Source organism: Adiantum capillus-veneris, chromosome 13, assembly GCF_014529385.1.
Source record: "Adiantum capillus-veneris isolate H3 chromosome 13, ASM1452938v2, whole genome shotgun sequence".
Taxonomy (NCBI): domain Eukaryota; kingdom Viridiplantae; phylum Streptophyta; class Polypodiopsida; order Polypodiales; family Pteridaceae; genus Adiantum; species Adiantum capillus-veneris.
In genome coordinates this window covers 222,249-294,337 of record NC_140943.1, presented here as the reverse complement: position 1 = coordinate 294,337, position 72,089 = coordinate 222,249, and positions in this window count along the sequence as shown.

The window sequence follows — 72,089 nt, the reverse complement described above, 5'->3', positions numbered from 1 at the left end:
CGAGTGCCTTTAGGATTGTAGGATTGTGGTTTTAGATTAGGATTTGGAGAATGATTGAAAGGCGAGACAGGTCTTAAGATTAATGGTCAAGAAACCATAAAAAACAAGAAAACAAGTGTTTGTGGACACTTTCCACAATGCCTTTGCATGAGAATCTACGAGTAGGGTAAGTAGGATCCAAGGTGGATTTCAAATAATTGCTCTCTTTGAAAGAATCAAGTGTGAGTTTTTATTGGAAGTTGCAGAATTTCAGGTCTACGGCTAGAAATAACACGAAAAGACTCCAAACCACTCAATCCGACTAGAGAGTAAGCTTAAAAGTTGTATGAGCCAGTGGGTAAGCTCAATGACACTTTGAGGTAAAATTTTCAAGAGCTTGCCAAAACTTAGATTATTTCTTTTTCTTGACATTTTAGGCCAAGTTAAGTTTTGACTTGATTTATAGGGTCAAAATAGATCATGACAAGACTGTCCAGTGAAAAAGTTTAAAAAAGTGTCAGTTTTGGGCCAAAAGTTAATAATCGTGATTATTAACTTTCAGCTCAGATTTTACCAAGGTTCATACCATTGACTCATTACATGTGTACAAACAACTTTTGTCAAGGCACAAAAGATTTGGATCATAAAACTAGCAAAAAACTGGTAAAAACTAAAGTTTGTACTGACTTTTTGAAACTTGAGTCTAAATTGGGAAAACATTTGTCCAAACTTGATGAAATTTGATTCATAGGCTTATATTGATGTGATAAACAAGTGTACATGATCACTTGATTAAAAAGATGCTTTATCAGTTGTAAATAATCGTGATTATTTACATTTGTCCCATTTTTCAACTTTTATGACCAAATCAACATACCACTAGTTTTATCATGTTGTAATAAGCCCAGAAACCAAATTTGGTAAGATTTGGATCATTGGATTGAAAATTGTGACCAAATTTGCAAAGTCAGTCTGCGGACAGAAGCTGATGACCATTTGACCAAAAGTTGTCCAAACTTGATGAAACTTGGCTAGAGGTCTTAACTAGGTGCTTAATAGATCTGTGTCAAGATTGGAACAAAAAATTGTGAAAAATTAGGAGAAGTAAATAATCGCAATTATTTATATCTGCTCCAAAAAATTGACAATCTTGTATATTCGGGCATACCACAAGGTCAAGCATATCAAGTAGACCTCACAAATCCATTTTGGTGAAATTTGGATCACAAAAGTGAGACTTAAGCCAGATTCTTGGAATCAAAGTCTGCGGACACGAAACAATTGATAAACTTAATGAATCTTGTCCAAACTAAGTTTTAACTTGACTCAGAGACTCAAAATAGATCATAAAAAGACTGTCTAGTTAAAAAGTTGAAAAAATTGTTCATTTTAGGTCAAAAGTTAATAATCGTGATTATTAACTTTTGGCTCAAAATTGGTCAAGGTTGATACCAGAGACTCTATGCATGATTGCAAACATCATTTGTGAAGGCTCATAGAGTTTGGATCACAAAACAGACCAAAACCTTGATAAAAACTGAAATCTGTACTGAATGTCGAGAACTTGAGTGTGACTTGGTAAATCTTGTTCAAATTCGGTGAAACTTGACTCATAGGCTTATGTTGATGTGATAAAAAATTGGACATGCTTAGATGACCAAAAAATATCAAAAGTAAATAATCGCGATTATTTACCTTTGAGAAAAAAAAGTTTCCAAAAAAAACTGTAGTAAATAATCGCGATTATTTACATTTGCTCCAGAATTGAGAAATTTGGCACAAATGAATATACCAGAGGATCAAGCACATCAAGTAGACTCCACAAATCAAATTTGGTGAAATTCGGATCACAAAATTGAGACTTAAGCCAGATTCTTGGAATCAGAGTCTGCGGACACTAAACAATTGATAACTTGGACAAATCTTGATCAAACTCAACCAAACTTGTCCAGAGACCACAACAAGGTAATTAATTGGTAAAACAAGCCTAAAAAGTGTAGAAACTGAGAAAAGTAAATAATCGAGATTATTTACTTTTGAGCCCCAAAAACAAGATTTTGGACTTTTGAGCTTCTATAGTGCTAGAACAACATAATACAAGGCCAATGGTCAATTTTGGGTTCTATCGGATTCAAATTGGTACCTGTTAACTCAGTTTCAAGTTGCAGATTAGTCCTTTAGCTCCTTGCAAGGATAGAATTTGGAAATCTCATTTGCTGAGTCACTTAGCTCAGATTGAAGAACCAGGTTGCAGGCAAAGAATTGGGAGCTTGACAAGAGCTGAATTCAAGTCAAGCGAAAAAAATGGATAACAGTCTAATCTGCAGATTAGGTTATTTAAGGCCTAGATTTTCATCATTTCAAAGGCTGCAATCAATTCTGACACTTTCGAGCTAGAGTTAACCAACTCTTGTGAGTCTAAGAGAAATGAACTGCCAAAAGTACTTTCGCAAAAGCAGTCTTATCAAACCCGAGAGGAATTTTTTTTTTTGCTAATCAATACCAAAATTTGCTAGGAGATAGTTTTTACATAACTAGTTGACATGACCTCATCTCGAGCTGAGAGTTCAAGTACAATAGAGCAACCCAGTAGCAGTGGTAACAAAGGTACAAGTGCAACATAGCAGATTTTACAATTATATGGTTACAATGGGGATAAAGTCTTATATGCAGATTCAGAAGGTCATAGCTATATAATGAGCAGCAAAAGAAGCACATGAGCCAAGATCTTATAGATCAGAGTAAAGCCAGAATTAGAGAACTCCCAAATTTTCACAGACTTCAGTGGAGCCAGGTATTGCAAGCTCAAAGATGAAGTGCAGATAGAAGTTCAGATTGTCAACCCGAGTGTTTATCCAGAAATCTACAGAAGCCAACAAAACATACACTTAGTGCATATGCAATCGGGGTCATTATACATGGACTACAGTGGTCAGATCTATAATCGAGAACCGGAAATGAAAGATCCAACATATCAACCAATAGGAGCTAGTCTAATTGGAGAACCAAGAAAAAGGCTATACAAAGGTCAAGATGGAGCAGTCTACAACTTGATGCTCAGTGTTCTGAAGGAAGATGCCGACAACTTGGCTAGCACAGAAGCTGAAGCTTCTCAGCTAGAGCTTGACATGATAGAGTCGATTGAGATACCACCACTCATGGCATATTTTTCAGATTGTGGACAGAAAGGTGGACATTTTGCTGAAGATTGTCCAAGAAATCCAGACAACAGGGACATATCAACTGCCAAGCAAGGTACAAAGGATATTGGAAATGAAAATCTCAATGTAAGTGCATTTAACTCGCCACTTTTAATGTAATCAAATGATTCTGCATTACCATTAGAAGGACCAACAAAAACACTGCAAGTTCAAAATCAACATAAAGATGCACAGGCACCTGAAATGCTTAAAATTGATTCTTTGAACAAAAAATTCTTGCATGAATTTGGTCAAGGTGTCCGGATATCACTGAAGGTTGAAAAGATTGTTAGGTTTGCATACACTGCCACAAGTGTGCAATCATTCATGAGTCTAAGGGACATATCAGATAGAATGATGTTAGCTTTGTATGGTACACATAATTCATATGTACACTATGTAGACCAAAAAGGGCAACTATACAAAAAGGATCAACCAGTGTTTGAACAGCCCACATACTAGCTCATAGAAGTACGTCCAGTGATAGATCAGAAAGTATGGTTCATTTTAGAGGAAATAATATATTATAGCCCATCCTCTCTAAAGCTAAAAGATATTACCCGAGTGAACCCAGAAATCTGTTAAGAGCCAAATTCTCCTCCATTAGAAATCAAGCTTCGATTTTATGACCAAACGAGCATATACTTTGAGCAAAAGAGTCGTAGATATAGACGAGAGTCTAGTATTTATGATGCCTTGGGTCCTGAAACCACAGAAGTTCATATCATAGAAGACCCATGGGATAGACAATATCAGGGCAAAAATAATGATATCTATAGCTTGACTTGGGGAATAATTTGTCATGTTTCACGGAGATACATAGGAAACTATGCAGAAGGTTTACAAATGCCAAACATCAACAGTGCTACCCAAAGTGTACCTTCACAATCCCAAAAGGTGAGACTCAACCAGAGCCAAACAGTTTTGAGCTCTCACAATGAAGCAGGCTATAGTGATCACCCTAGGAAGGAGGGAGCTGCAAATTCATCAAGCTCAGCTCTAGTACCAGAAAATGCTACACCAGTTCAAAGCCAAATAACTTCTAGCCAGCAGACCCCTTCAAAGCAGAAACCATTGGAAGACCATATGGTTGTTGGAAGTTTTCCATTGACCCAGAAACCATCAAAATCTACAGAAAAATTCTTCTATGAAGATCATCAGGGACAAAAGTTTCAGTTGATCTCCACATGTCAAAGCCAAAAGCTGACAAATCCCACAGTGCTCAAGCAATTGCATGAGACCAAGCTTGCATATGCATATCAAGATGCAAATGGCAATGATTCCCAGCAGGTTCATGATCTTGTATAAGCCCCTACGAATGCTAAACCTGAAGTCAAGGAATATCTGAAAGTGATGCAAAAACCTCAAGCTACCAGAACAAGTGATAAAAAAGACAAAATCAATAAAAGCTAAAGTCCAAAAGGCCACACAAAGGTCACCACCAAAATCTCCTCCGAAGAGACAGATTTTGCCAGAAAGCACAGTGGATATTCTAAGATCAAAAGTTACTCAAATGCAGGCACCATAAAGTTCAACCAAGTTCAATCAAGTGCAACATTGTTGGTGAAAACGAAAAAAAACTCTCAAGCAAAGTAAAGCTAGATTTCCAGTTAGACAAAAACCTCATGTCTTTTTGCACTTGGAAAAGATGTGGCCAACCACAGATGGAAGATTCTCCTGAATTTGTAAGCATATTTGGAGATAAACGAGCAGAATGTTGGGGAATCATCTCCACCACCATTGAAGTAAGTTCACAGATCATCATAGCTCAATTTTACGTAATCACAACAAAAGATATGCCAGACAACATCGTAATGGGAATGCCAATGGCCGAGAAGATGTTAGAGATACAAAAGTCAAACATGACGGAGTCATCACAGACAACAAAGAATGAAGATCAAGATTGGTCACCCACGGACGACAACACAAAGTCCTCAAGCACAATTCAAATGGAAGATCTTATTGAAGATGATTCATCTTCATTGAACAAAACTTTAGAAGAGCTTAAAGCAAATCAGGCAATAGCAAGTGTATATCAAACAGAGCAAAGAGCAACCATAGAAGCTACTGAGCAGAGAATGCCACCGAAGCCAGAAGTTAAGAAGAACGAGGTTGCAATCAACCAGGAATCAATAGGAAGTTCAAAGATCAATCACTCATTGCCAGTTGAATCAGCTGATGAAAGTCAGATTGGAAAACAGGGTCTCAAGCCACCCTCCATAGAGACACAGTTAGATCAAGATGAGACCATGGCAAAAGTAGAACAAAGATCTTCAATAGAACCAAAAATGCTAGACTCAAAGTTGAACAAGTCATAAGAATCAAAGAAAAATCTTGTAGACAAAGGTAAAGCTAAAGCGGACCCTCCACCGACTAGCAAAGAAGTTGTGACAACATATGCCTCTACATCACAACACCCTCATGGATCAGCTTCTTCAAGCAAGTCAAGCTTTCAAAACTTCAAGTCAATTGCTAACCCAGTTGAAACCTCAATGGAGATACCCAAAAAAAAAAAGGTATATCAGTCAAAATACTCAAGAAAGAAAAGAAAAGTTAAGCAAGTGTTCATTCCGAGAAGTTTAGTCAAAGTCAATGATCCAATTTGGGTTAAAGATGGGAAATCAACATAGAAAGACAAATACATGGGATGGATAGCATCACACTGAAGCTTAAAGGAACAGGAGTACTATGGAGGTACAGACATATATGGGGGCCAAACCGCAGGTTAGGGCATATGAAGTAACTTCAAGTCCCTCCTAAGAAAGAAGGTCCACAAGGTATCAGCCTCGACAATATCCTAGGATACCTAAGCAACATGTATACAATAGAAATACATCTAAAGATGCTAAAGTCAACCATAACTCACAAGAGGATCTCAAAGAATCTTCCTCTTTGACAAGGATTCTACATAGGTTACAAAGATTTGGCTGCCAGTCAATCACAATCCAATTGCAATTACACTAGACGTGCATGAAGATCTCAAGAGCTCAACAAGACCTAGAACAAAGCAAAGTCAACAATGCAGTTACAAAGGTTCTCAAGAGATTTGGATTCCTAAGTCTTCCAATGCTCCTAGTCAAAAGTCAAATGTCAACGATCAACAGAGGCCTACAACAACATCAAAGACTTCTTCCAGCAGGCCTAATTGGAGAATCAAACAGATAATGGAGTTTTCACAGTCAAAGAAGGACAACCCAACCAACATGAATGCGAATTCAGAGATGATAAAACAAGTACGGCAAAAGAAACCTTCAATGCCAACTTGGTACTTCAGTAATCCTCTTTTTGAGGATTCGAGCTTACTTTTACCTGAAGAAATGTGTGTAGTAAGCTCAAGAATGTAAAAAGTCAAGTTGCTAGGGTGCAAAAAACACTCTTTGGCATAGTCAGAGTCTGGCTGCTGAGCCATAAAATGAGCAAAGCATTAGTCCCAAATCTTCAAGTCATATTAAACTTTGTGCTAAGAGTCGTAGTTATTAGGATTACACTCAAGCTGGAGGAGTTGAGCATAGCTAAAGTCATGTTGCTCATGCTGGATGAGATGAGCATAAGAGTCAAAGTCTATTAACTTACAATTGGTGGAGTGTCGTAGAGTCCAACACTCACGCACAATGCACATTAAGATGAGAGAACATATCCTCGTCAACAAAAACCATTCTTAAAGGGGTGCCAGCTTGCAAAGCCATGTCATATGCTTTTATAGCTACACCATCTTTTTGAAGAACCCCTCAAAATCTTTCTTGCATAGCATATTGTTTTCCATGCATTTTTGTGTATGCATAAATAGGATGTCCCACCATTGGACATATGCATTAGACACTCTTTTTGCTTCCACCTATGCACCTTGAGTGGACTACAACATGCAACAAACCAATGTCATGCTATCCGACAAGTCATGCAGTGGAGTCACTACTAGGCGAATAGGATGCTTGGGGATTGCCCCAACGCTCCCTATCGCTTGGTGCTGACCTTGGTGTAACTGACAATGAAGACCATGGTGATGTGATTACAAAAATACATTTGAGTCACTACTGGGCAAATAGGAAGCTTGGGGACTGCCCAACGTTCCTTATCGCTTGGCATTGACCTTGCTCTTAAAGTCACTACAAAAAAGAAGTTCAGTCAATATGGGGAAAATAAGCTGCTTGGGGACTGCCCAATGATCCCTATCGCTTGGAACTGACCTTGGGGTTAAAATCATTACATGTAATGATGGAGTCAGCACCAAGCAAATAGTAGGCTTGGTGACTGCCCAACACTCCCCATCGCTTCATGCTGACCTACATTGTTTTATTCATATCTCTCAGCAAATAATCCTTTGAGTACTTAATTAATATTTCTAATGCTAATAAGTACTCCAATAATGCACGTATCCCAAAGGCACTTTTTTCCCAATGGGGTTTTTCCCTTTGGTCATCCATGTATTAGACCCTAATTTAGAACCTCATCATTCTATTTCCCTTGTACATACTTTTCGTAAATAAACAACAACCTCATCATGATGCTATTACAACGGACAAATGCAACATCATCTCTCAAAATTGACTATTTGGACCAATGAAGATGCTGCAACAAATTGAACCTCATCAACAAATCCAATGACAACATGAAGATCAGCCCATCAACAACCAATCAAAACCTTCCACAGCCTCCACGGACACCTTTCAATAGTGCCCAAGGACGGGCACTAAAATAGGAAGGGGGGAATGTTAACTGAGTCAATGTCAACGGAAGCTGCTAAAGACTGAAGACATACGAATGCACATCGAAGATCAAAGTGAAGAAGCAGTAAAGATTGGAGTTACACATTTTTCATGTTTTTGCAAAATGGCCATGTATTGTAGTTTCCCAAATTATTTAGCCATTGTGATAATTGTAACATGTTACGGGATCAATAAGAGTTCCAAGGTGTAAAGTATATGTGAGTTAGCGTACCTAGGTTTCAGATATAATAAGTGTGGAGCCTCAAAGGTCTTGGGCACTGGACATTTCACATTTTAGACCTTGGCTAAGGTAAAAAAGCCAACTTTGTAAAGATTTTATTAAGTTTTTGGATAAGAAATACACAGCGTGAGCTAACGGCGCTCACTCCTCTCCTTCTCGTGCTTCCTACTTCCTTCCCGGTTATCACATTGCGATTGCGTTTGTTGCATTACAACCGCAGGTAAGAGCTCTACATTGATGTAAACACATCACAGTATTTTGTAGCTTTTGGCATCGCCAAATGCGGCCTAATTTCTTCATAATTAGGAATTTACATGTTCAAATAAAAAAATAAGTATAGGCGGGGTATTGGGGCATCATTGCTAAGCATTTAGATGCATTCTGGGTCGAAAACGACTAGGTCAAAAATCCACTGTTGTTAATAATCGCGATTTTGGAACTTGACCTAAAGTGGGTTTTGAGACCATAAACATGTGTGCTTAGGTCTTATAAACTTGTCCTAGAAGTTTTTTTATGTTTGGATGTCAATTGATGCTATAACGAATGTGATTTGTTTACCGATGAGCGATTGGCTTTTGGTGATTTGAGTCACTTGAATGTAGCTTGAGCTAGATGCGAGTTCTTAGTTGTTTTCTGAGAGATTGACAACCTCTTGTAGCCTCTATGAACTAGTCGAGTCAGCTTCGTCCCATGGTTTGACAAATTAATCGTGGTTCTTGCTAATACTGCAATAAGATAGGATGGTGAGGTTAGACATGGATCCCACAAGGTTCGTCCACACTTGTTATAATTGTGGTGAACTTGGTCATACTAGCACTTATTGTTCACCCCAGCTTCTCCTTGATGAGTTGATCACAATGGTGTGCTCATAAGTTGGTTTGGAGTCCTAAATCAAGCTAGAGACATACTACGTGTAAGATGTCTTTTTGCTCTGTTTCAGCTCAAACTTGCAATGTAGCTTCCCCTTAATGTGCTAAACTCACAGCTATTTTCACTTTTTGATTCTGACACCTATAGGTTGGTCAAATGATCAAGAATCTGTTCTAAGAGCCTGATGTCCGTTCTGATGAATTCACTAGTCAAATCAACTCCAAATTGGACCAAATTTGCATAGGAGGCTTGCCTAAGGCTATATGACAGCATGGTATGGTCACAGTAGATTTTTGGTTTCAGAATTATGCAGTAGACATCCTACGCGTAGGATGTCTTTTTGCTCCGAATGAACCCAAACTTGGACCAAAGATTCCCCTAGTCTTCAGCAACTCACTGGTATGCTTAGAGGTTGATTTGGAGTGCTAAATCATGGTGAAGACATCCTACCCGTAGGATGTCTTTTTGGCGTGTTTGACCCCAGACTTGTCCCACAACTTCCCCTTGATGTCAGTAACCCAGTGGTATGCTTAGATTTTGGTTTGGATTTCAAAAGTCCCAAATTTTAGCTGTTCTTGCCTTTTTCAGTCAAAAGTGCTAAAGTTCGCTTTGAACCCAATTTGCTTACCCAAATGAGGTGAAACCCCTTTCAGTCACTCAATATATCATGCAAGACATGCTCATGCAGCCATCTTATGGTTTTGGTCCCAAAATAATGTTTTGGAACTATTTGGGTAGGATGTCTGGCAATTCTCGTCTTTTGGCTTTGATTTGTCAAAATTTGGTCAAATTTCCACTTTGATGTCTGGCAATTCTCGTCTTTTGGCTTTGATCTGTCAAAATTTGGTCAAATTTCCACTTTCCAGGTGCTAGCAGGGTAAAACCTACCTTCTGAACACACTGGTCAACTCAGAATTTCAAAATTTCCACCAGATCACCCTGTAGACATCCTACGCGTAGGATGTCTACTGCTGATTTTTTGAGACTGAAGTGTCCTTGATGCTTCCTTATGCTCTCAGCAAGTGCAAGTATGCTTCACAATTGCAATAACATGCAAAAATCACTCAATTTAAGCCTTTTCTAAAATTTTATGTTTTCTAACTCCGCCTTTTGGCTTTTGGTCAACAAAAATAGGGAAAAACGCCCAAGTCAATATGTTACTAGGGTAAAACCTACCCTCTAAACACACTGATGCAGTCAGAATTTTCAAATTTGGTCTCCAGAACCCCCTTGAGACATCCTACACGTAGGATGTCTATGTTTATAGAATTGCAAGTTTTCTTCATAGAACCCTTGCAAATGCTCTTTTATATGCACAGCATCAGTCAGTCATAAAAAAAAAACATCTACAAAAGCTTGTTTAATGCATTTTTACCCTCAAAAGCACACTTTTCCATGATTTCAAATGCAATCAAGCTGAATAGCTCTAGATTAGAATCGGATCACTTACCTAAAGATACTCCTACAAATCATATGGGGTTTTTCATCTATGAGTAGAAAAACGCTTCACTGCCACACACGGACTAGTAAACGCTTTTATCACCTCACAAATCACTCGACCACCAACAACTACTCTAATCCACAGATCCTAACTAAACCTATCTAGTCGCAGACCCTCGACAAGACACACGCTTCCTGGCTATCCACTTGATCGCGGAATATCCTCTTCCGGATCCACTTAAGAAAAATGCTTTCTTTAGCCGGAACTAAATCAAGCAATCATCACACGAGTGTTAGTAGGAAACCTACTTAGGTCCTTGTGTCCCCGGCAGCGGTGCCAATGTTGGACGGGAGAGACTCACACACCCATGAAGTGCATGCAAACACTACCTAGATCAACATAATGTCAATCGAGGACACAGATGACACGATAGGCACACGAAGGAAATCTCTTAATCTTGTCAGGCTGAGACCATCCTACACATACAACACTCTGGAAGGCCAACTAAACCACAATCAAGAACCTCACTACTCTCAACTACACCACCTAGCCGCATACACACATACGGAAGGTAACTCACCTAATCATGCCAGATTCCTACGAAACTTAAGGAACACCATCCCCTCACTAGGATACACCTGTCCCTAAGCTTCTACACTCAAAACCCTCACTCTAAACCCATCTGCGAAAAACACGTAGGATGACATAACAGAATTTTGAAAGTGCTCGAAACTGAAATTTATGAGTACCTATGCGTAGCTTATGTCGCCACGATTCTATAGACTACTAGCACGCACAAAACAGACATCGTTTGATACACTTACGGCCACAAATAGCTCGTAGATGCGTCGACGTGTGCGCTTTGTCTCACGTGGAACGCTTGGCGTTGTCGTGTAGCTCTCCTAGAGCCTACCACAATGGTGCAGTCAGATCTCCAATGTGTTGAGCGAGCCGACCGTAGCTAGAGGATGAAGCTCACGCTCACTCTCTTTCTCTCTCACACACAGTAGACGGCAGCGCTCAAGTTTTGATTATGATTAAAGTCCTCTTTACAAAATGACCTAGGTACCTTATTTACTAAGGCTACCTTAGGTTTAACCAAAAATGGGTTTGAAAGGGTCAAATGTCTTTGTATTTACAATCTGGAAGTGCCATTTCCCCCCGGCTTCTGAAACTAGAATAACTACTCATTACAAATGACGTTTATAGCCATAATCCGCAGCATTTCATAACTCGCAAAAGATAAGACTTTGGTACGAAACTTGAGTTATGTTGTGTTGTTGACCCAACGGTCAACAATGTATCCTGGAAGAAGAATATGCTGTCGGTCACCTGGCCTGGCTTGAAGGTCTCGAACACTGCTAAGATGGTTCTGTAGATTTTCCTCATCATAATGCATGTAAGGTCAGGTGAGCCAGTGAACAACTTTATGGCGCCCGTTAGGGTTTTCACCATGTATTGGACACTTATTCTCTCACCTGCCTTCACGCCCGGTAGCTTTGGGTAGTTCAGCCAAGTGGGTTGGCTTCTTTGCAAAATTTCCTGTGCTTTCCACGTCCTAACCCTTGGTAGAGGACCAGAAGCTAAGGTTGTCTCTGATATTTTTAGGTGCCTCTACCAAGTGGATTAGGTATTGTGGGTACTTTGTAAGCCAAGCCTTCCTCCACTTTGGCTGAGAATCCACAATAAGCTTAACTCCTTCTGGCTTTGAGGTGCCTGCATTGTAGAGAGGTACATCTGGCTCTTCTCTGATCCGCTTGTTTATCGTAGCTGCCTCATATTTCAGCAATGGATATGGGAGAGAGGGTTGAAGCCACTCGCGCCTGAGATTGCTAGCATCTCTGAATGGTCATAGATTTGAAGACCCTATGCTCCCACTCCAAGGCTTCCTTCGTGGTTTCTCTGAGCTCTTCCTCTATTGCCTTGCGCAATTTTTCCTCCTCTTCTTGTGTTAGATCCTGTGGCTCTGGAGAGGATCCTCCTATGATTTCCTCTTGCATAGGTGTGTCCACAGGATTTGCCACATTTTTGAGGTAGATGCCCTCATTGGCGGCTAGCCCTGAGCTTTCTGCCTCTCCTCCTTGCTGGCCTTTCAACTCCTCAATTTTCCTGAGGAGTGTTTGCTTTTCCGCTTCTACTTCTCCGCCCATATTCACAAGGAGGTCATTAAGTTTAGCGTTTACCCTTTCCGCCTCCTCGAGCTTTATCTTTGTGCTTTCCACTTCTTCTTGTAGGGCTTTTTGGCCCTCCTCCATTCTCGTTTGCATTACTATAGAACCTTCAGCCATCATCAATCTCTGCTTTTTCTCGAGAGTCAGCTCCTTCTGAAGTTCCTGCATTTGCTCTTCATATAGTTGGCTCTTAGAAATGATTTGAGTCGAGCTCGTAGCTCTGACTCTAGCAGGTGATGCTCGCAGCCTTTGGATGGTTTGATCTTTGACTTTTAGTTGGTCCTCGAGCTCAAGGACTTCATCCAGGCTTGCTTCTTGTTCTATCTCTGCTCTATCCTTGGCATTCCTCATGGCCTCTACTTCTTTTGTTTCTTCTTGCAGGTGTAGCGTCAGATTATCTCGTTCTTTTTCGGCATCTCGCAATGATTTGCTGAGCTGCTGACACTCTTCTTCAGCTGCTTGTATTCTTTTTGGTGCTACCTCATTTGCGTCTTCCAGTGCTTGGCAGTTTTGCAGAGCCCTTGCCAAGCTGGCCTGGAGGTCAGCTTCTCTCTCCTTTTGCCCTTGTCTTTGTGCCTGCAGAGAATCCCTTTCCATTTTGATCTTTTCTTCGGTGGCTTTGAGAGTTATCATCTCTTTCTCTGAAGCCATGGATTGTGCCCTCAATCCAGCTAGCTTTGTCATCACCACGTCCCAGTCATTGGAGGGCGGGTGCAGGTCTACCGTGTCTGTAGCAATTTCCTTTAGCTCCACTAGCATGATGCTTTGCATCTGTTCTTTAGGCCCTGTCCTCGCCAAGTCGAATGCGACTGTGGCGGCTTCTTCCTTCGTATAGCCTGCAACTAGCAGGTCCAAAAAAGCATAGTAAGCATCATCTAATCCTTTTTGCTCAGTTTCAGTCTTGGCCTCTTCTTTTGGCTCAAGTTCCTGTCTTTGCTCTTGCTCGTAAACTTGCCTTTCTTTTTGTTTGTCCTCAGCTTCCTTATCTTCTTGTGGAGGGCTGAGGAAAAACAAAAAGAAAGGCAAGTTTACGAGCAAGAGGTGGTGAGGGCGGTGGGGATGGATGTGGGCTGGGTTTAGGGCTATCTGGTAAAGAGGCAGGTTTCCCCTTTAAGTCCCTGTCTGCTTTTTTTTTTCTTTCTCTTTCGCGGATCTCTTGTTCATCTAGCAGTTTTTGCCTTATCTGCTGTACTTCCTCCTCTGTGAAAGGGACATGAGGAATGTTTTCTGCCGTAGCATCAAGAATCTCAAAATTCTTGATATAATCTTCAAAACGATCCCTTTGCACTCTTCTGGATGATCTGGACATAGACTCGAGAGATGGCTACCAGAGTTCGTTAAAATCACCCTTGAGGGCTCTCTCTGCTCGGAAAATCTCCATCAGCCTCTCTAGTCTTGCCGCTTTTTGTGACCTTGTCTCTTTGGCCGGCACTTGAGCAAAATCCTTCTTTCCTTTCTTCTGCTCGGGTTGCTCCTCTTCAACTGGCTCTAGCCGTCTTTTCAACCTCGTAGCCACCCTTGGCGCCCTTTGCGGCTCATCTTCCTTGTCTTCTTTTACTCTCAGCCAATCATTCTGAGATGGGGGGTCAGGCCACCTTCCTTTAGCGTGTAGTGCCCCATAAACCACCTTGGTGATCAGTTCTCCTGGAACTATATAGGTTGGCTTTTTGTTGCCCATCTTTACTAAGCTATCATGTATATATGCCGCATAGTTGATTATCTTTGGGGTGCCTTTTGTCATTGCCCAAGTGAATGTTGTGGCAATTGCACCTGGCGACATCCTGTACTTCTGTGGACTCTTTGTGCACATGTGGAAGTACTGGTTGTACAACTGGCTCATGATTGCCACCTTTGGGTTGGCAATGTCTTCAAAGGTGTAATTTGCCTTTTTCTCTTTGTACATCTTGACTTCATCCCTTCTTTTTGTTACACTGTCTCCCTCATTGGAGAGGTCTAGTGCATGGGCTACAACCAGCTCAATGATTATTATCTCTGTATCTGGTCTGCCTTGTAAGTCTGTTACCTTGGCCACTCCATCCTCTTTGATGCTTGTTACAAACTCCTAGACTCTTTTGATGTCCACTCCTACCGGTATTGCTTCGAAGTAGTTGTGGAGATCAATCTTCTCCAAGTAGCCGGCCATCTTGCTTCGTACAAACTCATTGAGTTCTCTCGACAGCATTGGTAGCTCTATGACATTACCTTCATTGTCTTTGAACACTCCCTGGTAGATCTTTAAGTCGTTGGACTCTAACAAATCCTCTTGTATCCAGGTGCTAGTTGTTATAGAATTGACATTTTATTATTTATTGTTGTAGCTGACAGGTGGAAAAGACTGGACCAAGCTTGGCCTATGCGAATGGATTTGTATATCATGTACATTTTATTATTCAAGTGCTCTTTTATGAGTTTGGCCATTTATGACCGGTCGGCTAGTTTGTAACCAATTTGACCATTCAAGAAATCTATATAACAAATACGTGCAAGAGGGAAATGGTCACTCTTGCACGGGGGGAGATTGCACCAAGTGCTTGTGTCGTCTTCTCCTATCTCCTCCCTCCCCTCTCACCGTGCTCGCGTAGCACTCCGCTCTAGGAGGTGCGCCTGCACGTGTTCTTTCTCTTTCTCCCGCTCTCCGTCTCTCTTTGTTCGTATTGTGCTCGATTATGGATTTGTGCGAGTTGACAGGTATGTAGATTTATCCATTTATCTCTTGCTATGTGCTATTTTGAGTATTTTGCAGGCCTCTCTACGCTCCCGTTTGTAGCAGTGGTATTAGAGCATAGGCTATGCTCCCGGATAATGGATTTAGACAAACACCAGCTAAGTACTTTGTTCTCTCATGCTTTAGTGTTGTTAGTTGCTTCAGGCTGCAGTAATTAGTGTTGATTGTATAACAGAGCTAGTCATCTTTGAAATTAAAGAGATTTTCTTCTTTATTGTTATGATATAGTACTTAATAGTGTAAGTAAGATAATTAAACGTCATAATTGAACATATTAAACTTTATGAAAGATACTCAATAATAAGAAGGGATTAGCATGCAGCCATAGATATGATATTACAAAAGAATAAATCGCAAGAGTGACCCTGCCTAAATTTGTATTTAATTTACCTATGATGACCCTTTGTAAATAGCGACTATAGTCAAATTCTGTCACATAGAATGTCCAAAAAGAAGAAGAAGAAGAAGAAGAAGAAGAAGAAGAAGAAGAAGAAGAAGAAGTAGTAGCAGATTTTACAATAGATTGTTATAAGAATATACCCAAGCGACCTTGGCGACTGTCTGAGTGGAGAAGTAAACGGGAGGAGAACAGGAACTTGATTGCTTAATATAGATTCTCTTTGCTTAGTGGGAACGACCATCAAATTAAATTTTTGGGAATCACTAAAAGCCATACTATTGTCTTCTTTCAATTTGTAAACACAGTTGAAGGATAAATCCACAGCAATCCACAACAAGTGGCGCAAGCAAGCAAGGACCATTACCGACGATATGGAGGGATGTACACTTGGTATGCACGTGCCGCCCACATCTCACCAACTATCTCAGCGCCCCTCCCTCCTGCATGCAGAGTACAACACTCTCTCTCGCTTTCTCTTTTTTTTTTCTCGCAGTTTCCAGCTGACCCCGCTTGATGCCATGCAACGGTTCAAGCCCTTCTTTTTCTCTGGTCCACTGTCTGCCATGCACTCTCTCTCGGTTCAACCACCCAAAATCCACGAAGCAGCATCACCCAACACCAATCATGCTCTCTCTCTCTCTCTCTCTGTCTCTCTCTCTCTCTCTCTCTCTCTCTCTCTCTCTCTCTCTCTCTCTCTCTCTCTCTCTCTCTCTCTCTCTCTCTCTCTCTCAGTCACCCGTCGATGACGCCCACCAGAGCTGCAACATTTACTGGTTGCATGCCAAAGAATTCTACATGGCACTTTCGCGAACTTCAGCACCCAACCAACCAACCAACCCTCACCCTATCTCTTCTCTCTCTCTCTCTCTCTCTCTCTCTCTCTCTCTCTCTCTCTCTCTCTCTCTCTCTCTCTCTCTCTCTCTCTCTCAGGCTGTGGCGAACCGCCAGCAAACTCCCTCTCTCTCTCTTCCACTGTCACTTAATGAGCAAACTCCATCTCTCTCTCTCTCTCTCTCTCTCTCTCTCTCTCTCTATACCCTCTCCTAAATCACTGATTTGCACCATCTCTCCATTTCCCCTTTGCTCGCCACCATGTAGTATTTGCGGCTGTGGTCGCTTTCTAACAAGCAGTAGTCTACAGCCAGCCGACACTCTCTCTTTTTCGTCACCCAACAGTAAAAAACACACACACACAAATTTGCCTCTTGATGCCAACCTTGCTGTCTCCCTTCTCCTCCCACCCTTGCATGCAGTGCAACAACAACTTCACCTTCAGGCCTGCTTTACAATACCTTTTGAAGAAAATTGACGAGGGTGTCCAACTTGTCCCTCCCTGAGTGTGAGCAGGCAGCTGAAAAGCAAGAAGTGCAGCAGTCGATGATGCACCTCATTGTACTGTTAGAGATGCGTGAAATGACACTACATGCCTGATTTGCAGTCTCAAACACCCCTGTTTTGGGTGCGCCCTGAGTTAGGCAGTGGACACCAAAACAGCTCTCAGAAAAATTGAGGTTGCAGCATGCGAGCCAACTCTTTCTTCCAAAACAGCTCTCCAAAAAATTGAGGTTGTAGCATGCGAGCCCACTCTCTCTTCTGCAAACCTTAGTCTAAATACCTTCAATAGATTCTTGGAAGCTTCTAGAAGCTGCAGTGATGTAGAGTCTCACGTAAATCGCTCTGCTGTCAGGAGGCTATGCTGCAGCCACCCTCTAATGGTGGTGGAAGTTCACCAAATGCCTCATCAACTTCATGGCCTACTAGTCTTTATTGCAGTACTAGTGATGGTATTCCTATCATTTGCTGCCTACAATCGATGGATTATGCTCTCGACATCTTATGACCATCATCACTTATGGTATTGCACACCCCTGGTTCTCTAACCCTGGCATTATACTCACACCCCTTATGTAAGTCGTTAATTAATTGGTTGTAATTGGGGTAGTCTCTCATGGCTATCTTGTTCGTCTTCTTCGCTGTTGCCTTAGTGATCACAGCGACAATCAAATAATTGCTTTGTAGCATCACTTGCTAATGACCTATCATGCGGTCCAAGCGATACAATCTTGATGGATATAATACAATGTTTGGATACAAAATAAATTGAAGTAAAATAAAGGCTAAACTAAACATCAGTAATGAAGATGACTGCCATTGGTTGCGATCCAAGGATGTATTGCATCGGTTCATGAAGACTATTGTCTATAACGTGTCAATAATCGCCTCCATCAATGTCATGGTGGCCCTCGTATAAAACATGGCCGTCTAGCTCTCTCAAGCTTAATGACTCTGTCAACGATCAATATACCTTCTCTATTGCTAGACTTTGAAGTCGGCTGTGAAGCTTGTTCATCTAAATGCCGAGTCTCTGCTCTAAAGAAGTCAATGATCGCCTTGTGTAAATTTCTCCCATTATCTCATCTCCTCAAGAGAATCTCCTAGTGTCTCCCCAACTTTAGCAAAAACAACCCGAGAAATCTTTGATCCTGACTAAATAGACAATGAAAGTGACCTCATATCTCATAGTATACTGGACACTGACATATGCAACTCTATCTTTGGCTCTTTATGACACAACTAGCAAATCCTGGCCTCTGTTAGTATTCCCTCCCCTCCTCTCCCGTTATACATGCTAGCACCTCATCTTCAACGTAGGAATAAATTTTATTTTCTTTCTTATTGTGCTAAGAAACAACCCAGTGGGTGTATGCACCTGTTTGCGACATGCTACATGCCTTCGAGCACCTTCGATTATAAATGAAAGTCACATTACCTTCAAAACAAGAGCCATATGTTTGATCCATTAGCAAGACTAGCACCTCGCTATAGAAATCTCAATATATAAGTTGTATGTATTCATTAGTGACATAGAAGCCTTCAACAAGTCTTCCAAATAAACCACTATTAATGCATATTGAGTATGGCAAATAATTGTGATATTTTGCACAAGTATATAATGCGTTCCTAAAGAATCTTTTACTTCTTTTTGCAAACTTTGTAAAATGATATTGATCTTCACTCAATAATTTTTGCATGCTTCCTTCACAACTTGCTGTTATACAATGTTGTAGGATCTAAACCTACTGCGCACTACAAAGTTGTGAAATTTATATTGATCATAATTGCATTGAAAGTGACTTAACATTTGTATTTTGCTTAGTCTCTAAATTTCTTTATATAATCCAGTTGTTTATCTTGACTGAGATTAACCAAATGATGCTTTTGCTACCAACCTTCACTTTTAAAGCAATTGTTTATAAGCACTTGTTTAGCATTTGACAATTTGACTCCTCGCCATTTCCTTGAATCACCCCTAGGTACGTAATTTCTCAATTTTTTCTATTGAATTTTAATTCGTTTTACTGAGTTAGTTCCAAAAAGAAAGATCTTTAGTATGTATATTCTCTTATCCCGGATGCCATTACCCATCTCTAAAGTTATGGTATGTGCTTGCATTGAATATTGAAGACGATTTGTTATTAAGTTATGCAGCGACTCATGTGAGTTAAGGTACTTTCGGATAGTAAACAACAGTTTGTAAGTACTATCATACTCCAACATGCTCCAAATTGATCTTATACCTATGAAAATTGTTATATTTTTATGTCTAGCCTAGTCCATTGGTCACGGAGACACAGATTTGCCGATTTAGGCAGTGTGTACATACTCATCTTGGTGTAGATTCGCCGATTTAGGCAACACCAGTTATCTGTGCAGATCCGCCGATTTAGGTAGCACACTGAAAAATTACAGATTCACAATGGTAAATGCAGATTCACCGATTTAGGCAGCACGTCTTATTAGTGCAGATTCGCCGATTTAGGCAGCACGTATTATTGGTGTATATCCGCCGATTTAGGCAACACCAATTATGAAATCATGTTGCAGTGGCTGGCCACCACTGTAACTGGTATGATTTTGTTACCCGGGTACATAATAAAAGTGATTTGGATTTGGACTTATATTGTGGAATTGGAATTGGATTGGGATTTGGTATCTGATGATTATTACAACAGTATTTATGTGATGGGACTTGACATTATGAGATTCATGATGAGTGTGACCAATGATATCCTGATTCATCAGGGTATGACATATACTGCTTATTCTAGTGGTATGGGACACTAGAATAGGTAGTATGTGGATGACGGTAGGCATAACCACTGTGTCTAATTTTATGGATTTTTCTTTTATTATTTGATACAGATTTCTAATCATTGTTTTTGACAAATATTGTTTGCAAATTTTTATCTTCGCAATTGAGGAGAGTTGCTTTCCAACGGAGAGGTATGTTATAGAATTGACATTTTATTATTTATTGTTGCAGCTGACAGGTGGAAAAGACTGGACCAAGCTTGGCCTATGCGAATGGATTTGTATATCATGTACATTTTATTATTCAAGTGCTCTTTTATGAGTTTGGCCATTTATGACCGGTCGGCTAGTTTGTAACCAATTTGACCATTCAAGAAATCTATATAACAAATACGTGCAAGAGGGAAATGGTCACTCTTGCACGGGGGGAGATTGCACCAAGTGCTTGTGTCGTCTTCTCCTATCTCCTCCCTCCCCTCTCATCGTGCTCGCGTAGCACTCCGCTCTAGGAGGTGCGCCTGCACGTGTTCTTTCTCTCTCTCCCGCTCTCCGTCTCTCTTTGTTCGTATTGTGCTCGATTATGGATTTGTGCGAGTTGACAGGTCTGTAGATTTATCCATTTATCTCTTGCTATGTGCTATTTTGAGTATTTTGCAGGCCTCTCTACGCTCCCGTTTGTAGCACTGGTGGGCTTTAGTGTTCCTTCTGGAATGACAAAGGGTTCGACTTCGTCCAGATAATCTTTGATGGTCATTCTTTTCTTTTTTGCCGGTGACTTCGAGGCTGCCATAGATCCTGTTGCACTCAGTAGTCCGAAGTTAGCGTTTTTTCCGTATTAGCTGCGAAACTGAGTTTTACTTATCCAAATGACTTGAAAATTGCAAATAAAGATTAAAAGGAACTTGTGAAGCTATGCATGTGCTCACAGTGCAAATCTGGCCAAAAATTTCCATCTAGACATCCTACGCGTAGGATGTCTTTTTCATCAGAATTGGTTCATACTTGACATGCAGGTAGTGTAAGGCTCATGGAACATGGCTATATGCTTGGATTTGGATTTGGATATCAAAAAGTGGATTTTTGGGCTGATTCAGGCTTTAGGTCACAATTTGGGTAGAATGTCCATCATAGGTAGCAATTGATGTCCAAATGGGTTGAAAATTGGTATATGGGCTCATTGCACCATGGTTTGGCTCCCATGATGTCATTCTTTGCACAAAAGGCTAAATTTATGCTGGAGACATCCTACGCGTAGGATGTCTTTTTCATTAAAATGACATGAAACTTGTTCTGTGGGTTGTCCTTGGCTTATGGAACATGGCCATGTTCTTGGATTTGAATTTGGACAAGATTTGATGCTTGTAAGGCTCTGTGAGGTATTTTTGGGCTCAAGAAGTGTATCTTGAGGGTGTTGGGGGTCAAAAGTGATTAGAATGGGTTCCTGATGATGAGGTGATTGGATCTGGAATGATAAATCATCCCTTGCATGCCAAAAAGGTCAAATAGACATCCTACGCGTAGGATGTCTATTTCATCATTTTTTCTCCCTGACCACACATATTGTTTGCTGATGTGTTGGTGAATTTGTTGTGCAAGTTTCATTGGATTTGGACAAGATTTGGTAGGTCAATGGCCCATTATTGCCTCTATGTCCTAACTTTGCATTTTTCCATGCATATGAGGTCAAATTTGGTCCAAATGTGATCAAACTTGGTGTATAGGTTGTAAATGTTATTTAGAACATGTGCATGATAAAAAATGTTAGAGCTTGTTCCAAAAAGCGCCCTTGAGACATCCTACGCGTAGGATGTCTCCTGGTGATTTTTTTAGTGCTGGTGCGCTCCCAGTGCTTGCCCTTTGCCCCCCTAAGTCCCTTTTGAGCCTAATTTCAACAAAAAAGTCAAATGGATAGAGTATAACTCCCTGTGTGGACTTTAGAGCCGTTTTCTGACTTTTGGTGTGCTTTTTGGCGATGAAATTTCTTGATGTTGGTCTCCATAGCTTCCCGATCCCTTGGGGATCCTTGCTGTATGGTTTTTGTCAACTTTGGCTTCACCGGAGCTCCATTTGGCAATTTTTCGCTCTAGAAGCACCCGTGGTTGCGTTTACATACCTTTGATGATTTGTGGTGGTCTACCACCATAGGACTTGGTTGTTGATTGTCTAGGAAATCCGCTCGTGAAGTTTGGTGGCAAACGGACTTGCGGTTTGGCCGCAAGTGCAATTTGACGCTTTGTGTGTCTGATGCTGTTTCTGAAGTTTAGTGCCGCTTCGGGTCACATTTTGGTCATGCGGGTCATATAGACTTGTCCAGCATGTCGAGATGCTCCTACCCATGAATTTTGGTAGCATTTGATCGCCGTTTCACCGATTTCCCATTTGGTGGCCTCTTGCGGATTTCTGGGAATTAGGGTTTTTCCCAATGGTTTCGTACTGCCTTTGGCTATCCAGGACTGGTCTCCTAGACTAGGGTAAGCTGTTGATGAAGTCTTGTTGCTTTTGGGTTAGCCGCTAGGCCGCCGTCTCTACTTGTAGGTCTCTACCGCCCGCTTTGTGTGTGACCCCTATGCTAGTTTTCGCGACATAATGACAAACATGCACGAAAAGCTCAAGGTGGTGAGCCTACCTCTCATGTCTGGAGCTCGTCGGGTAGACATGCGTGTTGTAGAAGCTGCTGGAAGGTCGATCCGCTCTAGGTGGCAGAAGCTCTCTCCACAAAGTCAATAGTGAGAATGAGCTAAAAATGGGGTGAAAATTTCTTATAATGGAGGTCCTCGAACCACTTTTCATGAAATTTGACATATGCTCCTATCTTCTTACGAGATGCGGTTTAGGCTCAAAAATTTATTGATTTGGACTCTATTTTCTGTTGGAATTAGGGTTGCAGAGAAACACACACAGCTTGGAGAAGACGAAGGAAGCTCAAGGCACACAATAGAGAGCGCCGGTCCTAGTGTGTTCACACACATCACTACCACATGTATATGGTAACATTTGCTCTGTTTACCAGAATTTTGGCATTTCGGTCAAAACCTGGCCAAAACACGTTTTCTGCTCCAGTCTCATAATTGCATCCCCACTGTACCATAGGTTGTCCTATAGTCACTGATCATCCCCATATTTTTTGTTTTTCATTACTACTGTTTTTCACCCGCTTTTTGTATTTTTGAAGTTATTCTGCCGAAAATTAGCAAAATTAAAAGGAAAATAGCAAATCAAACCCAGAAAATCTCCAAAAATCATAATAAAACACGAACATCACTGCAACACATTATATACACTCACATGCAATTTTTATGGCCGGATTTCTCCGTTTTACCAATATTTTGTCTGAAAATGGCTATTTCTACTTATATCCACACACCTAGGGGCTTGATTTGGCGTTTGGCCCCATATCCCTTTAGCTTCATGTTGTATAAGGGCATATGTACTTGGGTTACTCTAGAAAATTTTGCAATCAAAGAACAACCCTAAAAATAGTCAAAAATCATGCCCTTTTTTGCTGTTTTTGTTATTGGTTCCGCATTTGAGAGTGCCTCTAGAATGCCTCCCCCCCTCCTAGCCGGAGTCCTCCCGAATGACAAGGTTTCTCCTCGGAGTATGTGCTGTGCATAGGTTGAAAAAGTTGTGCTAATTCCTGGCCGATTAATGTGGCCCTATTTTATGCATACTCTGTCAATGCATGGAAAAATTAATGCTGTACAAGAGAAGGGAATAAGCAATATGCTTATTGGCATTCACCGTCAAGGTTTCCTATTTTCTTTGCAAGCAACAGCTGTAACTCTACTGCTCTCTGTTTAATTTTCTTTTTGGCAAAAGGCAATTGCTTTGCCGACACTGTTGATGGAGTCGTAGCTGATTCGAAGGATAGAATTGGCTGGGCCGTAATGGCTATGGGCCGTATTGCCATTGCTTTCCATCGGTATTTTGTTGCTGCCGGTTTTTGTAGATGGTTTGGCACTTTCTTGTTTGCCACTGGTTTGTTTTTTATTGGCATCCACATAAGTCAGTTTTCCATTTTGAAATACAGCTGTCTGCTTTCGGTTGTTGCTTGTACTGAAGGGAGTTCCTTTTGCTTTTGCTTTGGTATCCAAATGTGAGTGACATTTGGGTTATAGCTAAGCATTTTCTTTGGGATCCATATCTGTTTTGTGCCTTTGGTTTGTGGTTGAACCTTCTGCTTTCTTGGAATCTTTTTGTTGCATTGTTGTTTGTCTGCCATGTCCTTTCTATCTTTCCACATCCATACTTGTTTTCCTTGTTTTGGTAGCCTAGATCTTTGCATTGTGGCCGGTGACTTCATCTGTCTGTAATTATCATGGTTGGCTTTTACCTGATTGTTGGTCTCGGGTATCATGTTTTTCTTTAAGGGCATTTGTGCTTTTGGCCTTGTTCCCATTGCACGGCTTGCAGTTGATCATGCTGGTATTGCTGAGCAAAAGCTATCACCTGTTGTTCATGTTCGTGCTGAATTTTGGCTGCCTTCCAATCTATCTGCACATTGTACGCTTTTTGCCAAGGTTGCCCCAGCATCATTGGGTGTTGTGTGCTTTCATCTGTCACCACATAGAATTTGTGTGGGTAAATATATTGATGTATCTGTACATGCAATATAGTTCATCCCAGTGTTTTCAACGGTTGTGATGTGCTACTTTCCAGCACTTGAGGAGTAGAATGAAGTTGACCTGTGACTTTGAGCTGTTGGTATAATCCGTTAGAGATCAAATTTGCTTGAGCATCCGAATCAAGCAATGCTGTCGATTCAACTTGATTGCTGCCCATTTTGACCGGAATTATTGGCTCCACTGTTTCCTCCTCCAACTTCGTCAGTAGAATGGCATTGATTCGTAATGGTGTTCCACTTTGTTGTTGTTGTCGCAGAAGTCGTCTTTTTGCAATGTGTTCTTGTGCTTCGGCTTGAGCTTCCTCCCGTACTCTCTGGTTTTCCTTCATTCTTTGTATTCCTTGATGAATTTGTTGGAGCATCTCCTGTGTGAGTGGTAGATGATACCTCCTCAGTCGACATCCACTAATCCAGTTTGGCATTTCTTCACCTGCTAATGTAGCAATCTTGACAGCTCCACTTTGTGATAGATCACTAATCACAAATGGTCCCATCCCTCGCTTTTTAAGTTTCTTGGCATGTTGCTTCAAGGTATAAACAAATACGTAATCGCCTGTTTTATACTCTTTGGTACGCACATGTTTGTCAAAAAATTCTTTTTGTCTTCTCTTTTTAGCATAGATCGAAGCAACAGCTCGTAAGCGGAGTTCATCTATCTTTTCAAGATCATCAATTCTTGAAGAGAGCTCATGCCCTGTCCATTCTAAGCTTTTTGCTACTCGTAGAGTTGGAATTAAAAACTCTATGGGTAGTATAGCATTTAGGCCAAACACCATGTTGTATGGTGTTGTTTCTATCGATGTTTTGTAAGCTACCCTGTATGCCCATAGTGTTGAGTGTAGCTGCTGATCCCAATCTGTTCTTGATTTTGACACTATTTTAGTGAGAACCATGCATAGTGTTTTATTGGTCTGTGGATGGTATGGTGCGGATTTCCTATGTATGACCATGAATTCCTCTAGCAGATATTCAATGAATTCATTGAGAAAATGTATTCCATGGTCATTGACAATTTCTATTGGTAACCCGTAACGTACAAAAACATTCTCATACGAAAATTGTGCCGTGGTGTGTGCATCAGCTTTTTGTGTTGCTTTGGCTTCGACCCATTTTGTGAGATAGTCCGTGGCCACTATGATATATTGGGTATGGGTGCGATATGCAGGGGGTGATATAGGTCCCACAAAATCAATGCCCCATTTTTCAAATTCTCTTGCTCCCATCATTGGCTGTAATGGCATCTGTAATGGAATTTGCCTATTCAATTTGAGAATAGCGGAATTTAATGAGAGTACTTTCAAGAAATGATTTTGTGAGCATAGCGGGTATACATAATTGAAGATAGCAACATAATCATAGCAATTAGTTAACTTGGCATAGACAATACTTTTGCAAGAGAGAGAGTTTAGAGAACATGACAACAATTGAGGACCGGATTTATGTGGAGCCGGTCCCCCCTCCAATAGGCATTTGTATTATGATTTCTCCCATAAAGAGAGACTTGTTACAATACAGTCTTTGTGTTCCTTGTGACCTAGGTGATGCCATGAAGATGGAAGGCTTCATGCACCACAAACATAACATAAACTTGAAGAAAGCTTTAACTATCCCAAGCCTCAGTCCCAAGACCTCAAACACCTTCGAAGGTGGAGAGAGCTAGCAGGGAATGAGGGTAGGGAAGAGGAAGAAGAAACATTTCGTAGGAGAAAGAATTAGTTCCTCACTTATCATACTCTTGTTGCTAGCATACATAATAGCATAGTAATGAAGAAGAAGGAGATGGCAAGCTTAAGCATTGAAGCATGGCTCTTGGTTGGATTTGCACTCCATAGCCAAGAGTGTTGGTGTAGGCTATCAACCTCTACTTGCTTGGAGAGGGAGCTCTTGCACTTTGCATATCACACAATGAGAGTGCTTGTGAGTGTGTGTGGGTGAGTATACCCCCTAGGCACCCCCCTAGCTTGCTTGGGTCGACCCCCCCTTGTAGCTCATGCCTAAAGCTCATTGGACCCCTCCAGGCCTAGCCAATCACAAGCAGGAGCCATTACAAGCAACATGGGTAGCCTTGGGACAAGTGTCCCCCTTTCCCCTTTGAGAGAGAGGACTTGATAAATGCTAAAACAATTAGATAATTCATGTAATTTATCATTGGACCCCTTTGAAGCCTAGCCAATAGGCTTCAAGCAACACATGAAGGTAACATGGGTAGGGGCCTGACATGTGTCCTTGCTGCCTCTTCAAGATGGGCTTCCCTTGTGTGTGTGAGTGGGTGTTCTCTCTCTAGGCCCTAGGAAAAGGGCTCGCCCCCCCTCTTGTAGGAATGCTTTTGACTTTTAGGTGATCAAGCACCTTACTCACCAAGCATGACAAAGCACTTGAACTAGGGGGGGTTCCCACAAGCATCTCAGGCAAGCTTCTCAAGGCACCTCAAGTACTTTAATCATGCAGCAAGTCAAGCACCTCAAGCATGGAGCCAGTCAAGCACCTCAAGCATCTTAATCAAGCACCTCAAGCATGAAAAACACCTCAAGCATGACAAGCACCTCAAGCAGGACAAGCACCTCGAGCTTGGGCCGGGTTCCCACCTCAAGCTCAGCCCTAGCTTACTTAAGGTCAAAAGGACTTTTACACACATTTATTGGAGGTCTTCAATGAAGCTAACCCTAAGGTCTTATGCTCCATTGGTTAGCCTTGCTCTTTGATAGACCATCTCCCTTTTGGGCCCCTTTACATTGGCCCCGTGTTGAGATATATCTAAAAGCACATACCTATATCTTAACACTTGTTCCCGTTTATTCTCCCACATTAGGTGATCAATTTAATATGAGAAAATCATTTGGGTTAGTTAGATATTAGATTTTATGACAGCATCTCATCTCTTTTTATTGGCACCTTGGTGCGTTGACATGCGTCACAACGCTTTACAAACTCTTCCGCATCCATGTGCAATGTAGGCCACCAAATTCCTGCGGTCAAGACAATTTTTGTCGTCTTATCGCCTGAAAAATGGCCTCCACTTATTCCGCTATGTGCATGTTCTAGAATCAGTAGGTATTCACTTTCACTTGCACAGATTCTAAGTTGATTGTCCTTACCTCGCTTATAGAGTTGGTTCCCAATTAACTGAAAGTCACGAGCTTCCAGCTCTATAGTTTATTTCCGTGCTCTTGTGATGTTCTCAGGGAACGTCGTGGTGGTTAAGAAGTCAATGATATATTGACTCCATGCAGGTGCTATGTTAACCTGAAACAAAGTTGCGTGATCCACTAGTTGTTTGGCACTACATATAGTACAATTGGTAACATAAGAATGTGTGTCCACATACATAGTTGGCCAATAAACCCCTAACTGTTTCAGCCTCTGGTGTGTCTTCACTGTTGAACAATGAAATGCACAACCCTAGACTTGTGCCTTTCAAGGTAGCACTCGAATTCTTCCGGATTTATACATAATCGTAGGATTAGGTCTGATCCAAGATGATACAGCCTTCCTGCTATCAACTGGAAGTTTTTTGTTTGTCGAATTGTTTGCTTTTTGGATCTGCATTCCGTATTATCAAACCCACTTCCTTCAGCTTTTGGAATGAAGTTTCACACTCCTCGGTCCACTCGAAATTGACTAGCAAACGATACAGAGGTTGTGCGATAACCGCATACATGTATATGAATCTTCGATAATATCCGCAGTGTCCCATGAAGGATTGCACTTGTTTTGCATTAGTAGGCATGGGTAGGTCCACAATGACTTTGACTTTATCTAGGTCAGTGGTTATGCCATTTCTTGAGACAATGTGTCCTAAGATTCGTCCTTGCTTAACCATAAACACACATTTTTCGGGTTAAGACATATTCGATATGTCCTGTACTTTTCAAAGACCTTTTGCAAATGGTCAATATGTTCCTCTCGTAGGAGAGAGTGTACACACAGGTCATCCATGTAAATTTCTAAGAATATTCTTAGGTATTCCTTGAATGCGTGAGTCATTAACCTTTGGAAAGTGGCTGGTGCATTAGTTAAGCCAAATGGCATAACTCGATACGCATAAATCTCCCATTCTGTGGCAAATGTTGTTTTGTGTTGATCCTCCCTTGCTATTGCCAGTTGGTTGTATCCTGAAAACCCCTCCAGAAAGGAATAAGCCCGTTTCCCGGCCACTCGCTCCAGTATATGTTCTGTGATTGGCAAGGGATAATTATCCCTTATGGTTGCTGCATTCACCTTTTTGAGGTTTACAGAAACTCACAGTTTTCCATTCTTTTTGAGAACTACCACAATGGGTGACACCCAATCTGTATGTTCAATTTCATAGATGAATTCAGCTTCCATTAGCTTTCAATCTCTTCTTTGATTCGTTTAGCAAATGTGTCATTATATGTATAAGGATGTTGTTTGCTAGGTTTTGCATCCGATTTCAAAGGAATTGTATGTTGGAATATCAATGGATCAACTCCTTTGACGTCTTTATAGGACCAAGCGAACACATCTTTATACTTCTTGAGAAGTTGTGTTAGCTGTTCTTCCTCCTCAGGCTCTAAATCGTTAGCTATATAGACCGGCTGAGGCTTTTCACCAGGTTCTACGAGGTCTATCTTTTTTGCATTTTCAGGCACATCGTAAGATTCTTGGTTGGTTCTTTCCCTTACTGGTGGTGTCATGATGATTTTTATGTCCTGGATAGTAAATTTTCGATAGTGTGATGGTACATTCATGTTCCCCTTTTCTGACTCCCCTTTACCATCACTATCTTCTTCAGTGGTCCATATCTCTCTCAAAGACCGTTTTAGTTCTTGGTATTTCTGTTTACACTCCAGTTTGGTCCACTCCTGGTCTTTTGTTGTTTCGTTTTTTGAATTTTGAGAGTTTTGTGATTTTGTTTCGGTTTTAGCTTTCCGTACCTGTTTTATTTCCTCTCGCGTTCTTTCTTTTCGATTTTTTGAGAATTTCTCGGATATTTGATTCTTTACACAATCCTCTGCTTTTACAAGCATCAAATAGTGAGTCTTACCTTTTATCCTGGGCATCAAGTTCTCTCTTGCTTTGTTTCCTGCTTGTTTCCTCCTATAGCGTTCTTGGCGTCTAGGATGTTGATTAGCAAAATCATAAAACTTGCTATTCTCGGTTTCATTTCCACGCTCACTTGAGGTATCTGAACACTCATTATCTGCATCATCATTTACTTCCAAGTGTTCAGAGGAGTTGTAAAACTCTTCTTGTTCTGGAGGTTCTACCGTCTCTTTTTTTGGTATAACGCTTACCTGTAATCGGGTAACATATCATAGCCATCCTTGTCGCAAAATTTTGTTGTTGCACTGTCGGTAATGGTACAGACATCCAATGTTGCTAGTATGTGTTCCCATTCTAGAGGTTCCAAGGCATCTTAAGGGAAAGGTTCTGGAATATACTCCTTGTCCTCAACTGCTCTTTCTAAGACACAGTCCTCTCTTCTTAGGCTTCCACAATGTGAAGCTCCGCACACCCATGGCTCTTTTGGTTGACCTAACTATGCTGGTAGTTCTGATTCTGCTACTGTAGTCGAATCAAACTCTTCCACAGGTGTTTGGTTCACATCTTTGTAACTATGGTCTTTCAGGTGCATTTTAGTTGTTGTTTTGCCATGTCTGAGGTATATGTGGTCATAACTCCACTCTTGGACCATCTTCAATTGTCGCATAAATGGTTGTCCCAAGATGATCTCATAATTGTTCTTTTTGTCGAAATCGGCTATTGCAAACGTATGCTCATACTTGATTCCGCACGAAGTGACAATCACTTTTTCTAAGAGTCCTAGTGGTTTCTCCATGAACCCATCTGCCAATTGCAGTTTCATTCTGGTAGCCCTCAAAGCTGGTTTTCCCCATTTTTTCCAGATTTCCTTGGTGACGATAGAAACTCCCGCTCCGCTGTCAAGAATAGCCTTGGATACTACTCCTTGGAATTCTACCGGTAGTGTGGTGTTTCCGTCTTCTCCCTCGCAATATTCTCCAACCTTATTCAATGGTACTGGCCTAGTGTTTAGTTGAGGCCTGTCCAACTCTCTGATCCCTTCTTGTAGCTTCAAGGTGGGGTCTTTCACTCCAAATTTTTCTAGGCATTTTCCTACTGTGGTCCACATGTTTGGCTTCAACCTTAGGAGTTCTGCTAATGTGATTGTGCATGCCACTGGGGTGGATAACAACTCAATCAATCCCTGCGAATCCATCATCTTGTTAGAAGAAAGTCTTTGAGATGGGATTGCTCTCACTTCCGACTTGGCTTCGTACTCTCCTAGGTAAGTGGGTAAAGTTCTCAGCGAGTCTGGTTGGCTGTGCCCCGAACTAATTGATCCTTGGTCTCCCCCTTGTGAATGTATTTCAAAGTTCATTTGCGACCTTGCCTCAAATTATTCAATAGGAGGTAAGATCACATTCTTTTCTTTTCTCGTGCTATTCATGTGGTTACTCATCCTATTAGCCTCGTTGGCCTCACGGATTTGCTTCCACAGATCATCTAGACCGTTATAGTCCTTACCCATTTCTGCCAATATTTTAGGCTGGAACCCGTCATTTGCCCCATCGGTGGTATTTGGCACTATGATAGGCTCTCCTCTGGACTCATAGGAATTAGTGAGTCTTTCCTTTGTTTCCACATGTTTCTCTAAAGTTGGTTGGATAGGGGTTGGAGCTAGTGCTTCATGCCAATTTGCAGGTTTACCCAGCGGGTCTTCCATCAATGATTGAGCCGTCTCGATCATCTTTTTACACATATCCAACCTCTGTTTTTCTATTTCTGCATATGGATAAGTCATCCACCTTTGCTCCTGGGTTTGGTTCTTTTTAAGTCTAGCTTCATAAGCTTTTAGCAGTGCATCCAGCTGCTCATTTACCTTGTCGGCTAGTACAGATCCTCTTGATCCTGCACTTTTGGGCTCTGCTATTTCCTTGGGTGCTACGGTTTCTGTGGTGTGTGAGTTTAAGCTAGCTAGTGAGTGACATAAAATGGTAACCATCTTTTTGCAACATTTGTCAGCCTACTCAACGTCCTCTTCCTCATATGTGTATATATTTTTCTACGCTATTAAGTTATCTAGAGTAAATTTCCCCTCTTCGTTTAACCTTTGTGGCGACACATACATTATACTCTTCCCAAAAAATGTCACCTTAGTCATATATTTATATTACCACCCTTTTCTTTTTTGCTTTGTAAATAGAATAAGCATACAATAACCAACTATATACCCCCAAACTTTCTTACCTCTTGTGAATTAGTAGTAGAAAAATAATATATCCATCTTCCACCCCATATAGATAAATTCCCATGGAAATCAACTCTCCACTTGTCTTTACCAAAGATTATGGTCCCTCTCTACAAGTCTTCTATGCCCCCTACATAGGTGGCCCAATATCTCTTAAGAATATGCATATAGTTTCTCTCCTTTCAAAAAGACTCCAATTGTATATTCTTTTCACAAGCAAATAATATTGGGCCCTCCTCTATTTTTTTAAGCATCATAGCCTTTTGAAAAAGCATGATTCCCCTTGGATGCATACAAGCAAAGGGTCCATACAAGAAGACTTGGAAGCAAAAGGTTCCCTAGCCTAGTGTGGACCTTCCAAACCGAATTCCTTGGTGCATGGGCATGAAGAATAGTCCAAATTCATATCAAACATGTTGAGAAGGTCAATTTTGCCTTTTGAAGCATGTCATTCCGAGCTACAGGTAAAAAGTTATGGTCAAAATAGTGTAAATCTGTCAGATTCGCAGCAAAAGGGAACTGTAAATCAAGTAAATCAAGAGGGTGAGATCTTATTTTTCCCCTACTCATCTTCTAGAAGAGCAATGAGTGTTCAACGTCACTTGCATGTGATGGGACCAACCTAAAGATGCTTTCTAAATGCCAAGACAGACAAGTTAAGATACCCCGCAGGAGCCACCCGTAGGGCCTCATGGTGGGGCCCACCTACATTATGCACCCCAATGGAGCCTTCACGGTCTAAAATGATATTTTTGGTGAATAAATAGTCCCTTTTATGTCCAATATTCAATGAGTGGTCAAAGGACACTTAATTAGGTCTAATCACTTACTCTAATTAAGTGTAGCATAATCCCACTCCTACACAACTATAAATAGCCCCCCTTGGAGAGACTCAAGGACACACACCTATATTTTCAACTTCATGTTGTTTCTTGATCAATAGTAGAGAAAACCCCAACTCTCCCTCTTTCACATCCTCCCTCCTAACCCTCCTCTTTGGAGGAAGTGCAACTCTATTCTCCACTCTTTCCATTCTACAATCTCTTACTCCATCAACCCAATAAATCATTTGTAGCACCTCAATAACTTGTAAATACATCATGATCTCTCTCATGGTTATGTTAATGATCATGAAATCATCTTCAAAACTTTCAAGTGTCGCACTTCGTGATGGTTAGCCAGCGTCTGTCCTCCCCTTAAAAGGTGTGCGAGAAATCAAGTAAGTGTTCTACTCTCAATTTACCATTGGTTTATTTCTCCACACTTATTCAATTGGTATAAAGAAATTTCTCACTCCAACTCTCTTTTGCTTCATTACATATGCATGTGGCTACCTCTCATGGTGATTTTATTTGTGTCACGGCATTGCATAGATGGAGATGAGCTCTCTATGCAAAGTGTGTTAGTTTGATGTAAGTGATTCTCTTGTGTGTTTGAGAGGCAAGTCTTGTGCGCATGATTTTTTTGATGAGTGCTTGAGAGAGGAAGAGTTTGGATGTGTTATGGGTATTCTTATGGGGAGAAGGTGAATGCTATTCCACAAATTGCATATTTCATTTTGATGCACGGCATTGGGTTGCATAATCGTTGATGGTGTTCAAGTGTCCAAAGTGTATATAGAGTAAGGGGGTTTTCAAAGTGTGTTGCTTGAGTGGGTGAGTGCAAGTGTTATTTTGATTGGTTTCCTTCTCCACTCCCAAAAGAAGGTGGTGCCCCAAGTAGTGTGCGTACCTCTTTACGAACATTTTGTGAGGGTAGGCCATTGGTTTGGGTTTAGAGGCCCCATTTCAAAAAGCTCGCTCTCACTAGATCCTCTAACCGCTCCAATCTGTCCTTGGTATGTTTCAACTCCTCGGATAGGGTTGTTTGCTCTCGTTCCTTCCTGGCTTTCCTACGCGCCTTTCTAGCTTTCCAAGTGCTTCTCTGATTTTTCGTTTCTGAACTTTGGGCATCGGTTTTTGGTTCTTCAATTATGGGTTCATTCGTCCTTCCTTGAGCTTGGGATCGTGCTACCGCCTGAATAGGTATGATTGTTTCATTTTCCGATCCTCCATTGGAAGGTACTATTTCTAACATGTTCAAGGTGGTTTTTGCTCCTTTGCTCGGGTTTTTAGGGCAATCAGGAATCAAATGAGTAATTCCACATTCTTGGCAATACGCATTGACTCTAATGATTTCATCATGAGGACAATCTCTCAGCCAATGGTCTCCACCACACTTGTAACATGGTCCCTTGGGTTGTTGAGGTGCTCCTTGAGCTCCTCTTTGTTGGTAAGCATGTCTCTATCCGCCCATGCCTCCATTGGCTATGAACATCAGTGTTCGTTCATCTAGGCTATATCTTCCTTCTCCTGCTGCCTATACAGCAGTTGGTGGTCCTTGATTTCCTATCATGCTCCATGGTTCTAGCGTCGAGGGTTCTTCCGGTGGATAATAGACAGGGTTTGCCGCATATCCATTGGGATCTTCATAATATGCATGCATAGGCATCAAAGCCTTATCCTCTGATTCAGTTACTGTTGGTGTGTATCTTATACCCACTGGTCGTAATCGTGGTAGGGGTGGTTGTTGACCCAACACTGGTTGTGGTCTTTCTACACCTACAGGTCCTGGTAAATTTCTTGCTTGATATCTAGGCATCGGTGGAACTTGAGGGGAAGCTACTAGAGCTTGGGGAGCGTAAGGTCTCTCTCTCACATATCCCTTGTTATAATAACATTCCTCGGTCCCATGGTTTGTCCATTTTTGTTCAATAGCACACCACTTGGGTTGTTTAGCCTGGGGTTTAGCCTAGGGTTTGGCGTACAAGTTGATCTTTTTTAGCACTTCATCTACAAGCTGCTCCTGGTTTACCGCTACTTCTCCTTTCGGTGATGTCTTAGAAGACTTGCTTCCACTTTGCTGTGAAGATGAATCGTCATCAAGGTCCTTGAACTCCCCTTCTTTGTAGACTGCACAATTTTCCACAAGGTACAGATCTTACTTGGTCAACTCATTCAACATCGTGCTCCTCTTCATATGTAAGTCTTTCTGAATATCAACATAAGTCTGGACTGAGTTGGCAGTTCTTCAACAGGACAGAACTTAACATATCTTTTTAATCTTAGGGCTGCCTTTCGTACAGATTCTCGATCTTTCTGTTTGAATTTATGGATTTGTGAGACGGTATTATGAGCTATTCCCCTTTGAGATAATTCCTCGATAAACTCGTCAAACACTTCCTCCATCGACTCAAAGTCTCTATACTCTACAGAGTCAAACCAAGTGGCAGCAGCATCCTCTAGGATTAGTCCAAACCCTGCAAATTGGGTAGGAAAATCTAACACCTCTTCGGCTCTAATTACACGCACAAAGGCTGCTACATGATCTCTTGGGTCTCTGCTTCCTGTGTATTTCTTATTTACCCATTTTTGCACTTGAGAAGGTCTAATTCCTCGATGGTCTACAAACCTCATCATTGGATCACCCCGTCCTAGTCGATACACCTCCTCAGGCCTTCTGTAATAGGCTGGTTCCTCTCCCAATGGTGCTCTTAAGCCATAATTTCTAACGGTTCTCGCTGGAGGTGGTTCTTCTCTGCGAACTCGTTCTATGGGTGGTCCTCCAGGCTCTGTTGACCCTTGAGTCTTTGGTTTACTCTCTGCCTGATACCTTGAATAGAGTGGTGGTTCTTGCAAATCCCTGAGCCCTTGTGCAGCTTGATAACCATCTCGGTTTCGGTCTAATTCCATTGTTGCACTTTGTCGAAGCCATGCTTGCAATGATGGCTGGTTTGCTGGTTGGTCTTGGTCGTTGAATGCTTGCGGTCGGGTGGAATATGAGGTTGCGTCATACTCATTTGAAAAAGGACTCGTTGACTTGCTTGGGGTGTAGGTGGCTCTTGGCACTTCCTCAGGGGCATATGCGGATGCTCCTGGACCTGTTGCCCTCTCTACCTCCTCTGGGAGAATACGTTGGTATTCTCGTCCGTATCTATCAACAAAAACTATGCCCTTCCCCGTAGCAGTTTCATAAGAGAATAAGTAAAGAACCTTGTCTTTGCTTAATTCGTTTATGTATGGTTCTTTGCTACGGAAGTAAGAGACTATACCCTCACTCTCATGTTTGTAGATTCCCACGTTCTCATTATAAGTTGGAACCCTGGTTGTTTTCTTATCATACCAAAAAATAGCTCCGGGCCGATCAATGTTTGGTGGCGGTTCTTGAGTTTCTGAAACCATTTTCCCTTTCTCCACGTTATCTCCATATCTGTTGTAATCTTCAGGGTTACTTACTATTAAATAGTGGTTCCCCTTTTCGTCTCGGAATCTATCTCCATCATTATAGACTCGGATTATCTCCAATCTTTGAGCTGGCCTCTCTTCGATACAAATGCACTTGCGGCCTCGATAGTCAGAATAGACTAGGGCTCCTCTCGAGTTTGTTCCCTCTAAGAAGATCACTGTGAGCTTGGAATCACTCAAAGGATTTTGGGAGGTTCTTCCTCCTCGCATAGGTCCATCATAGGTGAAACCTTCTGGCTGTTGACTACCCATCATGAAGAAAGATTTGTCTGACGAAGTGTCAGTATCACTACCTTCCTCAATAATCGGTGCTAGCGGATCTAGCCTTGCTTGAGTTACACTCTCTTCGGTGGACACTAAGCTACCTTGGTCACCTGCCACCTTCTGGTCTCTAACAATGTATCTTCCTGATCTTAAATTCATCAAACTTATCAATGCAATTTATCAAAAATCCAACCACTCATGTGGAAAAGGTCAGTTTCTACTCTACTTCTTGCTTTGTTGCTGAATATACCTGTACACAAGCGTTTTAATGTCGGCAATTGAATCAAAGAATTTATCTGCTAGAGGTTATCTTAGTAATGATTGGTATAACTGGAGAGTTAATCTCAACCACTATTGTATTTTATACACTAATGCTTTTCTGGATTAGGTCTGCTAATCTGAAATAGTACTTCCCTTAGATGTTGGTCAATTCACACGAAAAAGTATGAATTCAGTCTTCTTTGCTTTGTCAAGTGGGCAAACAAGGTCCAAATTCACTTCTGAAAGAAGTTCTGGAACGCCTAAGCCAAATAGAATCTTATTGTCTATGCCAGGTCAAATTTTCCTTGCAGTACGCCCTAATAGACATCCTACGCGTAGGATGTCTCCTGCTGTGTTTTGCCTGGATTTTTGCACTGTTGTCTCCCCTTGTTGTGTTGAGCTTACAGCTGCTTTTACGTTTTGATGTGGACACCTGTTAGCTGGTCAACGAGTCAGAAATCTGTTCCGACAGCCTGTTGCTGATATTGATCAGTCTAATCAACTCCAAATTGGACCAAAATTGACTAGGAGGCTGGCCTTAGGCTATACCTGCGTTGCATTTATATGCCCGTATAACAAAAATTATACATATAAAACGTCAATATACGCCGTATCTTCGAATAATTACCGAATAGCCGTATAAAACATTTTTCGATCGATATATTTTTCAATCAAAAAGTATTTCGATCGAAAAATATATCGATCGAAAAAAAGTATATATATACAATCGTCGCCGTATTCGATCGAAAAGCATTGTGGACTTTCTTGGGGATTGGAGAGCTTGGAGCTTCTGAGAGTTTGCCAGATAGAGACATCGACTTTGATTTACAACGGTTTTCAGGTATATTTTTTAATTTTTCAATAAATATTAACTTTTTTTTGTGTTGTTCCAGACTTGTGTGGTGCAGTAGTTTCGGCTCTCACCACAAAGTTGGCTTGCAGGTCGTAGACCACTTCGTGGTGTGTAGCCATAGGCCCATATGGCTCACTCCAGAGGTGTATAGAATATAGTTTTCTTTCCCGTGGTGTGTAGTTATATAACTCACTCCAGGGAAGGCTTAGGGTAAATTTAGATTCTCACTCGTATGGTGTAGTAGTATATCTCTCACCATAGAGATGAGTTAGGATTAGAGGTTGACTCGTGGAGTGTAGTAGGCATGATGCTACACCTCTCACTTCAGAGTGGCCTATAAAATTTACAATCTTAAAGTAAATCATTATTGATTATTCTACATGGAAGCACAAAAATTAACGTTCGTCATTTTAAGAGTGTAGAGATGCATACTTTATGCCCTCTTCATCTTAATACGACTTTCATTATTTTTGTGCTTCTATTTCTGTAGTAGCATCATTGTTCATCAGCAGATGACTTGGTGTTACTTTGAACGTAGATATATACAACAATTGATTTACATTTGAGATTGTTGAGCTGTTTGCTGATGGTTGTGTTGTGCGTGCCACACACTCCATTAGAAATAGCTTATAAAATTTACAATTTTAGATTAAGTTTTTCTGTCATATGTGTTACATAGAAACACAAGCGTTACCACTCGTTATATTAAGAGTGAAGAGATGCATATTTTCATGTCCTCTTCATCTTAATGTGACATACTGGTTACTCGTGTGTTTCATATTCCAAAAGAACATCATTTTTCATCATTAAATGACTTGGTGTTGTTTTGGACGTAAACACATACGATAGGTAACTTACATCTGCAATTGTTAATTTATCCGCTGATAGTTGTGTTGTGAGTTCCACACACTTTATCAGGGATTAGATTGATAAAAACTATCAATCTATTTTACAACAGCATCCAGAACTTGTGCTGAGAATATCTCACACTAGCTGAGTTGTTCACATATACGATTTTCCAACCCTTTAGATGTAATTTCTTTCATCATCTCACACTTCTGTACATAGCAGGGTCCAGTTCTTGTGCTGAGAGCATCTCACACTCCTGGCCTGTTTCTCTCTCTCTCTCTCTCTCTCTCTCTCTCTCTCTCTCTCGCTCTCTCTCTCTCTCTCTCTCTCTCTCTCTCTCTCTCTCTCTCTCTCTCTCTCTCTCTAAATTAATTTTCATGGTCAATTCGCACAATGTGGTTTGTAATCATAAGATTTTCTCTTTAATTTGCAATAATTTAGTATTGTTTAATAAATTTGAATCATCATTTAATATATATATATAGGGTTAACACTCATTATATAATAACTATGTTACTATGGTGTACAATCATTTCGTAAGATTCTTAATTTATAATTTTGTCATACAGATATGGCAGACACGAAGCTAGCGAAACATCAATGAAAGTTCATCTCCGAAGTGATTGTGAGACACTTCCATTACTCGTCAGAGGCAGAGATTAGGCGTTGTTTAAACCCTGTTGCTCCGGAGCATTTTTATCAGCTTACAGAGACTCTAACCAAGTCTGTGTTTGAGCAGCTCCAGGTAGAGTTTGCAACAACTATTTTTGACATAGCCCTCCTGACATCAGGTGCTTTAGTAAACATGGTCAAACAAACCATTGGACAGATCATGAAAACCTTTCAAGAACTCAAAAATCCTGCAATTACTTCCTTGCCAAACATAGCTGAGCGCATACATCTTGTGCAACAGCTTTACACGGAGTTCAAGAGCAAGGAAAAGTTAGAAAGAGCAGCAAAGCGTGTAAGAGTGGAATCCAGCTCTTCTGAAGCTGCTGTTGAACCAGAAATCATTCTTAGAACAGAGCCTGCAACATCATCCGTTGTTACATTAGACCTCTCTCAACTACCACCTATTTTACACCTTTTACCCGACACAACCATCTTCAATATCCAAGCTCCATAGCTAGGAGAGGGAAGATGGGCACATGTGAAGCGTGTGGGTGTCACACATCCCGCTTTCAAAGATCAAGTGTATGCTGCAAAAGTGTTCAAAGTACACTTACATGGGCCCACCATGGAGCAACAGGTCAAAGACGAAGCAACAATTTTGGATATTTCACATCGAGGTATTATCTACCCTCTTGCCATGGTGCGTCACGTGGAGCGACCAATGCTCATTTCACGATTTTGGAATGGCGGCCATGTGGAGCAATGGATCAAAGAATGCACTGTAGACGGTAGCCAACCTGTCATCCGCGATTATGTACTCACAGCAGGAACAGTAGAGCTATTCCAGGAGAATATTTTGCAGATCATCAATGCTCTCCTCCAAACTCTAAAGTATATACATTCGCATAACTACCTCCACAATGATTTACACTCTCGGAATATGATGCTGCATTTTGGCGAAAAAGGTGTTTATGTCGGCATTGTGGGTTGGGGTTCATGCACCAAAACAAATACCACAGCCGATTTTCCTCCACTACGCGATATGTAGATAGAAACTGGAAAACAATATGAGAGAGATTATCCATGGGCAGCCCCCGAATGTATATCTAGTAATTCTCCCTCCTGGACCAAAGCTATGGATATTTATTCCATGTGTCACACATGTAAACGCATTTTGAAGTGCTTACCAGAGCCCCAAGAACAAAGCAAGAGACATTTTTTGAGTAATGTACTTGCTCATCTTGAAACCGGCAAGCGCCTAAACCCCAAAACCCAGCCTAATGCTTTTGACCTCTCCTTATGTCTAAATGGTGCCCATAGAGTGGGTTACAACATTGTAATGACATCTGGCTTACGACCAGCTGATGATTAATGAAAACACAAGTCTCATGATTTCATCATTATTTTACTTTTGGTGTCTGATTTAATTGTATGTTTAATTGAACAAAATATCTATGTTTGTCATTTGATATACTGTCCAATGTCAAATTAATTGAATGGGTATTTAAAAGTAATGACATGTTCACCTAATATGCAGATATGGAAGAAGAACTCAACCACGCTAAAGCTCAGGCAATTTTTAAAGAAGAACAAGTTAGATGTGGACAAGCAGATCTTTATACTATTGCGAACATTGAAGAAGATGAATCCGAGCTGCAGGGCGAACCACTAACCCTTAAAGAGTGCAAAAAGCTTTTCCCTAATCAGTTTGTACGCCATCAACTATTTCAAATAAGTGGCAATGCAAAAGATATAGCTCCGTTAAAGCTCTCTGATTTGCAACATAAAGGACTGGCACGTGTATTGCTGCAAAGGTTTATACGACAAGAGAGATGCCTACCAAACAACAACCAAGTAGCAATTTACTTTATCCAACAATGCTATGTTCGATATGTTTTGCTGAAGAGAGTGGATTGGTCAGATCGTCTAGGCACCGCTGGCGTTGGACGTGGACGCATTACAAAAAAGGTGGCAGCACGCAATGCAAATAATCCAATGCCTCCTCGCAAGCGTCCTATTGTTTTTTTTCCTGAAGAGTCCGAAACACTGATTGAATTAGCTAGCCAAGGACAAGACCTTGCCAGCCAAGGAGAAACACCGGACATGCTTCGTGGAGGTATTCTTGAGCTTGAAATAGAGTTAAGTGATGCACAAGCAAAGCTTCAACGATATGAATCATTGTATGGACCTTTGCCACATGATACTACCACTTCACATAAAGATGGTGCTCAACCATCTCCTGAGCTAGGAATTACAGATTTTACCATAGACCAGCTTATAGCAAATCTATCAAACTCATAAGTCACTCACAAGCTTTTTGTAATCTCAAAATTATATCAAACTCTTTTCGATTGAGTAATTTCCCAGAACCTTGTTGTAATTTCAAACCTACATTGACTTTATGTAATTGTTATTCGACAAGATATTATCAGCAATTTATATTTGTGTGTGAGTAAATATGTGCGTATGAGAGAGAGAAAGAGAGGTTTTGATGTGAACGACAACGAGATACCACTTTCTTTCATCATATGCAAAAACTTGTTAAGTATTACAATGGTACTCTCACAAATCATCTCCATCTTCAAAAACTGCAACCATATCATCTACTTCGTCCATATCTGAGCATTCTGAAACTATCTCCCATTCCATATCATCTTCATCATCAACTTCTGCAGAAATAGCTTCATGCGTTTGAAAGAGTCCATATTGCTTTTGAGCGGCTCTAGTTGCAATGTTTTGAGGCTTATAAATAAGTCTCATATTGCAAAAAACATACACCAAATCATTAGCCCGTTTAGTATGAAGTCTGTTTCACTTTTTCGTGTGCACAAAGTCGAATGCTGACCAATTTCGTTCACAACTTCCACTTGATGCAGCTACTGATAAAACTCTAACTGCAATGTGTTGCAACTCCACTTTCTCTCCACCATATTCCTTCCACCATAAAGGTGCACTTGTTTTGCCAATGGCATCTATATGCCACGGATCCTGAAACATACCAGTTCTGTTGGCATAATCTACTCGCTGATGAAAAGCTGTTTTTCCATCTTCGTGCCCTAAGAGTTGGGAGCACACTGTTTTGAAGTCGGACATAACTTCTTTGTTGACAGATTGCTGATGCATTTGAAACTTAGGATTCAATACAAAAGCCGCACCATGCAATGGCGTATGCAACTGCACCCAACGCTTGTTAACAATTGTAATCATGGTAGCTTTATCCTTTGCACCAAAACTGACATTTTCTCTTAGCTTGCGTATAGCCTCTGACATATACCAGTAGACCCAACCAAAAATAAAAGAATCTGTGTCAACTGCTCTCAAAAGATCTACAAATGGCTTAGACACAGTTACTATTCTTTCTACATTACGCCAAAAGACTGGCGAGTTTACTATTTGTGCACATCGACCAACTGCTTCCTGATAACTTGGATACTTGTTGAGCCATCCATCCCATCTTCTGTCTGCTAAGGTTTCCATCAATGCAGGCTTCAACTCTTGCAAAGCAGTAAGAACATAGTATGCCGTAGCAAACCTTGTTGCGCAAAATATTTGCAGAGCTTTATTTGGTGACTTGGTTCGAAAAAGAGCATACAAAAATTGATGCTCTCTAATGAATTTCACCACATGATTTGCATCCAATAAAGTTAGCTTCACACATGCCATTTTACCAATATCTTTTAAAAGCAAATTTAAAGTGTGAGCTGCACATGGTACCCAAGAAATCTCCGGATACTTGACTTGAATAGCTCTTCCTGCTCCTTTGTAGTTGGCCGCATTATGTGTGACAATAGCAGTCACATTCTTTGGTCCACCTGCCTTTGCAATTGCACGCTCATACACCCCTGCTAGGTAGGTGATAGTCTTCTCTTTCAATGAGCTGTCAATTGCTTCCACGAACATAGCCCCTCTAGGGTTAATAAGCATTACATTGATTAAAGGTTTTTTTTGACAGTTAGTCCATCCATCCAATGCTATGGTGCATCCATATGATGGAAAAAACTCTAGGACTGTGCGTTTGAGAATGGCTTCAGTACTGTCTTTGACTTTATCAAGATATCCAGTTCGCATCTTGTTATAGTCAGGAAGCACAAATCCTTTTTTGGCTGTACTCATCAAAGAATCTTGAAATATTGGATTGCGCATAACATTGAACGATATGCCACACGCAACAAATGCTTGTGTCCATTTTAAATGCAACTCAAGCAACCATTGTTTACCTAATGCTTCAGGCATTGTCTGTCCATTGGATGACGCTCTGCCAGATTTGCTTGTGCTAAGAACTCCTCCTGATGTAGAAGCATGTCCATGAAGAGGGTTCAATTGAGAACTTTGATCATTTACTTGAGTGGTACACACCTCTTCTGTTGCCTCATTGCATACAAATGGTTCAATATTCGCATGAATATCTTTAGAAACATCACCTTTATGTTTAGCTGCAAGAATCAACTTTACTTTGCGAGAATACATGGCAAATTTTTCATGAATATCTTTTGGTGGTGCCCCGCACTTTTCAACATTGCCAGGGACTTTAAACAAATGCTCTTTAATTCTGGTTGCATTACCACTGAACTCGTGGCCACAAGATTTACATTTAAGTCGAGATGTATTTCTCCCAGCTTTCAACTCATGCACATAACTCCACTCTTGTACTTTCACCATGATGCACAAAAATAGTTTGCTAGTAAAAACAAAGTCAATGATCATTTTCATAATCAAAATCAATTAAAACATTAAATTAATTTAACTAACAATGATTGAACGAAATTAAAATAATTCAAAACAATGATTGAACAAAAATACAATAATAAAAAACAATACCATTGGATTACATATAAATTGCATCGATTTATCTAAAGTGCAAGCTTGTATCTTTAACACATTACGATAATCAATAATTACAATTAAATCAAGTATTAAAATGATTATCATTATAAATTACTATACATACAAGAGCTATAAGTGACATTTTTAAATGTCAAAACGATAATCACTTACAATACTTGATAATTATCGTATCTATGTAAAGTGCGAACAAAAAGTTCTTACACTTTACCATAGTTTTTTAAGCGATTATCTATCTACAATGCGAGCATATGTATGCTCTCACACAGTACGGTAGATTTTGCAGTCCAAATAAAGATAAGAGAATATCATTATTTTTGGACATGTTTTTCCTAAATTTTTACTCTAGTGAGAGCATAGCAGTGTGAATAGCTCTACACAAAACGTAAAAATATAATTTTGTTTCATTATATTCATTTTGAAGTGAGAGAAAATCTCTACACATCAAAATCAAACTTTAAATTACATAAAATTAATTTTTATGTAATTATATTTTTTAACTAATTATCTCATGTGAGAGTACACTCTACACACAACGATAATATCTTAATTTTTTATTATTAGTCACTTGCAAGTGTCAATTAATTGAACACACTGACAAGTGATTCTTATAATTACAGTTTGTATCAGGTGAGAGATTAAACTCTTCACAAAATACAAACTTTCAACTATTTACTAAGTTTTTCAAAACATATTCATATATTTGAATCACAAAACTTAAAATTCTATTGAATTTTAATTTTTATTGCATTCAAATTGTTTTATTTTTTTACAAATTACATTTTTTGATCGTTTGGTGAGAGTACTCACATGGAAAACACTGACTTTGAAAGCTGGTATGAGACCTTTCGCGTGTTGCTATATATACTAACATATTCGATCGTTATAATTTTAGATCGAAAATACTTTCGTTCGAAAATAATTTCGATCGAAAAATTAAGAAGTTATACGATTGGCCGTTTCTGCTGATGTGGCACCGTATAATACGGCCGTATAATTTAGATAAACGAATAATACGCCCATTATTCGCGTATTATACGTCTCCCGAATAACGAATAATGCAACTTAGGGCTACACAACACCTTCCTATGCTTAAAGTCAAAGTTTGGCTTCATTTTCTTGCATTAGACATCCTATGCATAGGATGTCTTTTTCATCAGAATGGCTTCAAACTCAAATCCCAGGCCCCCCTTGAGTTGCTGATCACTTTGGTATTCTCAGAATTCAGTTTGGAGTCCAAAATTACCCAAAGGACATCCTACGCATAGGATTTCTTTTTGGCCTGTTTGACCCCAGACTTGTCCCACAGCTTCCCCTTGATGTCAGTAACCCAGTGGTATGCTTAGATTTTGGTTTGGATGCTAAAGTCTGCTTTGAGTCCAATTTTCTTACCCATATGAGGTGAAACCCCTTGCAGTCACTCAATTTTTCATGCAAGAAATGCTCATGCAGCCATCTTATGGTTTTGGTCTCAAAATAATGTTTTGGCACTATTTGGGTAGGATGTCTGGCAATTTCAGTCTATCTGGCCTTATCCTTTCAAGATATGGCCAAATTTCCACTTCTAGTTGAAATTAGGATAAACCCTACCTTTTAAACACATTGGTCAACTCAAAATCCCACAATTCCTCCCAGATAAGCCTGTAGACATCCTACGCGGAGGATGTATCCTGGCTTAAAATTAAATTTTTTTCTGACAGGAATGCTCCTGATGCTCTGTAGGTCTATCAGAAACACTCACAGTAACTTTTGGACTTCAATTAGGCTTTCAAACAAACTTTTGCGTCTTTTAAAAACTTGTAATGATTCTACCAAGCAAGTGTACATGCATGAAATGCTCTAGATCCTGAATCATGATGTCCTACTTACTCTACTCCTACCTATCATGTGAAATGGTGATGATGGTGTTTTTGGTTGCTTTTTGGCCTCTCCGGACTCTCAAGCTCTCCTCTCACCGCTTCCACCACTCCAACTCCTACTCTAGAACTCGACTACCACCTAAAACTACCTAAGTCTACCTCATCTACCTAAGTCGAAGGATCTAGGCCAGGCACACGCTTCCTAGACTCCCTCTAAAACCTAGAGAGTCCTCCACCCTCTGATCCTATCTAAATGTAAAGCGAGACTCTTGGCAAGCCAAAAATCCGAATCCTCTAGGATTAGTCTCGGTCACCTACCTAAGCTTTTCGTCCCCGACAGCAGCGCCAATGTTGGACGGATACGCCGCGACGGATGTCAGCGCAGCGAGAACTCACCTAACATGTAATGTCAGCTAAGGACGAAGCTCGACCCGCAGGCGCGTGGAAGCAAGCATAAGGTGTCAACCTACACTCGACCGACTCCTAACTAATTCCTACAGAGGTCTCTACCAATTGTCTAAGTCACAACCTTCAAGAGTGCATAAGAGGAAACTTCCTACAACGCTTTCTAAATTCGAACACCCATCAAACAATGTCGAAACACCATAGAACTTGAAGGAGACCCTACTAATACCAATAGGTCTCTCTCCCTAAGGTCTATGAACCTAAATCCCAACCCAAAACACCTAGTGTAGAAACACGTAGGATGTCTGGCCGAAATTTGTAGGTCTTCATTTCCAAAATCTAAAGTGCCTAATGTGTAGTTCTACTCAATGTGAACGCGTGGATATGCTGCAATGCAAAATCGGACAACGTATGCTCACCCAAACAACCGATGAAGCTCGTAGAAGGAGCTCGCAAAACTGGACCGTACGTGCGCAATGTAGGTATAGGCGCGTAGCTCTCGTCGGGGGCAACACGCTGCACTTCTTCGCACTAGATTCCGACCACCGGAGCACACGTAGCGTCAAGATGAAGCTCACACTCTCTCTCTCGTACACAGTACGCTCACTCACAGACTTCAAAACTTTTTAAAAAAAAAATGACAAAAGGTTTTTTTTATTAAGGTCAAAAAGTGGTATATATACCTTACAATTTCTCAAACCCTAAAGTTCCAAAATCAACCATCTACTCAAGCTAACTATCAAAACTGGGATACAATCTGGAAACTTCTGTAAGTCCCAATAATTACAAGGTGAAAAATCAGGTTTTCCTCAATGAATGAATAATTACAAAAAATAATAATCCTCCGGGTAGTTACTGTTGTGGGGTGTGTCCAGCTTTTCTAACACTATCCATCCTAAAACGTTTAGAAAACTTCTTCACTTTGGAAGAGGAGTCCACCAGCGGCTGTGCCCTCACATCTGTTAGAGGGAAAAAAGCGTTGGTTGAGGATACCTTAGCCCAATTGTGGCAGTTATAGGGCCGAAATAGTTTTTCGGACTTTTAATATGTTGTCCCGTTTTCGCTGCGAGACAGGACTAGGTCTGCTTCTAAGGCTATAGACCCAAGCCATTGTCAATGGTAAAGGTCTATTCCTTGGATTTTTCTTGTTTAGAGACTCTGATTTTTATCAAACCTAGAGACCTGTCAAGGATCCCATCCCAATCTTGGTATTGGCGGGTTGGGGACCTTACAAGTGGTATCATAGCCTATGCTAATTAAAGTCTTGGACCTAGGGAGAAGTTTAAGGCGTTGGTTGAAATGCGTGATCTTTGACAAATTCAATTAAAGACATATTTAATTGAAGAGAGGGAGTGGAAGGAAGTGAGAGAATTATCCCCATCCTTGCAGGAAAATTTTCATCATGCCTACTTCAAATTCATGTATTTCAACATTAGGTTTATGAGGGCTTGCCTATCCCGAGACTATTCAATGTGAAAAAGCGTGATGAAATGGTTGGATAATAGATTTTCTCCTCCCACTTGGAGAATCAAGTGGTCAAGATCTGGTGGAATTTTCTTCATTGATGCGGGAGAATTAGAAGGTTTAGAACTAAATATGAAGAAACTCAAATGGACCGAAGATCTTCAAGTGATTGAAGTATACTTTTTCGTTGGGACGGAGAATTCAGAAGAAACCCTTGTAATAGATGATGTTCAAGTATCACAAAATTAGTGGGTGTTTGATCAGGTGTCTAAAGTAATCTACCCAGATAGAATTAGGCCCATAGGAGTAGGCCCTTGTTTTAGTGGACCGAAAGATGTTGTATATTTTGATCCTATATCTTATCCACCCAAAGTCCTCAAGATTTTAGTATAGGACTATCGTCATCTTTGTACATAGTAGGATCTTCATGAACTGTATTAACTTTTGTACATACTATGGTTCTCATGGGTATGCTATAAGTAGTTTTGTTTATGGTTTGGCAATTGTCTTCATCCTATGTGAAAAAGTCTTGAGTAGGAGATAAGTTAAAAGTATAAGTAAGAAAGATTTCATCTCAGGGAAATACTCGCGTAAATAACCTTTACACTGTTAGTTAAGAGAAAAAATTACTACTAAAGCAAGTTCAACTCCCTACTTTCAAAGGTGAGGGACCCAATTTAGAGCGAGATGCCGAAGCGTGGTTAGATGCTATGGATGACTATTTCAAAGCTGCAGGAACTGCTCTAGAAAACCAAACAATGTTAGGTATGTTCCGTCTCAGCGGAGATGCCAAACTTTGGTGGAAGCAACACTGCAGAGATAATGCGACGAGTAGTCCATCTTGGGAGAAAATGAAACAGGCAAACAAAGAACATTATCTCCCTCCTGCACATCAGGCTATCAAGATGAACGAGTTCTTTGGTCTACGCCAGCTAGGACTTTCATTAGAGGAGTACTACACCAAGTTTGTGTCTTTACGATGCTATGCTCCCCAGATGACCATGGAGCAACAAATTGCCTGTTTCTGTCAAGGCCTCAACAAACCCCTGAGTACACATCTCGAGGCCATGAGGCCTACATCAATACAGGATGCCCTTCTCAGGGCTAAGCCTCTTGTAGCCAAAGGAACCAACTCCCTAAGGAACTATAATGGATTTAATAACTCTAGGGGAAGAGCCAAAGGAACTTTCAACCAAGGATACCAACAACGTGGACAAGCCGCAGCAGTGAACTTGGAGCAGACCTTCCCAACCGTTAGGTGCTATGGATGCAATCAAATGGGGCACTATAGAAATAACTATCCTGAAGAGCAAAACCCTCGAACTACTACTAGAACCATTCCTCAAGGAGATAATCTAAGAGGAGTTAGAAATGGAGCAGACCTTCCCAACCGTTAGGTGCTATGGATGCAATCAAATGGGGCACTATAGAAATAACTATCCTGAAGAGCAAAACCCTCGAACTACTGCTAGAACCATTCCTCAGAATCAAGGAGATAATCTAAGAGGAGGTAGAAATGGAGGACGAGGTAGAGGAAGAGCAAGAGGAGCCAGATCTTATGCAATCATAGGAGAATCAACCTTATGAATAAGAAAGATAAAAGAGCCACTCGCTTGGCCATAGTTAGCAATCTTAGAGCTTTGTAAACCACTATAAGTCGATAATGTAAAACTTTGAGTTACTTACATGTTATAATGATATACATTATTTTCTTTTTCAAATTACTTAAGGAATCTAAAGTTAAATTGGCATTCAATCAAGAAATTAAGGGTTGATCTAGAAAATGAGACAGAGGTTATCGATAGTAAGAAAAAAATTCGAATCTTAGAAATGAGGTAGTTATCAAGAAACCAACTCACATTCTTGTGCACACGATAACCTCCCTGGGAAAATGACCTAGATTTGAAAGTATTAACGTATGAGACTAATAGGAAGCCGAAAAGAACTCTTGGTATGATACTTCTGAAAACCCTTTTACAAATTGTTGGTCAAACAGGTTAGAGCACACAGAGGGTACCTCTGGTGCAATGGTGGGAGCTTGTGTCGAATGCAGATTGCTCAGAATGGCAAGAACACGCCGAGCGCGTTCAGATTGGTAAAGCTGAAATACATGATACTTTTGAATGGTGATTGCTATGAATGGTCAGTTAGACCGAGCACGTTCATGTTGGCAAGATGGATATATGGATCTTTTATGGAATTGATTCAACCTGGTTTTTGAGATGATACGAATGGTTTGTAAAGGTTTTTAAGATGGGCTCAACACTAAGAGTTTCTTGAGGAAAAATTGACTAGCAAGCAACTCCAACCAGAAACTAGAAAGAACTCTTAGAGTAATCAGTAACCTTTGGTAAACTGGAAAGGTTATCCCTTCGAAAATGCCAATTGGGAGGATGAATTTCTCTTCTTAAGATTTTCCCAATTTCGGTTGAGATGAGGGCATCTCAAATTCTTAAGTTGGGGTGATTGTAAAGTTTCCAGTTTCTGAAACCTTAAGATTGTATAAAGCTTAGTTCAACTGATATGATTATTGAAAAAGCAATGTAGAATTGTCCGACCGTGGCAAATATTGGTATTTTTGAAATCTTAAGCACATCAAACCCAGGGCTAGAAATTTTTAGAATCAGATTCCGATAAAATCTGGAAGAGTTACGGGTCCTGAAAGATTACAGTAGGAATTCAATTAGTTAAGTAAAATTGGATGGTTTCAGTAATTATTATTATCAAAGACTTTCTTATCCTAAGGTTCTAGAATTTACTGATATTTCCAATTTTCATCATTAAAAGTCAGTGAAAATAGTCAAAAACAATTCTGGAAGTTGAGGGGACAGTGTGCAGCTATGATGAACCTGCGAGGGACTCAAATAGCAGCAAGGGGTGCCATCTTCAGCTTGGGGACTGCTTGAACTGCAAGCAACTGCCTTTTACAGCTTGTGAGAGCTTGTGAGTGCTAGAAACCTATAAATAGGACCCCTTGCTTCACAAATTGATAGACTCGGAGCCTTGACACACTCTCTCTCATCTAGAGAGATCGCTACGCAAAAATCCCTAGAGATTAAGCTCTAGTTGATTAACTCAAACGGTAATTAGCCTAATCCTTCTTAATTAGCAAGGTTAGATTAATCTATTTTCTTAATAAATTAAATATTAGACCTATGTATACTCATAAATCCTCTCTTAATTAAATATTCTCTGCTGATTTTTGTAATTAAATCTTGGAAATATTAAGCTAATTAATTATCCTATCATATTAGGGCTGAAATTATCCAAATTAACCATAAATTAATTAGAAATATATTAATGAAGTTTAGATTAGGTTAAGGTAATTATCAGAGTTTCATTAGACAGTCATTAAGCTAGAAAAATTATTTTATAATTTTTTGAGTAATTTTCATAATTAATTAGGCTGAATTACATTGTTTTTAGGAGAAAATTAAAGGGAAAAATAATCAAATTGATTCAAATTGCTTTGAGTTATTTATCAAAGCTTAATTACATGTTAGGAAACCCGTGATAATTATTTTAAGCTCAGATAATTATTTTACCTAATTACTTTAGTAGAAATACTCTGTTTTTAGGACAAATTAAAAGGGGAAAATTAGTAAATTAATTCCAATTGCTTTGAATGTTTACTAGAGGTTAATTACATGTTAAAGAACCCATGATAATTATTTCAAGCTCAGATAATTAATTTATATAATTACTTTAGCAAAAATACTCTATTTTTAGAACAAATTAAAGGGGGGAAATTAGTAAATTGATTCCAATTGCTTTGAGTTATTTATCAGAGGTTAATTATATGTTAGTAGACCCATAATAATTATGTCAAGCTTTGATCATTACTTTATCTAATTACTTTAGCATAAATACTCTATTTTTAAGACAAATTAAATAGGGAAAATTAGTAAATTTATTTACAATGTTTTGAGTTATTTATAAATGGTTAACTATATGTTAGGGAACCCGTGATAATTAGAGCAAGCTCAGATAATTAATTTATCTAATTACTTTAGCATAAATACTGTGTTTTTGAGACAAATTAAATAAGGGAAATTAGCAAATATATTCAAAATGATTTGAGTTATTGATCAGAGGTTAGTTATATGTTAGGAAGCCTATGATAATTATTTGAAGTTTAGATAATTAATGTATCTAATTACTTAAGCAGAAATACTCTATTTTTTTGACAAATTAAATAGGGGTAATTAACAAACAAAATCAAATGATTTGAGTTATTTATCAGAGGTTAAATATATGTTAGGAAACCCTTGATAGTTATATCGTGCTGAGATAATTAAGTTATCTAATTACTTTAGCAGAATTACTCTGTTTTTAGGACAAATTAAAAGCGGGAAATGAGTAAATTGATTCAAATTGATATGAGTTATTTATCAGAGATTAATTATATGTTAGCAAACCCGTGATAATTATGTCAAGCTCACATAATTAATTTATCTAATTACTTTAACATAATTACTCTATTTTAAAGATAAATTAAATAGGGAAAATAAGCAAATAGATTCAAAATGATTTGAGTTATTTATCAGAGGTTAATCATATGTTAGGAACCCGTGATAATTATTTCAAACTCAAATAATTAATCTATTCAATCACTTTAGCAAAAATATTCAGTTTTTATGACAAATTAAAAGGGAGAAATTATCAAATTGATTCAAAATGCCTTGAGTTATTTATTAGAGGTTAATTATATCTTAGTAAACCCATGATAATTATTTTACACTCAGAGAATTAGTTTACCTAATTATCCCAGTAAAATTACATTATTTTTAGGGAAAAATAAAAGGAGGAATATTGTAAATGAATCCAAAAACCTTTGATATAAATCAGAGTTAAAACACACCTTGAGGAATCCGTGATAATTACCCCACCCTCAGATAAATAGTTTAGGTATTTATCTTCAATAAAAGTAACCAATTTTGCGTGTAAAATAGAGAAAGAAAATTAGTAAATGAATTTATCGAATTACCAAATAAATACCTGAGGTCCAAAATCACTATTAAAGGGTGGGAAAATTACCTCAACATAAATGGTTGGTATAACAAATTACTATTAGTCAAATTTTGCCTAAATTAGACAATAAGTATAGGAGGGAAAGGTTATAAATCAAATTTATGAAAATTTCTAAAGATAGAACATATTCAATTACAATTTAGGGTGAGTAATCCATTAGCCACCAATAGAAATTTATAATTTACTAAGGCTAAAATAGAAATACAGACTAAGGATAAACCTAATTAAGGGGCTTCCCAAATTAAATGGTAATTATGGGAAATTACTTATAGCATAAATAAGTTACAAGAGAAATATCTCATCAAATTGACTATAAAAGATACCTACTTACTCCAAAAATCCTTATTTTTGGGTAAAAAGGCAAAAGAAGATTATTCAATTAAACTTCTAATGGATTAAGTCTTTTTATAAAGCTGCCGACATGGCTCCAAAGAGAACCAGGGGAAATCCTCTTACAGAGGAAGAGGACGTTAGCAGCAAAAGAAAAAGTAAAGTCACTAATGACCCTGAGGCTGGGCCTAGCAATAGGCCGACGGAGGAAATTCTACGGGCTCTCGTCCAACAGCACATAGACGAGCGATCCCAGGTGGATTTCTATTTTGTTCACTTAAAATCTTTTAATGTTCATTTTTAAATTAGCATTGCATACGTAAGGTTAGGAAGGATAAACTGGCTGAAAACGGAAGGTAACTTCCAACGCGCATTTGTTTATAATGTAGGAAAGAATTGTTTGGGTTAAAACTGGTTGAAATAGGAAAGATATGATTGATCATCCTTAAAACAGCTTGTCTCAAGACACCTTCGACTCCTTAGTATAAATTGATGATAATGATTGGCTTTCTAGCCACGGATAATTCGGTTACCCCCATGAAACTTGAGTTTCTACTCCGTGTCATGTCTTGATGTTTCTACATAAGCTAGGATACCGTTTTTTTTATCCTAGGGGAGCCGCCCGGTTGTATGGGTAACTGGTTTGGTGTATGGGCACCCGGAACCTTGGGTGGGGATTTATCCACTCCAGATTGTGAATAAGGAATGGGTGCCGTTTTTTCATTCTTAGGTGATCTTGAGACAAGAAGAGTACTGGTCATGGTTATTATGGACAATGTTTTGATTGACAGTACCCTGTCTTAAGTTTAAAGATGTCTGTTTGCTAAAAGAATGTTTTCAATACTATTTTCAAGGGTTGTTTTAATAATCCTATTATGAAGGATAAAAGGAATCATTATTTTAATTGTGATAAGAACGTGGTAGTAATTAAATAACAAAAAAATCATGTGTGAGTGCGGGGTGGTAAGTGGGGATTGACTAAGGTTGTCAATCATGGACGGGTGGACCTGATTAGTCAGATAACTATCCATCCCTGCGCACTAAAACGTTTAGAAAACTTCTTCGCTTTGGAAGAGGAGTCCACCAGCGGCGGAGGCTGTGCCCTCACATCTGTTAGGAGGAAAAAACCATTGGTTGAGGATACCTTAGCCCAATTGTGGCAGTTATAGGGCCGAAATAGTTTTTCGGACTTTTAATACGTTGTCCCGTTTTCACTGCGAGATAGGACTAGTTTTTCTTCTAAGGCTATAGACCCAAGCCATTGTCAATGGTAAAGGTCTATTCCTTGGATTTTTCTTGTTTAGAGACTCTGATTTTTATCAGACCTAGAGATCTGTCAAGGATCCCATCCTGATCTTGGTATTGGCGGGTTGGGGACCTTACAGATACCATCCTGCTAAACCAAGAAAGCCATGTACTTATCGTACTGATTTCGGTGTAGACCAAGCTATAACAGCTTTGATCTTACTTGGGTCAATAGAAACACCATCCTTGATACAATAATCCCAAATATTCCACCTTGTCAGTGAAGAAGGTGCACTTGCTATGTTTGGCATAAAGTTGATTTTGACGTGGAAAAATAGACAAGAATAAGGGTTATAATATAGACATGTGCTTTCGGGTCTATCTCGACACGGGGCCAATGGTAAAGGGGCCCAAATGAGAGATGATATGTCAAAGAGAAAGGTTAGATAATGGAGCTTAAAGACCTTAGAGCTATCTTCATTAAAGACCTCCAATGGTTAGTGTTAAAAGTCCTTTGACCTTAGGTAAGCTAGGGTTGTGCTTGAGGTGGAAACTCGGCCCAAGATTAAGGTGCTTGTCGTGCTTGCTGACTAAGGTGCTTGAGGTGCTTGTCGTGCTTGCCGACTAGGGAGCTTGAGGTGCTTGTGGGAGCACTACCCAAGATTGAGGTTCTTTGTTGTGCTTGCTGACTAAGGTTCTTGTGTTCCAAAAGTCAAAGTATCCCTACACAAAGGTGGGTGCGCCCTCATTCTAGGAGCTAGGGAGAGAACACACATAGCCTCACACAAGGCAAGCTTTGTACCAAGAAGCCAAATAGGAAACTTGTCAAGATTCTCCTCATGTTGCCCTCATGGTGCACCTCAAGCCTATTGGTTGGCCTCTAAAGGGGTCCAATGATAAATTTAGTTAATTTTTTTAGCATTTATCAGTCCTCTCTCTGAAAGGCGAAAGGGGGACACTTGTCCCAAGCCTACCCTTGTTGCTTGATATGCCTCTTGCATGTGATTGGCTAGGCCTAGAAGTGGCCCATGAGCTTCAGGCATGAGCTACAAGGGGAGGTCGACTAAAGCAAGAAGGGGGGTTGCTTGGGGGGGTATACTCTCCCACACACACTCACACACTCTCATTGTGTGAAGTGCAAAGTGCAAGGGCTCCATCTCCTTCTCCAATCTAGTAGAGAAGTTGAGATCCTACACCAATACTCTTCGCTATGGAATCCATATCCAACCAAGAGCCATGTTTCAATGCTTAGGCTTGCCATCTTCTCCATCTTCATTACTATAATATTATTTGTGCTAGCAAGAAGAGTGATGATAAGTGAGGAGCTACTTCTAGCTCCTATGGAATGTTTCTTCTTCCTCTTCCCTACCCTCATTGCCCGCTAGCTATCTCCACCTTTGAAGGTGTTTGAGGCCTTGGGACTAAGTCTTGAGATAGTTAATGCAACCCCTAGAAAACAACATGCGTTTGGCCCCTCTATTAGAAGGGTTTTGGCATGCCTATTTGCATGTAATGGGCAGCTCGTTTGGGGATCCCATTGCATGCAAATATGCATGACAAAACCCCTCTAATAGAGGGGCTAAATTCATGCCAAAGGCTCCCCAAACGGGCTGCCCATTGCATGCAAATAGGCATGCCAAAACTCCTCTAATAGAGGGGCCAAACGCATGAGTTTTGGCATGAGTTTAGAGGGGCCAAACCGGTAGCCAAAAACCCCTCTAATTGGTCAAGGTAATGGCTCATGTGAGCCCATGGGTTGTCCCCCAGGCTCATGGTTTTTCGTCCTCTCCCCTTCAATGGCCAAAACCCCTAGCAAACGGCATACGTTTGGCCCATTTATTAGAAGGGTTTTGGCATGCCTATTTGCATGCAATGGGCAGCCCGTTTGGGGAGCCTATTGCATGCAAATAGAACCGCCTAGACCCCTCTAATAGAGAGGCCAAACTTATGCCATTTTGGCATGCATTTGGCCCCTTTATTAGAGGGGTTTTGGCATGCCTATTTGCATGCAATAGGCAACCCGTTTGGGGATCCCATTGCATGCAAATAGGCATGCCAAACCACTCTAATAGAGGGGCCAAATGCATGCCGGGGGTTGGCATGAGTTTAGAGGGGTTTTGGCATGCCCAAACCTAGAAAATCTAGCAAACGGCATGCGTTTTGCCCCTCTATTAGAGGGGTTTTGGCATGCCTATTTGCATGCAATGGGTAGCCCGTATGGGGCTCCCTCAAGGGAGTCTATTGCATGCAAATAGACATGCTTAAACCCCTCTAGTAGAGGGGCCAAACTCATTCCTTTTTGGCATGAGTTTGGCCCCTCTATTAGAGGGGTTTAGGCATGTCTATTTTCATGCAATGGGCTGCCCATTACATGCAAATAGGCATGCCAGAAGCCCTCTAATAGAGGGGTAAAACCCCTTGGAGTTTTGGCATGTCTATTTACATGCAATAGGCTCCCCAAACTTCCCATTGCATGCAAATAGGCATGCCAAAACCCCTCTAATAGAGGGGCAAAACCCCTAGCAACAAACGGCTTGATTTTGGCCCCTCTACTAGAGGGCTTTTGGCATGTCTATTTGCATGCAAATAGACATGCCAAAAACCCTCTAGTAGAGGAGCCAAAACCCCTAGCAAACAGCGTGAGTTTTGGTTGCCCATTGCATGCAAATAGGCATGCCAAAACATCTCTAATAGAGGGTCCAATGCAAATAGGCATGCAAAAACCCCTCTAATAGAGGGGCCAAACTCATGCCGTTTGCTAGGGGTTTTCCCCCTCTATTACAGGGGGTTTTGTTGCATTCCTATTTGCATGCAATGGGCAGCCCAAACGGACTGATCATTGCATGAAAATAGGCATGCCAAAACCCCTCTAATAGAGGGGCAAAAACCCTAGCAAACGGCATGATTTTGGCCCCTCTATTAGAGGGGTTTTGGCATGTCTACTTAGGTTGTATTTGATTTCTTTTTTATCTCTTTTTCAGTTGTGATATGGTCGAGCAAGACGAAGACTTCTTTCAATCTTTTTTAGGACAAACATGAATTCGTCTTCTAGGAATCCTTATGGGGGCTCCGGTCCCTATGACTACTCCCCTCTTCCTCCACCACCTCATTTGGTCCCTATGGATCCCCAAATAGCCTCATTCTTTTGCGTATGCGGCAAGAGTATGAGCTTGGGGGATACACTATGTAGTCATGTTAATGTATAACGTGAGTTCGATAGGAGGGGTTTTAAAATACAAAACATTTAGGCAATTCAACAGAGATACATTAAATAATGGGCTTTTATATTCAATTTTGAAAAAAATTCCTTAAAATAAGGGGTCATTTTATTCATTTAGACATGTTAAAAGAGAGATTTTTCTTAATACCCTATGAATGCATGTTATATAGGGGGATACTGAATGGTGAACCCCCGGAAAGTATGAGTGAGCTTCGCAAGGGATATTCTCTTCATATATGCCACAACAGTTGTCCCAGTATGGTATTTCCCCCTCACCCTCGTCCGTGCCCTCACAAGCGCCTACTACCTTTCCTTCACCCTTTCCCTCGGCACCCCCCACTACATTTCCTTCACTCTATCCCTTGGTCCCCGCTACTACATTTCCTCACCATTTCCCTCGGCACCCTCGCATAAACCCTCCCCGCTTCAACCATCAAGCCATCCTAGCCCTCCTGGTCGTCGATATCTTTGGGGCAAAGTGAGCGACAAGAGTCCACTGACAGCCAGCGGAGACGAGGATCGAGGGGAGGCTCTTGTTTTGACGCTTGCTTTGGAGGAGGTGGAGGAGGATCGTCCACTAACTTGCCAGATCCGGGGTACAGTTCTGATGTGGACGTTGCAGATGCGATGATGATGGCCTATACAATAGTGTTAACCGACAAGTCAGACAGTGGAGTCAGCAATGGGTGAATAGGAGGATTGGGGACTGCCCAACGCTCACTGTCACTTGGTGCTGACCTTGGGGTCAAAGACATTACATGTGGTAGTGAGGTCAACACCGAGCAAATAGGAGGCTTGGTAACTGCCCAATGCCACCTATTGCTTGGTAATGACCTTGGAAAATAGGCGTCGGCCTAGTAAACATCGATGGACATTACATTGTTTTGAGTCAGGGACCAGGCTTGTTGGTTCAATAGGAAAAGGGTAAGAGTGATCGCCGATGAGAGCGCACTCTAACTGGAACATTCAAGGGTTAGTTGGCTAAGCATGGGTGCCCAAGTGATAACGCACGAGCTCATATAAAAGTCACCTAAACCTCAAAGTCACTCATTCTCTCATTTGTGCAATTGAAGACTGCTCTTGCTCCATCTCCATCTTCTTCTTCATCTCCTTGTGTGTGTGTATGTGTGTGTGTGTGTGTGTGTGTGTGTGTGTGTGTGTGTGTGTGTGTGTGTGTGTGTGTGAGAGAGAGAGAGAGAGAGAGAGAGAGAGAGAGAGAGAGAGAGAGTGATTGAGCATTGCGACCGCACGGCGGCGGCAAGGCGGTAGCTCCCTCTTATTTGAGGCGAGGAATCCTCCACGAAGGCGAGCATAGAGCAGTGGGTGACACACCCTTGATCTCTTGAGCTTGCTAGATTAGTCTGGTTGTGTGCTTGCAACCATTTGTGGCTCGCACACAGTGTACGGCAAGTCCCTTGCTTTGATACGTGTGATAGATGCGCACATTTTTGGCGCTGTTGCCAGGGAAATGCCTTGCACTTAGCTCGAATAGCACTCTATGTTGCTTTGTGGTGCAATGTGAAATGTAGGAAAGGTAGAGAAAGAAGGTGTGTGGCTTGTTGAGAAGGATTTATGAACTTTGCTTTTGCTGCAGTGTACTGTTTTCTGTTAATAGGATGTTAGATTTTTTGTTGTAAGGTATTGTTTTTCGTTGATAAGGTGTTAGCTTTAAGGTATTAGATAAGGTATTGTTTTTCGTTGATAAGGTGTTAGCTTTAAGGTATTAGATCTATAATGTTAAGTCTGTAAGGTACAGTAAGTAAATCTGTTAGTTAATTAGTTGTTGTAGTATTGTGTTAGTGTGTAGCGGTAGCTCTGTTAGTTGCAAGTAGGTAGGTTAGGTGTGTGCGTGCTCGTGCACGGCGTCGTGGCCACGGTGATCTTATCTAAAACTTTTATTTAAAATTTTTTATATATATAAAAATTAAATTTAAAAGGGTGGATCGGGATTGGGAACAAACCCCAAGCCCAAGCCCAAGACCGAACACTGTGCTATAAAGAACACCACAACCCCTTGAGCAATACGCTCGTTTCGAGCTATTACATGCTCTAATCTAAAAATTGATCCTAAAAAGACATTAAAAAAACATCAAAAAACAAGTGAAAACGGGGTGCAAAACGCCCAAAAAATCAAACGGTTAACCTTCGAGAGTATTCGTCAACGTTCATAGGGTGCCAAAGGCACATGCATCTGCGCTTTGGTCGTGTGCTAGAGGCCGAGCAACTATCGAGCATTTTGACTTATGCAAATTCTCAATACCCACCTAACTTAGGTTTCGGGCCCTCAGCGGGAACCCAAGGTAGTACCACTCAGGACCCACATATTGCGTCTAGTGACTCTTCCTCTGACTACGACATCATGGAGGGTTACCCAATGCCTAATCCTGATAGCTCAAGCCAAGACATGCAGGCCATGGTCTAATGGTCCGGGTCGAGCTTGCTTAGCCGCTTGAAGGAAACCGTTAGTAGAGCCACTCGCTCCGAACATGGAGCTAATGATGTAAATGAGGGGGGTGGAGAAGTAAATTCTCCATTCATGACCAACATAGATCCCATGCTCTTGAAGAGTGTGCACATTAATACTCCATTCATTGCACCCCTGACTCTTTAGAGCTATTCCCCTCTGAGGTTATATTACCTGATGGTAGAAGCCTTGCCAAAATACAAGAGGTTGAGCAATATTATCATTACAGATAGGGAAAAGGAAATCAAGAGCTTACGCAAGCGGAGTAATGAAGAGAGTTAAAATCGAAAGCCCCTATGTCAATGTCCTTGCTAGGAGAGCAATCGAGTGCTCCTCAATTAGCGACCACTAAGGGTCAACCCATAGAGAGCCACATTGCATCTAGTTCGAAGGACACCCATAGCATCTCAATCCTAGATGGAGTGTTCCTAAATGAGAACTAGGAGTATGAACTACAAAGAAAAACTCTAACCGACCTATACACATGTCACACCTATCACGTGGGTTGGTTAGATGTCCTACAATCCCCAACGGGTGCTACTAGTATAGAGGATCAACAACAAAGAGTTTGTGAGGTCATCCATAGGGTTATTGAGCTAGAGAGACAGAACAAGGGGATCCACATCCCTTCAACGGGTCTCATGAGATTCTTGGATATAGGGAAGGCTAAAAAATCGACCTTCTCGCAAATGGAGACTCCCTCAGTAAGTGCGATGGATCCTCCATATGTTGTTTCGCCAGGGGTCTTAGTGCAATCTGAGACTACAAGTGATAGCTTTACCTTTCCAAGTCTAGCTCATCTTTCCCTTGATGACACCACGGCTAACATGCATACCCCAATGATGGGCATGCCAAGAAACACGTCATGGACCTCATTTGTTAGTACATCACCGCTACATGGTAGCTCAATGCCTGCAAGTGTGTACCAATCGTATACACATATGGGTCCTTGTACTCATGTAGCCCCTACCCCTCCCATTGTTTCAACAACCTATGCTCCACAACCACAATACCCAAGCTCTTATTTCAATGGGACCATACCGGCAGCTAGCGTTAGCATGTCACATTCGACGTCTGCTATGCCTAGGGCCACACATATGAGCTTTGGGCCACCACATGGCACAACACCATACCAAACTTGGAACCCAAGGGCTTCCTATGCTCCAAGCCCAATGTTGATACCTACTCCACATGTAGTCTCTGGAGCGCCTTCACTCACAGTGCCTGCTCACTTAGGTGACTTGGCAACATTTGCTCAAGCTATCGATCGATCTATTGCTAAGAATATGCGTAACATGCCTAATAGAGAGCCTAGAAGTAAGGCAGTACAAATAGCCAAGCTCACACAAAAATTTAGTGGAGATGGGGATGTGAGAAAGAATATTGAAGTGTTTGAACAAATATGCGATTATCTAGGAGAACATAATGACCTGCATACGAGTAATGCTTTAAGCCTAACCTTAAGTGGGAAGGATGGGGATTGGTATAGAACCCTAAGGGTGGAAGAAAAAATAATTTACCCTACTCTTAGGAGATTGGTCTTGAAAGAATACATACGAGAGGGAGTGATTGTGGTGTAGCCTCTCAACTCCAGAAAGCCCAACTAGAGGAAGGAGATTCGGTGAGAGACTTTATTAGTCGCTTGAAGCATTTGAATTCTCATTGTAATCCAAATGAGCGCTTCAGTAATAATCAATCGCTTGATAGATTCATTAGGGGATTATGACATGAGGATATCTACAATGGCCTAGTCATTAGAGGTATCACCACTTGGGAAGCAGTCACCACCAATGCAATCCAATTGGAGGATAATTTAATGATTCAAGGAGAAAGAGTGTCTGTTGAACCTAAATCTACTAGCTCGCAAGCATTGGGACATCAACCAATGACCCTAAATCCTTTTGCTAAGGATCCAAAGATATCTGAGATGAATTTAGCAGATCTCACCAAGGCCATTCAAGAGAGTCTTAGGGCAAGTCGTGCTCCACAAAACAATCATATGTATACAAGAATGGAGCAACAATGGTGCTCAGTATGCTATCGTCCGCATAGTACCAGTGAATTCCCTACTTCTAGAGTAAAATTCTATGGGAATTGCAATGCCTGTGGGAGGTATGGTCATCAAAGCTAAGGATTGCATAGTATTTAAGCGCGTGATGGCCAATAGACCAAACTTAGCATGGACACACACACCTCGAGTGCCTGCATTGATGCCGGTCCACCTCTTGAACAAATGTCACAACATATGGTCCATAAGGCCCAAAATGTTGTTCAAACAACACCCTTACCACCTCCAGTGCTAGGACCGCAACCACCACATCCGAGAATCACTTCTATGAATCAAGTGGGTTGTGAGTCATCTAAGGCTTGTTTGGAAGGCTGTGAGGAAGATATAGACCCTAATATTGCCTATGGAATTGATGCGCTTGAAGAAAGTCCACAATACTACATGGAGGACTATTTGCGACAAGTCAAACCTGTCTATCAAGTAGCTTCTCTTACTGCAAGAGGCCAAAATATCAATTACACTACCAAGAGACCATCTCTTCAATGCTATGAGTGTGGAGGTCCACATCGTGTAGCCGAGTGTCCTATTAGGCTACAAAATAAAGCTACACTAATGAAAACCAATCAAGTGAGCATGTCTACAATACTGATACTCATGTGTAATAGATGTGGCATAGATCATTTGATTGCCCAATGTCCGAATAATCAAAATTCACCGAAGATCACGCCATTAAACTGATTGAGGCTACCAAGGATCCATCACAAAGTACACATGTAGTACCAATAAGCGTACTCACACGATCGATGCTCCAAAAACAAAATTATATTCTTGAAGAAATAGACATGGCATCAATTTCCCAATCTCAGAAGGAGAAGAAAACATGAAGGAAGAGATCGCAAAAAGCAGCAAAGTCAAACCCCAATTCAAAGACCAACATAGGGACTGGTGACGACCCTGTATATATGACGATGCTGAAGAGGATTCCGATTCAGGTGAAACCATGGAGATCAAAATGATCACTAGGAATGAAACCAACAAGGAAGATCGTCATGAGCCACAATGGCCAGGACCCAAAAATAAGATAGGAACTTACCCAAACCCTATAGAGGAGATTGAGCTAGTCAAGAAAATAAAGATTTTGGTAGAAGAGACCCAAAGGGATCTAGAGCCAGCACCTAGGTAGATCCAGATTACAGATACAATGTTCCCTACGCAACAAAAACCTCACCAAGTCCATAGACCCTTAGCCATACCTAGTGTCATCCAAGAGGAAAGTGACTTAAAGTCATGGGAAAGTGGGCGTACTCACTTCTTGTTGGAAAGAATGTTTACAGAGGGACTACCTGACCCTATCGAAGAAATGGAGATCCCATCTTTCCCACGTCAAGGGACTGAAGCCCAAAAGATGTCGTTAAATATTGCCAAATTGATGGATTTCATGGCTTCAAAAGTTAGAACCACCAACATGTCCAAACTATATGGAGACCCTGAAGCTATTCTTAGGTCTTTGAGCTTTCCTCAATGGAGAACTGAAGGTTGGTGGGCTACCAGAATTTGCACAGATGGATGGAGCTAGGGAGATGCCAATAGAGGAGGAACACTTAGATCCACAACCCAACCTAGATGAGAACCTTGTTGTAGAAATACCTGTTAACAAGTTGGGACAATATTTTGAGGGTGATGAATTCAGTGCGACCTTACCAATCACTACCAAGGGATTAACTGTAACGGGAATCCTTGATGGTGGCGCTGGGGTTAGCATTGTGACTAAACATTGCTGGGAAACTATGGAAAGATCTCACCTTGGGACTACAAACATAGTAGTAAAGATGGCCAATGGGTCTATTGTTAAACCTATTGGGATGCTAGAAGATCTCAAGATCAAGGTCTTTGGAAATAAAATAAGAAATACCTTCATTGTTATGGAGTTCTCCAAGCACACTATGGCATCTAAGATGATCTTAGGACGTCCTTTCATGAGGGAAGCAAAATTGGTGCATGACTGGTCTAAAAACCATGTCTACTTGGAGTTCCAAGATTTTGTCATTCAAGTGGATCTTGTAATTGGTCAAGCACATCCTCTAGGAAACAGGTTAATAATTAATCATAGAACTAACACCACAATTCACTCGGTCCCATTGCAGTATTGTTACACATGTAAAATGGACACTGATGTTGGGGAAGATTCTCCTTATATGGATGTACTACCTGGGATGACTGAGTCGGAAAATGTGGATTGGGTCCACTTAGCAGCAACCATAGACACTTGCAGAAATAGGGGGATGACCTGGGTAACACCTGAGAGGGAAGAATTGCCACCACTTGTACCCTTAAATATGCTAGAAGTAATGCATATAGCTTCTGATGACCTACAAGATGAAGGTTTGACTGGCATTGGAACCAGTAGTGTCTCACAAGAGTATAGCCCACACGATTTGGTTCAGAATCATCAATTGAAATTGACTCTGAGGACGAAGAAGCTAAGTTAAATCTTAGTGCAAATGTGGGGACAAAACATTCAGGGCCCAGGGGTACCCTAGATGACAATCTATCCAAGGGAGCAAAAGACACAAGTAGCGATTCATCTAGTGACTCCACTAGAGATCGGTTGTAATAAAAAATTAGACAAGAAGAGTAAGAGATATAAGAGGCGACAATATCGAGAAAATTTTCCTGCTAGAATAAATGAAAAGAAAGCAGCCAAAGAACAGGTAGAGCTTAAAAAGATCCAAGCAAGAGTTGAGCTTGAGAAAGACAACAACGTCTTAGATGCCAACGAGAGGCTAATCTGGGAATGACGAAAGCGTCTTTTGAAGACATTGATGATGGTTCATTGGAATCTAAGCCACATCTACGATATCCAATTGAACTAAATAGCCTCTATGGAAGAGTACTATATAACACATTAACAGGAGCTCAACATATTTTGTTATCCTATGGAGTTTGGTGTCAGCTAGGAAAACCACCCCTATCCACAAGCACCATCCAAGTCAAGGGTGTCAATAAGAAGAAGACCAGTGTTTTTAGAATCCTACACACTCCTGTTATTTATGACAATGGAACCATGGTTCAAAGCTTTTTGGTCATGCTTGTTGAGACTATGGAGGGTAATATAAACCTGGGGTGCAAATGGATGTCAGCAATCAACTGTAATATTGATTGGGAGACCGGGAGTATCAAGACGCAGAAATATTGATTGGGAGTATCAACTGTAATATTGATTGGGAGACCGGGAGTATCAAGACGCAGAAATCAACTCATGGCCCTACGGCTCAAGGAATAACACCTGAAATCTCACCTCTTCATAACATAAAAAACAACAAAATATTGCAATCCAAAAGTCACAACATCCTTGCCAGTAGCACAACCTTCTAAAGCTTCAACTTCCATGGCTACGTGTTGACGACAGAATACAGAAGAGGTTTTCTAATGCATTGTACTACTATTTTTTGAAGTGAAATGATACCTTTGTAATATTTGAGCTGCCAATAAACCTTGTGGGAACAAGCCTCTATGGAGGAATGTATATAGTTCAATTTTATAACCTAAACCCAACTTTTTGGAATTAATCAAATCGGTCCTATCATTGTGCATGAAGAGAGAGAGAGAGAGATAGATAGATAGATTTTATTATTGTCCTCGGAGGTCAAATATGACCTATGGGACCAAAGTTACATGTGATGTAGTATGTGTATGGCTGATGAGTGACTCTCGATGCTCCAAAATTGTAGTGATGAGAGTCACAATGGAGAGCCCACACTTTGGCTGGGAGAGGAAAGTGTGTAGGTCTAAGTTATGGCTGAAAATGTGAGAGAAGCAAGTTCGGATGTGATCAAAAGCTGAGCACTCTAGTAGTGTGTGGTACTCAGACTCTCGAACTTGCAGTGAGCATAATGTGCACAATCGATTTGACTCTTCTCCATTGCCCCAACGCCCTATCTCGCATCGAAGGAAATGGGGCTGCGATAGTGCGTATCGCGGACAAGGGAATAGGATCAAGCATGTAAGTGTGAGTACGGTTTCCTCTCTCAGCGAAGAACATGGTTTTGTAGTTGGGGGCAATATAGGTGGTGTAATGTATGAAGCGTGATCCACCGGATTTCTCCCAAGCCGTAATACATTGGCGTTGTAGAAAAGCTTCATTCACTTGAGAGTCAATTGAAGCATCATGTAGCAAGTGTAATGCATCCCATCTCCCAAACCACTTCTTTATGTCTTGCATCCATCCCGTGCTCAAGATCTTGCTTTTATGCGTCTTTTGAACTTTTTTGCTTGCTTCCCATGCAATTGTAGGAAGTCGATGTGAGGGGTTTTGACGCATCTTTATCATGTACTCCACAACCCTTTCCATGCCCATAACCTCAATTGGAAGAGATCCCGACTCAAGAAGTAGGAGCATATATGGTGTTTGTGTCTTAACTTGGAGAAAGTTTGTAAGAAAACACTTTTGGACATTCTCAAACTCTTTCCAAGTAGACTTTGAGATGCTCCCGCCCCACACTTCAACTCCATAAAGAAGAACCGGTGTCACCAATGCATCAAAAAGATACTTCTTGAGAACCCAACACTTGATGTTTCCCGCATTACACATGTTATCAAATGCATAATATGCTCTCTTTCCCGCTTCCAAACGACGCATAGCACATTCATGCCACTTGTGATTGGATGGAACCTCAAGGCCAAGGTACTTAAAGCTCTCAACAACTTCAAGTGTCTCGTTGTTGTACACAATGCATGGCTTCTCCTTATGGTTGGTTTTCACAAGCATAACCTTTGTTTTGGATTCATTTACAATCAGCCCACTATGCAAGCAAAAGTTCTCAAGGACAACCATAAGCTTTTGTGCATCTTCTAAAGTGTGTGCTAGAAGCACTACATCATCCGCATACAACAAAAGCATGATTACCGCATTGCAAATAGTGACCTCTTCAATGCCTTCTTCTTGCATAAAGTCAAGTACCATTTGTTCCAATTGATCGATGCATAGACCAAAGAGAGTTGGTGACAATGGACATCCTTGTTTAACCCCAATAGTGCTTACAAAAATTTCTGAAATTTCTCTTCCCATGCGCAATTGACAAATCACCTTCTCATAGATTCGAGAAACCGCAAGCATAAAATCACTTGGCACTTGGAGTTCTTCCATCCTTCTCCACAAATTGTTACGTGGAATCATATCAAAGGCTTTCTTAAAGTCCACAAAACAACAATACAATCGCTTGCCTTTCAACCGACTTTCCTCCATGAGAACACGAAGAGTGACAAGATGATCAATGGTGCTATGGCATCGACGAAAACCCGCTTGTCCCTTTGCACGCTTGTCATTCTCTTCAGCCCAATCACTTAATTTCATCTCCATTATGCACCCAAACAACTTTGCCATAAGAGACCCAATCATTATAGTCCGGTAGTTGCTTACATTCTTTACATCCCCTCCTTTATGCAAAGGCTTAACCCAATTAGTACTCCAATCATAAGGCATACCATGTTGAAGTGCAAGGTTGAACATATCACACATCCACTCATGGGTAAAATCTCCCGTCCATTTGATCATCTCCGGCTTGATACCTTGAAGATCTCCCGCTTTGCGAGTGGCCAACTTTTGAAGCCCACCGCATACATCCTCAATAGTAAAAAAAGACGGCATACATGGGAGTGAACCATAAAATGGCATTTTTTCAGTATTTACTTGCTCATATAATTGCCTACAATGTGTGTACATATCGACTAGACTCAAGTTACCAAAATTCTCAACCCGCTTGCCTCTCAAGTTTCTCCAAAATCTTCCACATGCATGTGCCTTTTCTTGGACTTGAAATTCTTGTTGCTTTACTTCCCATCTTCTTCTCTTCTTTTGAATCAATGCCTTGTATGTATGCAAATGAATTTGATAGTTGTCTTTGTCCATAGTTGCATCAAGCTTTATCAAGGACTTTCGAGCATCTTGACATTCTTTATCAAACCACCTTTTGCGTGATCTATCTTTGTTGATACCATGGAGATGCTTTATGGCAAAGCATTCTTCCGCACAAGAACAAATAGCTTTCTTGAAAGCTTCCCATTTAGTTTCCAATGGTGCATCACATTGAAGCTTTGTCATCCATAATTTTTGCTCAACCATTTCAATGTACATTGGTGCCCGTTTGAAATCCATACATAGTGATAACTTCTCTTTCCTTTGGCTGAGATTATCATGCTTAGTTGCTTCTCCACATGAAAGGTCAATACATAAGGTGCGATGGTCGGATTCCGGGGTCTATTGACCAAACATAAAACTCTTTATGCGATACATGATGGCTTCAGAGAGTAGCATATAGTCAATCACACTATCCCCATTATGTCTCCTACATGTAAATCCATTGGTTCCACTCCACAAAGATACACCATTGGCAATGAGCATACCCGTACTATTACACATGTGTAAAAGTAACTTTCCATAGTGATCCGGCTCTTTCTCATCCATTGAAGTACGATCATACAAGAGAGAGAGAGAGAGTGACTCCGATCTCTTTGCTACGTGCACTATGGAAGGCCCATTGTTGAAGTGACACCACCACCGCGTTAGCAACTACAAGGGCTTCCCTCCGATGGCAACAATGTATGATTTCGACAACGACGCGAAGAGAGCGCCTACAAGCTTCTGGGTGAGTTAACTTGCAAACCGGGTGTCCATTTGGTGACTTCTTTGTACCGATGGGTTCATGGTGAGTAGGACTTTACATTAGGACCAAACGCCATGAAAAATGGTAACTTTTATTTTGCTACATGTCTTTATACGAAATTGTTGCAAGGGGTAGTTGGAGGTGGGTTATTCAGTCTAGTCCACAAGAAATTGATCTCAAGGCAAGGAGAGTGTACCTTATGAGTTTCCTGACTTTTCCAATGCGTTTGACCTAGATTCGATGAGCATTAGCATTGTAGTTTGGATTGTCTTTACGAGTGCAATCTTTGACCTGATTTCCTTATTAGTGATTGTCTTACAAGGTCAAGAAATAGATTCATAACCCTCTTCTTGTTTCCATGCGCCTATGGGTTAAGCTTCATCCTCGGACAACATAGAGTTGTTGGTTTTGTTCTTGCTATCCTAGCGTCCGCTCGCAGCATACCCACGAACATTGGTGCCGGTGCCGAGGATCGAAGCCTTAGGTAGGTGACCTTAGACTAATTCTATAGGCAAGAGTTCCTTTGGTTTACCAAAATATTCCTTCTATATTAGTTTAGTTAGGACCTATAGAGAGGTTATAGGAAGTGTGTGTCTTGCCTTGGTCACCCGTGTTGATGGTTTTAGTTTAGAAATGTGTTGGTTTGGGAGCTTGAGTCGTTGAGGAGGTGGTAAAGCATTGTCTAATCTGTTTGTATCAGTTAACTGCTTATCTACACACAATTGAAAAAGCCAGTTTTCTATGCTTAGTAGTAGCTTTAGGTAGGTGAATTGATTTTGATCTAGAGTTGTCCATCAATGGGAATTTGCTTGAGTTTATTGGTTGAATTGAAATTTTGAAAAGAAAGTGATTCTTGGTTGAAACAGTGTAAGACAAGGCTCATAAAAATGTTTTGCATGGCTGAGGATCTCTGAGGACTAAAGAAGGCATCAGAAAGGACCATGCACAGCAAAATCTGAAATCTGTAAGGATAGACTTCATATCGTATGAAGTCTCCATGGCCAAAAAGAGACCAAACTTGGGAAAACTGACTGTACCAGAGTGTTCAAATGAGTAGTTATACCCTAGGAACACCTTGAGTTGGGAGTCTTGGCAAAGATTTGGGGACCAAACACCAAAAGACAGAGTGGTTGTAATAAGAAAAAAATCAGAAACTTGTGTTTGGAAGCACTTTTAAGCTCTAAATTTTGCTGAGAACATATGTACATGATGCTGATAAGTAGGGGAACTTAAAGAAGAAACATATCTGAATTTTGAGACAGAGGACTTCATATGCGTATGAAGTCTCCAAGGTAGATTTGGGCAATAATTTGCATGTTATCAGCACTAAACCATTTAGAAGGGTTATCTAAGCCTGACTACAAGAATTCATATCATTTGGTCAGCTAACTTTACTTCTGGAGAGTATTTAGCAAATTCTAACCAAAAACAAAGAAAAGTGGGGACTTGGTGAATCATTGGCATTAAAACTTGATTTTAAGCACATAGGCGTAGAGTACACACAAAAGAGAACGTTGGGTTGAGGTTTAAGTTCATTCTGATAAAAAGGTCTTTATACGTGTATAAAGACTAGCAACCCAGAATAGAGCCAAACTGTACAAAGGTAGCTGCCCAAAGTTTTCTAAAGCCTTGAGGAAGCCCTTGATTCATATTTCATTGCATTTGGATCAAAATAAATCTTGGTAAAACAAGAAACAATGCAAAAACTCTACATACCCCTGTTTTGGCCACAAATTGAACAAATTTGATTCCTAACTCAAGTTAGAGAATTTTTGTGAAGTCTTTGAGTGCTGGACTACCTCTTGAGAAAATTTCATGTCAATTGGCCCTAAAAGTCTTTATATGCGTAAAGTGTTTTTGATGCTATTGACCAATAATTGAACTTAAGACCACACAGGGGGTGTCAACTCTCAACTAGAAGCACTGATCTGCAACAATCTAGTCAATCTGGTTAGAAAGACTTTATACGCGTATAAAGACTTTCTGACCCTAATGACTTCCAAAGTTGAATTGGGACATATCATTGCGTTTTAAGAGACCTTATATGCCACTAGCCAAGATTACACTCAAGTTGGAAAGAATCTGAGTGTGCAAGTGCCAAGAAACAGAAACAAGATCCCAAATCAATGTGCATCACATTGTAACTGACACTAAAGTGATCCAATTGTTATTTTGAAAATTTCTGTGAGTTACATGAATGGTTGAGAACCTTTGGTGACGAAAGATTGCCATTTCTCATTAATAGTCTTTATACGCATTGATGGAGCAAAAGACGCCGTGCGCACACTCACACACCCAGACAACTCAGCACCACACAAGGAATTTATTTAAACTCCTCGCCTCACTCACCACCACTCAAAAGCTCCTTGAAAATTATACCCACAAGCTCAATTCAAACTCCAAACGCCTCGACCTACAAGCCCTTGCCTGGTGCTCGCAGACACTACAAGGTGAGTCGAGTTGATCAACACTTGAAATCACGCTTGATGGTGACCAAAATATACAAGAAAACCCGTCAAAAACTCTAAAACTCTAGTCACAAAAGGACACTCTCAAACCATTGCAAAGCCTTCACCAAACTCCACTTTGTTGGACTCTTTGGAGTAGCGCCAACCCTAATGGCACCGATACAGGGTCACATAGTCTTGCAGAAATCCGCACCTTCTTCCCTCAATTCCTTGCACACACACATCAATGGAAACCTCAGAAATTCCATAGAATCTTCCAAGTGAAAATTTGAAGAGAGAAATCTCTCATTCTCCTCCACACACTCGAAAACAGGATGCAAACGTGACAGGACTGCACTAGACCACCTCTAGGAACCCTGCTTCCTTCCACACACAGAGGGGTGAAAGTGTTGATATTCGTCCCTCCTCTTGGACCATCATGGCACTGTGAGTGATGTGGAAATTTGAAGCCTTTTCACACCTTTTTGACCTTTTTTGGCCCAGTTTTGGCCAATTTTGACCCCTAGCGAACACTTTTCGCGAGAAAAATCCGAAGCGGACTGCAAAATTTACCAAATTTTGTACGATTGATCCTTGATACCCAAATTCCTTTTTCACATCTCCAAATTCCATTTAATAGACAGTTATTGCATGTCCCATACTTCTCGAGTGGGATGAGAGTGCCCGCACTTGTTGCTTGCATTATTTACATTCTAGAAAGCTCAAACACATTCTCTAGAGCAAAAAGAGCCCACCAAGAACCATATCCAAGGCCTCTATACCCTATCCAAGCATGTACACATGTCCAACTACTGGCACCTGACTATTCACAATGTGTAGACGTTGCATCTTTTTTAGAACTTGAAGCCGCTTCCCAATGCATGTATTTACATATTTTTGTACATATGACCATGCATATATATGCTACTTTGTACACACCAAAAGTGGTCTATCATCATTGTCCACCCTCTAGGTAGAGCATTTATGCTCAACCAAGAGACTATTTGCATCTGGAACCACATTCCTTGCAAAATATTTCTTCAATCGATACCCATTTATTCTGTAGCACAAACGTTCACCATACAATTTTCCAACTCATATGTGCCATTAGAAAATACATGGTTCACTCTATATGGACCCAAACATTTGTCCCTCAACTTCTTCAGAAAAGTAAAATCCAAGCGAGAATCATACTTCATCACCAAATCTCCCTCTTTGATATCTTTCTCTGGCAGCCTCTTATTCATTTTCTCCATCCTTGTCTCTGCTTGTTGAAGATAATAGTCACTGGCTTTCTCTCTATTCATTCACAA